Raw genomic sequence first — 72,089 nt, 5'->3', positions numbered from 1 at the left:
TAAAATTGTTTTTAAATCTTAAAATGTATCAGCATGAAGTAGCACATATTATTTTTTTAAGATCTTTTACAATTTTTAATGACTGTAGGCTATACTGATATATCTTGTTTTATTCCTGTGATCAGTAACTTTTGCCTTCTTTCTTTTAAAGTCTCTCTTGCTAAAAGTTTGCCAATTTTATCAGCCTCTTTTTAAAAAAATGTATTTATTTATTGAGAGATGGGGAGAGAGAGCATGTTCGAATGTGCACGGTGGGGGGAGGGGCAGAGGGAGAGAGAGCATCCCAAGCAGACTCACCACCTGATGTGGAGTTTGTTTTTTTTTTTTTTTTTTTTTTTTTTTTTTTTTTTTTTTTTTTTTTTTTTTTTTTTTTGATGTGGAGTTTGATTTCAAGACCCTGAGATCTTGACCTGAGCTGAAACCAAGAGTCCCACACTTATCAGACTGAGTCACCCAGATGCCTCTCAATTTTATTGGTCTTTAAAAAGATCTGTTGGGGGATCCCTGGGTGGCGCAGCGGTTTGGCGCCTGCCTTTGGCCCAGGGTGCGATCCTGGAGACCCGGGTTCGAATCCCACATCAGGCTCCCGGTGCATGGAGCCTGCTTCTCCCTCTGCCTGTGTCTCTGCCTCTCTCTCTCTCTCTGTGACTATCATAAATAAATAAAAATTAAAAAAAAATAAATAAATAAAAAGATCTGTTGGTTTTGATGATATTTTCTATAACGTGCTTGTTTTTATTTTACTAATATCTGCTCTGTTAATCATTTATTTCTGTGGACTCCTGTTTCTTTTGCTTTTTGAGCATATTTTCCTGTCTCTTTGCTCTATTTATTTATTTGAGAGTGAGCGAGCGAGCAAGCACACACATGTGAGCAGGGGTAGGAGCGGAGGGAGAAAGAGAGGGAGAGGGAAATAATCTCCAGCACGCTTGGGGCTGGACTCACAGAGCCTCTGTGGGGCTCAATCCCTGGACCCTGAGATCACGACTGGGGCCAAAAACAAGAGTCTCATGCTTCATGCTTACCCGATTGAGCCATTCGGATGCCCCTCTATTTTTTTTTTTTTTTTTATTAACAGTGTACATGAAAGAGTATAAGATAATTTAGACTTTTGGTGACATCTTCTTTTGGAGAGTGTTTATTTGTTTCTGACTGGTAGCTAGGTTGGCTGGCTATCCAGATCACACTAATTTTAAGAATTGAATTGATATTAGCACAGACCTATTTAATTCACTTCCCCCCCCCTCCCCCCCATGCTGCAACCTTTCAAAGTCCCAAACCAAAGCACAAATAGTGACTAGGACTTTCCCTCATTGTTCCCCTAACCCTTGTAACCTAGTCATAAATGTTCCTTAGGCTTTTGCCTCTCATTTGCCTTTGGCAGAATTTATAACTCCCTAGGGGGGAATAGCCCCAAATATTGGGACTGTTTCTCTGGCTCTCCTTTTTCACCCAAATCCTAGACCCTTAGTTTTTCTCTTTTAATCTCTCTGATGCCTTGAAGAATTTTAAAAAATCATCCATTTTTTCTAAGGTGTCATAGTTGGAAAGTTAGCTTAATTTCCTCATCTATCATAAGGAAGTGAAAATTTTATTATATTTTTATTAAAGATTTTATTTATTTATTCATGAGAGACAGAGAGAGAGAGAGGCAGAGATCTAGACAGAAGGAGAAGCAGACTTCTTGAGGGGAGCCTAATGTGGGATTCGATCCCAGGACTGCAGGACCATGCCCTGAGCCAAAGGCAGTCACTCAACTGCTGAGCCACCCAGGCCCCCCAAGTGAAAATTTTAAAGTCTATTTTTGTTTATTCAATTATTTTTAAAATGACTGTTTTATTTATAGTGACACATTATTTGGTGTGCTTTTCATTCTACTAATTATGATCACAGTGTTTCTATTTTACAAACAATTTCACACTATGTAATAATTTTAATATAGAAAGTAAGTTCCAAAAGGGCATGGAATTTTGTTCAATGATATTTAACCTTGAACTTAGTAGCACTTAGTTGGCTCTCAATACTTATGCAGTTAAATGATTGGAAGGAATGGAGTCAGATCTTTGGCACTCAAGTGGATGATCATGAATTCTTTGGACAGTTGGTTACCACTTTTTCAAATATATAATTGGATGTAGCTTGAAGACAATATGTGAGGAATATTTACATGACATATATATAGAGGAAGTTTTCTTTATTTTGTTTGGACCTCTGGATGTTCTTTTCAGTGTATGACTCAAGTAGCTCCCCTTATAGGAGAATTTACGTAGGCAATAAATCTGTGAAAGGTGAATCCATACTGTAAACAGACTACTGCAGATCCATTTCACAAATATTTCATTCAAGTCTAAATACATATAATATTTATGTATATAATATATAATATATAATGGTTATAGTTATAATATGGTTATAATATGGTTCTCATGTTTATTATCTATTCTTTTTCACTAGAACACTGATTACTTTCTTAGCTAGGAGTGATTTAATATCTCAAGCCTGGTTCAGTCTGGATCTTTGCTCATTGCTTTGATCTGTACCTTTGACTCACATATGAGCCCCAGAATTTTATCTCTGTCTGAATAAATCTGGTTCTTTCCAGCAGTCAGGTACATTGATGATAAGCTAAAATAGAAAATTCTTTTCTTTGTTTAAAACTGCTTCAAAGTTATAAGCATTGCCAATATATAGCTCAATGTTTGTATTTTAATTCCACGGCTATTTCTGTGTGCAATACCAGAACTGCTGAAAATTCATACAGCTCTCCCATATCAATCCCTCTGAATTCAAGGGCTCAGCTCAAGTAGGGTGGTCTGAGAGTTCTTCACAGATTTAGGTTGAACACCTAAATGTTGAATGCTATACTTCTTGATAAAGTAGGATCACACACACACAAAAAATTTTGAGGACACAAGTGATACCATCACTCATTTTTATTAAGTGGTTTGGATAAGAAAATAAAACATTCTTGGGGCACCTGAGTGGCTCAGTCAGTTAAGTGACTGACTCAGTTTTAGTTCAGGTCATGATCTCACAGTTGTGGGATCAAGTCCTACATTGGGCTCTGCACTCAGCATGGAGTCTGCTTTAGAGTCTCTCTACAGATTCTCCCACTCACTCACTCTCTCTCTCTCTCAAATAAATAAAATCTCAAAAAAAAAAAAAAGAGAGAGAGAGAAAATAACACATTCTCTAATTAAAAGCCCCTTTTTCATAGCTGTTTTTTCTTTCCCAGTACAATGTCCTTTCTCCAGTTATATTCTCTTAGGTCTAGGACTGGGTTAGCTGGTTAGCTGAGGAATTTTTCTAGTCACTATTTCATTCCCACTTTGAGTTATCCATGCACGCGTAATGTAAAGTGAGACTCAGACTCACAGTATAAGATTCCATATTTTGACCCAACTTGGACCCTAATGACACAAGTGCATTGGTTGTAGAACAGCTATGACATTGGTAACGTGAGCTCAGGAGGCCAGCAATCCTACCTGTAATGAGCAAAGTGATGATGGGATATTTTTCCATTGTTGTGAAGAGTGCCAACCTGTGTACGAATATTTACAATATAGTAATATCAGTATCTCACAGTCAGGATTGATGCCAGTGTAGGAAACCACTAGGAAAAAGTATGGCAGCAAGAAGGTATTCCCAAGAGGGACACTTAATTGGAAGTGGTTTTATATCTGCTCCTCCTGGTCAAACACGAGGGCTCTGATGTACCATAGTAGCCTTGTGCCTCATCTCTTGATTTTTTTTTTCCTCATCTCTTGATTTTCACCTTTCTTGATTTGGGGGCAGAGAATGAAAGTCTCTATCCAGTCATGGTGATGTCAGCATCATCTGACCTTTGGCCAACACCTTTCTGCATATGTGGTATATACGGAGCAGTGTAAGATCATTATCCAGGGTCCAGGCTGGAGAACAATGTCATGTTCAAACCTTGTTTTTTTACTCATTCGAGAGAATGAGAAGCTTGGGAGCAAGTTACCTAGCCTCCCCAAGCTTCAGTTTTCTCATCAGCAAAATGGATATAATAATAGTACCTAACTCTTGGATATGTTGAGATAATTAAATGAAATAATTGGTAATAAGCACTTAGCATAGCGACTGGCTCATAAGAAGCTCTTAGTATACACTAGTATTCTTTGTATAGAAAATCCTTCTCTTTATAAAACTCTTTATAAGCTTTATTTTAAAGGCTTAAACTCAAAGTAGTTGTATTAACTAAGGGCCTGCTTAAATTGGACTTAAGGGTTTTTTTTAGATGGAAATCTTTGCTGTGGTCAAAGATCACGCTCTAGTGCTACTTCTTATCCATCCTATGAATACAATTTCTGTGCTCTGCTGTAATAGACTGACCGTATTGTCGCCTACTCTGCCTGCCTGGGATATGTGAACTATGCCAAGCCTCCCTTACCTATGAATACTTCCTCACACTGCTTCCCTGCATTTCTCTCCCACAACATATTTGAGGCGGTTATCACAATACTCATGGACATTTTCCTCTCTTTCTTCTCTTTCAATAAGAATTCTTAATTGTGCAGACTCAGGATTGGGAGTGACCAAGATGCCTAAACACACACACACACACACACACACACACACACACACACAGTCTCAGTCTCTCTCTCTCTCTCATTCATGCTCATATAATTTAGTTTGGTATATAGGACTCAATTCATGGGGTCTTTTCCAAAGCATTAAAGACTAAGCACTTCTTAAAAATGTAAGATCGACCAAAAATTTTTTTGAACATCCAAAGAGTACTCTCATTGATCTTTATAAAAATTTTTGGAGACTAAAGGAAACATTATGTAGGGATTTCTTTTGTCCTACTGGATAATTCATTGCCCAGTCCTGACACTGCTTTTCCCCATTGGGTCTTTGTGAGAGTCACATGCTTTGGACATCTTTGAAAAGAATCTTCTGAGGCTTCAACATCTCATTTGAGTCTCCTAAGTCTCATCTAGAAGTGTGTTGAATTGTCATCCGTCACCATGAGCAACAGATTCCTGGGCACCTGGAAACTTGTCTCCAGTGAGCACTTTGATGATTACATGAAAGCTCTGGGTAAGAAATGTTCCTTGTTGCTCTGGTTGAGAAGATCCTTTTTGAGAAGACTGCATGACTATATCCTTCTAACTCCTTTTCTAGGACTCTGGGGAAGTTTGCACAGGCTGAAGTACAATCCTTTCCTGCAATTAATCTTCTATTGTGTCATTCCAATAATTTAGTACACTTTGTGGAAATATTAATAGATTTTAACCTAAGAGCTGCTTAATTGTATGGAACCTCTACTGATTTCACAGGTGGTTTCAGATAAGGTAGTTTCGTATCAGTAAGACTTTGATTTTAGAGGAAAGAAATTTTAGAGGCTTAGTCAACCCATCCTCTGGCTTTCCTGAAGGTTCATTTTATAACAGCTGAAGTTCTCATAAAATAAGTAGTTGAATATACTAACGTTAATAGAAACTCCAACTTAAAATTTTGGTGTTTGACTAAACCAGAAGTTTACACTAATTACTGATGTTAGGCTAACATCAGACCTTCCTGGAGTTGGAGCAATGGATGAAGATGGAAAAATCTAGTTATAAGTTTTATCAACTTTATACTATCTCTAGAGAATGTTCCATGACACGAGGACAATAGGTGAGAAGTATCTTTGGAAATTTCCAGAGCTGTATAAATATAGTAGGAAGAGATTCCAATGATCCTGGTTGCTATGCTTGTCAAAGTGCCTGTAACTTTCCTTACCTGTTCAGAAAGCTTATGAGAAAGGTTGTATTTTTAAGTAAAATGAGCAAAATCATGTCATATTGCCTAGAAAACTACTAGAAATTATGGGGGAAGATCCATACTAACTGGATAGACTTATGGACTTGACTTCATAGCTGAGGAAGAAGCAAAAATACAAGAGCGTCAATGAAAGACTCCGTAATTCTGTCATTTTTCAAGTTTAGAATGCATAAGATCACCTGGGAGTTTAGTATAGTGTACATTTTCAGACCCTACTGCAGAGATCATATATACACATAAAACTAGTTTTTTATACGTATATAAAACTAGTTTTTCCTTCATTTTTTTCTCTCATTTGACATTTCTCCTTTTCCATGTGTTTCTATAGTCTTAGTAATAATAGTAATAAAACCCAAGAGTCTAATTTTGTTTCATTTTTCAAATGCAGAACATTTTTTAAAAATCACATTAACTATGATCATGTATAATGGTACAGATCTTGAAAGGAGATGGGTAGTTTTTTCTACCAGCTAAGCTTAGGGGCCATGACAAAATTTCAGCAACGAGATTCTATTAAGGATGTGAGGGGAATTCTTTTCTATATCCGTAATATACTACTGAGGAGAAGAAATCATAGAATAGTGGGTATCTGTCATAGTCTCATTTTAAAAATACCTGTAATAGTTATATGTAGAAACTAAAATGTCTGGAATGATCCATACAAAAGATTGGTGATTTTCAAGGACTGTGGGGTTGGATGTGGTAAAAGTGGATGACTTGAACTATTTAGGTTAAATGCATTTTTCTTTAAAATCTGCAGACATTATTATTGTAATAATAAAACCTAAAATATTTAAGTCTATGGGCAGGTATTTCCATTAGGTGGTGAAATGTGGGAGGAGGTCCTCAGGAGTCAGTGATACTACCTGCCATCTCCACATCTGAGGCACAACTGAACACAGAATGTGGCCATTCACAGACTCTCTAGGTATAACTCTTTGTCAAAAGAATTCTAACTCTATCTTGATTTTTAGGTGTGGGGTTAGCCACCAGAAAACTGGGAAATTTAGCCAAACCCCGTGTGATCATCAGCAAGAAAGGGGATATTATAACTATAAGAACTGAGAGTACATTCAAAAATACAGAGATCTCCTTCAAGTTAGGTCAGGAATTTGAAGAAACCACAGCTGACAACAGGAAAGCAAAGGTAAATTTTAATGTTTCTCTTCAAAGTTGGCTCATTCTAGGATTTGAGAGGATTACTCCTGTTAGTGTTCAAAAGGGTAGACCACTCTGTTCTATTGAAAATGAATGTGCCTTTGAGGCCCCTTACTTGATCTCAGGATTTTGATTTTGACTCCAATGTTGGGTGTGGAGGCTACTTTAAAATAAATAAAATAGGGGCACCTGGGTGGCTCAGGGATTGAGCGTCTGCCTTTCGCTCAGGTCATCAACCCTGGGTCCTGGGATCAAGTCCCCCTGCATATGTCTCTGCCTCTCTCTCTCTGTATCTCTCATGAATAAATAAAATCTAAATAAATAAATAAATAAATAAATAAATAAATACAACAGAAAATGAATGTGCTTCATGAGACATCTATTATGAAAACAATTCAATAGTGAATGAATTTCTCTGATCAACCAAAATCCAAACAACTCGATTATATGAATTTGTCTTTGCAGAGCATTGTAACCTTGTCAAGAGGCTCATTGAATCAAGTGCAGAAATGGGATGGCAAAGAGACAACAATAAAAAGAAAGTTGGTGGATGGGAAAATGGTAGTGGTAAGAGTAGTTTCACTTCTAAATACAAAATAATGGTATTAAAGAAATGTGTAATATTATTTTCAAGATTTTCTTCTTTGCAATACAAATGGTTAAAAATGGCTAAGTAATAATGTCAGAGTTAACGGTTAGATGATATTTCAACCATGAAGACTCATCTATAAGTACTTCAAGTATTGGTCCAAAATTTTAGAAAGAACGCCTAAAAATAATGGTAAAGTCAAAGAATATGGATAAATCTCACCAGTTTGGACTTACAAAGAGAAAAGCAAGTCTAAGTTTTAAGAGCAAAACAAACCCTGAATGACTCAATTACAGAATATTTGTAAATATCTAAGTGTTTTACTTTCAAGAATCCAAACTTGGACTACACCATGTCAATAATTTAAGCTCAGCTCAAGGAGACCTTTTTGTCAGCAGATAAAGAATGATGATCAGGGTTAGAAGAGATGACCTTTAATTTTCTTAAGTTTTATCTTCTGTGCTGAATAATACATACACTGACTATAGATTCGTGTAATTTTAAGTGTTTTCCTTTAGTTTAGAGGTTCTTATCCCTAGCTACAAAATAGATTTACACGGGGAGTTATTAACAATATGGGGCTCCCAACAAAAATCAATTAAATGCAAATCTCTTGGGTGAAAAGGAGCCAACAGTATTTTTAAATGTTCCTCAGATGAAACAAATGTGCATATAGTTTTGAAATCCACTTTTAGTAGATTTAAATGCACACAAATTATGCATAAAAACTTGCCACTTTAAGAAAATTCTTCCATAGTAACATAGATTGACTTCGAAACTGTTTCTCCTATTTCAATGGTGGTAATTCCTAATCGCCAGAGACTGACATACTGATGTTCTATCCATTTCTAAGTTTAATCTCATGAGCTTGTTTTTATCTTCTGTTGCTATGTGCAGATTTGCTGTTCCCTAGTTTGAGTTTTAGATACTCAATGAATCTCTCTCTTTTCTTAAGGAATGTAAAATGAAGGGCGTGGTATGCACCCGAATTTATGAGAAGGTCTGAGAAAAATCATTTCCTCATTGAAGTGATATTTGATCATTTGAGGTTGGAAATCAACAGTTTTCGTTGGCAAGACCCGACTATACTGCAATTTGTTTGTTTTTGCTTTTGTCTTAATAGATCAGATAGGTAAAGGCCTAAACTGAGGATTAATCTAAAATTAAGTGTTGTTTAAACATTTTTAATTTACATGCATTTCCTTACTATATTAAAGTATGTATATTGGCCAGACCTAAATAGTTGACATTGTGATTTAATTATCTGTGAAATTCTAACTCGTGTTGTACTTTGTATACAGAAATGATAGTAAAGCAAATAATCTGATAGTAAAAGGAAGTAAATGTATTGATTGGGGTAACAGGAGGATGATGGGGAGGAGGATCAGAAGTGAAACAAACTACAGGAAGGAGCTGTTTTAAAGCAGAGTTCTATTTCAGCTAAAAGGGCAGCCTCTACTCCAGCTGATTTTTTTAAATTGAGGGATAATTTATGGACAGTGAAATGCACAGACATTAAGGGTAGAGTTCAATCCATCGTGACAAATACATGCACACATATAACTCACATCCTGATCAAGATAATGGTACATTTCTAATCCCAGAAAGTTTTCTCATGCCTCTTCCCAGTCAATGTCCTGCCCTGTCCCACCTCTACCAAAAGCAAGTAGTGATTTGGTTTCTGTCATTGGGTTTTTACATTACACATTTCTTTAATGTGTGGGATTTTATACAAGGAATATTATCTTTAATTCAAAAAAGTATGCTTTTTTTTTAAATAAAAAGCAACCACGAAGTTTTTTAAAATCTTAAAAAGAGGAAAACAATTGCTTCCGTCCTACATGGTGTGAGCTATCACTTTGTACATACGAACATATTGTACTTACCTGCAACCACGGCCCTCATACTTTTTTACATTCTGCTTTTTGTAACTTTAACAAAGAGTCTCCCACATTTCAATAGGTGCTATGCCAATTTATGATGATTATATAATATGGTTGTTCTATTTTTATGTTATATCCAGTTTGGAGTTATTACAGATTATTTCGCAAAAATTACCTTCATGTACATACATGATTGTGCTAAATATTTTTTCTAAGAGAAGGATTAGTAAGTAAATATGGAAAACTGATGGTTTCTTACTATTTCTGTATTTCTTTCCTGAATGTTGTAGGGATTAGGGGACAACGCAACCAGCAGTATACATGTATAGGGCAATGCATGAACACAGATCCTATCCTGAAGATAACAGCTACTAAGTGGTATATGTGTGTTGTGTGCCAAACTCATTTACTCTCTCCCAGATGATTTAGATGCTGTGTTGCCATATTTAGCACAATCTCACACAACAACCCTATCAGGTAGATACTATTATTATCCCCATTTTATAAAAGAGGAACCAGTGTAGAGTAACTTGTGCTAAGTCCCAAAGTGCTAGAGAATGAAGAGGGGTCATTTGTTGAAACTTCACTTTATTTTGTCTCCTTGGACACACCTCTTAGAAACTTGTCTGTTTTTTGTAATACCTCTAAAAGTGTGCCATTAGATTATTTTTGCCTGTTCTTGAATTTCATATAAATGGAATCATACATTATGTGTTCTTTCTGTCTGCCTTTTTAAACTCAGCATTATGTTTTTGAAGTTCATCCATATTGTTGCTTGTAGCAGTAGTTTGCTCTTTTATTGCTAAGTAGTATTCTATTGCATGAGTATATCACAGTTTGCATATCTACCCTTCTCTTAAGACAGTTGGGCTCTCCAGATTTTGGCCATGATGAATAAAGCTGCTATAAACATTCTTGTACAAGGCTTTTGATGGACATATGAGTTCCTTCCTTCTGGATAAATAACTAGGCATTGAATTACTGGGTCTAGTTGATTTTTGACACGCAAGATAGGGACTACTGTGCCCAAGTAATAATGAAACTCTTTCAGATGTATTGTATGATTGAGCAAATGACAAATGTGTTGATGTTGTTAGGGGCCAGGATTTTCACTATGGAAGACGAATATATGAATATGGAATGAAGGAGGCAGGAAAGAATCACGTGAGAATGGATTGGAATAGATGTAAATTTGTGGTTTCTAAGGCATGCATATATATGTGCATATGTGTTTGTAATTGAACATGAATATCTGCATGCATTTCTGTGTGTATATATACATGTATTTATGTGTATGTGTATATACACCCATATATTTCCTAGCTCTATCTGCCCAGAGGGCTTAGAAGGAATTGCACCTCAGTAGGAATGAGTCCACCTACTGCCCAGATCTTAGTGTCCAATGTCATTCCCCACTGAAAGAAATGAGGGTTCCTTGGAGAAACAACTGATTCCAATGTGAGGTCAGGGAAGGTAGAAGATGAGCCTAAAATATCTTATTATACCAGAAAGTAAGGAAGTGTTTAAAAAAATAATAGAGGCATGCCATCAAAATATGGGAGCCAGCTTGAAGGTGTTCCCCTTGGTTAAAGCTGGGGCAATTTGAAAAATAAAATAGTTGTGAAAAAATCATAGCTTATAAACCACTGAAGGAAAAATAAGGATCCAAGAATCCATAATTATAATAGGGAGAAAGAGAAGAGTCTTCCTTAGAGCAGAATGCTGTGGGCTGACTGGTAAATGTGGAAGGAGCACTAGAAATGGAAAGTCATCATTTTTTAATCCCCACAGTAAATATTGGCTCAAACAAGACTTGCCAATGGGTGCTAAATCTAGAGGGAAATTTTGATTAGGAGAAGGATATTAGTTTGGTCTTAAAGTATCTCTTCACAGACTGCTCATTGTTATGAGAGGAAAAAATAGTTTAACTATGCAGTGAAAAAATTGGACAACTCCTTGACTGGGTAATCACCCCTAATATCACCAGTGAGGGGCAGGCACCTAGGCTCTCAGATATGATACCCTAAGAAGGAACATCACTTATGTAGTATTTCAGTCCAGAATCCCTATCTGGATCCAATCATGGAGAAACATCAGACAAATTCCAAAGAAGAAGAAGGAATGTTCTTTTTTTTTTTTTTTTTTTTTTTTTTTAAGATTTTACTTATTTATTCATGAGAGACACAGAGAGAGGCAGAGACACAGGCAGAGGGAGAAGCAGGCTCCCTGTGGGGAGCCTGATGTGGTATTCGATCCAGGACCCGGGATCAAAACCTAAGCCAAAGGCAGCCGCTCATCCACTGAGCCTCCCAGATGTCCCAAATAAGGAATGTTCTATTAAAAAAAAGGACAGTGGTATTGATTGAATTTTTCAAAACTGGCATTGTCATAGGAGACAAAGAAAGGCTCTATGGAAATGTTCTAGATTAAATTACTTTCAAAATATATGATGATTAAATCCAGTAAGTGATCCTAGGCTAGATCCTGGACAAGAGGTAAAAGACATACTCCAAAGGACAATATTAGGTTAATTGGTAAATTGAAATAAATTGGAATATAGATGGTAAATAGAGTTAGAAGCATATTGTGATTATGCCAGAGAATATCCTTATTCTTGGGAAATACACACTGTGAAGTATTTGGGGGTAATAGGCCGTAATATATGCAATTTACTTTTTAAAAACTTTTTTACTTTAAAAAATGTATGCATATTCATATGTATGCATATACATTAGTGAGAGCAATTAATAAAGCAAATGGGGTAAAACCTAACAATAGGCAAATCTGACTAGAAGCTATATATATTTTCTTTGTAGCAGTTCAGTTCTTGCAACTTTTTTGCAAGTTTAAAGTTATTTCAAAAAAAAACACATTTTTTTAAAAGCCCTATTTGGCAAGTCCTTCTCTGTCCCTGGGCATTTGGTCAACACGTGTCTGTGAGCATCATAACCAAAGTGTGGCAAGTCCTTCTCTGTCCCTGGGCATTTGGTCAACACGTGTCTGTGAGCATCATAACCGAGGTGTGGTTTTTTTATTTATTGTTTTTGGCTCCAGCTCGATAAACCCATAAAAAGCAGTCTTAAAACCATGGTGCTATTTTTAGAGGTTGTAGTAATACGACTTGCAATAAAATGTATTCCCCAATAAACATAATTGCTCTATTATACAAAAGTCATGAGCAGTTTCTGTTTTTGTAACAGGAAAAGTGGAACTACACTGATAATGAGGAAGATAAAATGATCATTTCAGCAGGTGCTATACGTTGCTAGATTTGAAACAGATTTTCAAACAACCAGCAGCGGGAGAGGGAGCTAAAGTTCTGCAGTATTCAAAGATAGTCTCAGAACATAATACCAATTCGCAATTATTTTTTATAGAACAAGATTTCTTTTTGGTATAACATGGTAGCTAAGAGCAATCGGACTGCTGAGTCAAATTCCAGTTTGCTGCTTACTAGCTATGTATCAGTGGTTCCTTAATTTCTTTCTCTGTCCCTTGGTTCCTTCATTGTAAAAATGGGGATAATAATACAGCATTCTTCAAAGAGTTGTGGGAGATTTTTAAAAAAGTAATATATATATAATGTGCTTGGCATAGGAAAAGCATTAGAGAGATGTCTTTTGTTATTGTTATTTACCTAGTAACACACATGATGTTCAAATAGGTCATTTTATTACACCTCAAAATGAAGAGAATTCACAAGATCTCAGAGCTGTTGAGATCCACACCAAGTGGCTAAATTTATTAAGAGTATTATTTGTACAGGTATAAAAAACAATCAAGAAACCTACTTACTAAAAAAAAAAAAAAAAAAAAAAAAAAAAAGAAACCTACTTACTATCACACTACTGCCTAGAAGGTAGCACAGTAGTTAGATTTTCTCAATGACCATTTCAGTTTCATGTTGACTGTGATTATTTCTAATTTTTGAATAAGTCACTCCAGCTAAGCTTTCAGGAATATTTCTTCTAAACTAAGTGTATCTCTTTAAATATGGCTGCACCTTAGAATCATCTGGAAGTTTTTAAATATCCCAATACCAAGATTGTATCACAGACCCACTACATCATAATCTATGGGTGATGGGTAAGAGCGAGGCACCAGTATTTTTCTAGGTGATTCCAATATGTGGCTAGTTTGAAAACCACTGTTCCAAGGTCTTCCAAAGTTAGAAATTTAATGTTGGCTATTATTATGTTGCTATCAGTCAAAATGGAGTGAAAGGTCATCAAAATCAGGAGTACCAAATGTCCCCAACATGACACTAGGTAACAGTAGGGAGTGAAAATACTATGGTAAAATCAACTCAGATATAATCAAGTCTTTTGTTAGGGAAGCAACTGTTTACTTCTTATCTTTGTTATTTCCACAGAATGCATCACAATTGGCCATTATCCATGACATATGGGAAAGTGAAGGTTTCAAAATAGCAAAATGTGGAGCAACAGGGAAAACAAAGCTATAAAGTAATGCTAAACTTCTGCAAAATATAAACTTTTTTCAGCAGAATTTAGAAAACAATTTCAAATTACTCAAAATATGTAGTATGGGACTAATTTTTGAAAAAGCGCCTTGCACATTTTGCTATTAAAAAAAAAAATCAGTGTTCAGATCTCAGTTACCTGGACTGGGATCTGGGCATTATCTAAAATCCTCCCCTTAGTAACCAACTGCAATGCAACTGTTTTTTTCTTTTCTTTCCTTTGTTTTTTTTTTTAAGATTTATTTATTTGAGTGAGAGAGAGAGCAGGAGTAGGGGCCGAGGAGAGGAAGAATCTCAAGTAGACTCCCCACTGAGTGCAGAGCCCTACATAGGGCTCTATCTCATGAGCCTGAAATCCTGACCTGAGCCAGAATCAAGAGTTGATGCTTAACCCACTGAACCACCCAGGAGCCCCTAACAGTTTTAATTGGTCTGCTGGTGCAAAGTGAATATCCCAGCAACAAAGGATTGATGTTTTTATAGTTAAAGAGTTTTGAAAACTAGATCTGTGATATCTAAATTTCATATCCATCAAGACCAAAGAATATTACTCCCTTGCTGGAATTTAAGATGGACATGAATTTTTGCACAATCTTGCATTTGGCATCATAGCATACTTATTCTTGATTTTCTATAATTGCCTTTGTTTGCAAGTTATTAATGCAACATCAATGCATGGAAATTGCATTAAGTAAGATAAATAATGTAAGGGTACCTGAGTGGCTCAGTTGGTTAACTGTGTGACTCTTGATTTCAGTTCAGGGTCCTGAGATGGAGCCCAATTCAGTCTCCACACTCTCCCTTTGTCCCTCCTCCTGTTCTTTCTCTCTCTCTCTCTCTCTCTCATAAATTAACAAACAAATAAAATCTTAAAGAAATAAGATAAATAATGTAGAGTAAATTAATGATAGAATTCAGATTTAGGATTTCCAAAATAAATCATTTGGTGGGCCTGTATTGTATTTCCTTAATGTAATTTGGCATTTGGAGAACACTTACTGCACTCAAAGCTAGCCAAATCTAAACATTTGGACTTTTATTAAAACCTATCCTGTGTTATACCACGTTTTATTCATCTCAATACTGTTTCCCTTAGCTAGACTGCACTGTATATATATATATATATATATATATATATATATATATATATATATTTTTTTTTTTTTTTTTTTTTTAAGATTTATTTATTTGAGGGACACCTGGGTGGCTCAATGGTTAAGCATCTGCCTTTGGCTCCGGTCATGATCCTGGGGTTCCAGGATTGAGTCTCGCATCAGGCTCCCCATCAGGAGCCTGCTTCTCCCTCTGCCTATGTCTCTGCCTCTCGTTGTGTGTCTCTCATGAATAAATAAATACAATCTTAAAAAAAATATTTATTTATTTAAGAGAGAGAGAGAGAGGTCACCCACACTCAATCACATGCACAAGTGGAGGAAGGAGCAGGGAAAGGGCAGATGGAGAGAATCTCAAGCAGACTCTCCACAGAGTAGGAAGCAACCCAAGGTTTGATTCCTCGACCTATGACATCATGACCTGGGCTGAAACCAAGAGTCAGTTGCTCAACCAACTGAACCACCCGGGCACTCCTACACTGCACTGTTAAAATCAAACACCAACAGAGACCAGGCTTGAAAATTCCCTGAGCAAACAATATCAGTGTAGTCATACAAACAAAGCTTAATTTAGCTTATTTTGCAAGACAAGGGAGGTTAACTTGACCTGGGTTGCTTCTTGCTTTGGTACCTATGGTAATTATAAGTGAAACTTAAATTGTTACCCAAAATTGATAGGAAGTAACCACTAAGCAATTCCCTTTCCTTTAAGAAAATTCTAATGTTGTAACCAGTCACTAGTGTAAAGGCTAAACAGTTACTGCCTCTGTATTGTATGAACTGCTGTATAACAATATACCTCTGAGCATCTTTCCATGTTTTGGTTTGGGTGCTCCTGGTCTGCAAGCTGTCTTTTTGGTGTATACACAATAAACTTTTACTAATTACTATTTCAGTGATTCATTGTTGTTGTTGTTGTTTTTATCTGAAGTTTTGATAGCTTGTGTTGAAGGTAACACACCAAATCCTATACTGCTTTGTGTCCATTTAGGATGCCAGAAAAGTGCTAGGTCTCAGCAACTATTCATTAATTATCTGACTGGTATGGGAAGGGGCAAGGCATCTATTGCATATTTCATGAGTTAGAGAGGCAATGTATGATGTAATATGTACAATGGAGGCAACAATGGCTACTTCACACAGTTGATGTGAGGAGAAATTTCATTCATATGAAAGTACTTCAGAAAGTGTAATGCATTATTTATATGTAAGTTATTATTATTATTATTTCTATTGTTATACCACAAATATAAATCATCCTACACAGCATATAGGATTTTTGTTGTGTTACGTATCTGTGAGAATTACCCCCAATAATGAAAATTACCCCCAATAATGACTGTATGCAGAACCTTTCCATTTATCAGGCTCCTAAGTGATTAGATACTAGAAAAAATTGAATAAAGTCAAATATGTTACAATCTTGAGTCATTCTATTACTAAAGGGAAACAGAGCATATGATGCTGTTAAATAGAGTATCATTCAGCATCTGAAGTCATGGGCTTAATTCCTGGTTCTATTGTCTTGCAGCTGGGTGACCTTCTCTAGCTCATTTACATTGCAAAGCTCCAGTGTCTCCATCTTTAAAAGAAGGGGCCAATCTAGATGGTCTTTGAGTTTTCACTTATTTCTACATTTCATATCATTGTATCTAATAGGATTGGCTAGCTAATATTGAAATAACCCTCTGTTTGTGAAAATTTCTATTTTAATAGCTACCTGTTTCCCCAACTTCTAGAAGTTCTATGTAGACAGAGATACACATTTACATAGTTACCCTTCCCCATCTCACACTTTTCCATCCAACATCACCTTGAAAAGACATTAATCCCACGCTCACCTGCCTCCAAGGAGGGGAATTTAAGAATTCCCTTCACTGTGTTCACACTGCAATGTAACCGTGTATTTAAATCTCTAAATCTGACTGAAAGCTCAGGTGAAGAAATTTTATTTTTTTAATTAAAAAAATTTCCAGCCCACGGTGTTTGATTCCTAGAAGAGGCTTTATAAATGTTTGCTGAGTAAATGAGGGCAAGAATGAGTACCACTTCACAATTCTTTTTTTTCCCTAAGATTTTATTTATTTATTCATGAGAGACAGAGAGAGAGAGATAGGCAGAGACAGAGGCAGAGGGAGAGGCAGGTTCCTTTTGGGGAGTCCAATGCAGGACTTGATCCCAGGACCCTGGGATCATGACCTGAGCCAAAGGCAGACACTCAACCCCTAAGCCACCCAGGCGTCCCCACCACTTCACAATTTTGATGCACTACCTTGCACATGCAGCCTCCATCCATGCTGAGTTTGAAAACAAAGGGCTAGGTTTCACACAGGTTAGATAAGGGGAGTTTTTTTTTTTACTCAGAGTTTCACAGACAATGAAGAACAATGAGATACCATTGTAATACGCCATCACATGGAACTTTCCCTTCTTTCCTCTTGAAATGGTAAGGTCTGGAATGTTAAACTATAAACAGGAAATCTGTCTGCTTCTCTGTTCTCTGATAAGTCACATGCATAACCCAGGGATGGTTAAATACCCCATTTAACAAGATTCCTCATAAATTCCTGGTTCCACAGAGAAGCTGAGGGATTTTCTTATTTGGAAATTGTGAAAGACTGGTGAGCCCACGAATAAGTAGTATGAATAAGATTTATTTCTGTTGTAACATGAAATATAGATTAGATCTACAATTTCCAACTGCACACACTGTATTTACCTTGTAGAGAATTCATGTTGATTTTAGATTTTTGAATTATTGATGCGAGTACAAAAATATTTGAGTGGAGAAGACATAGAATAAGAAAAGCACAGAGGGAAACCCTTTCAGTTCTCTGTGTATTTGTAAACTGCATTTATAACTCACTGAAATCTAGAATTCCTGCAGGATCCATCAGAGATCCACACGATCTTCCTCCTGATTTATACCTGTTTTGTTGATTCATCTGGAAATGTGTGAGATCACTTGGAAATCATTCTACAGTCAGAAAGTGTCTAAATTGAAGCACCTCTTCCTCCTTTCAGTCAAAACTCCCTAGTTATCAGGAGGCAGTGGTGAGAAATGGAGAGAAGGTTATTTGAAATAACTCCTGGGGAAACATTGAAATAACTCCCAGCCAGGTGCACAGAAAGGAACATAAATCTTTTCTGGTAGAGGAGACTCTCCTCCCCGGGGAAAGCAGAAAGAAGGCAGCATCGAATATTCAATCAGGTTTTTTTTTATCATGTGCAGCGTGTACTCCAGAAAGTAGAAGTATGGTACACAAGGCACAAGAACACCAAGTACTTCTACCCATCCTGTGTTCTCGATCCCCATAAATACAGTGAAAAAAAAAAAAAACCCTTATTTTTACACAGTAATAGTTAGCCACAGCCTGTTAGACACCACCTCAAATAAGCCCTGCTCAGCAAATTCCAGTCTAATTCAATGCGCAGTCAGTCAGTCACTCGACAAACATGGAAGATGAATGAGAAATGGCCCTGCCTTCAAGCAGCTAAGGAACTCCTCAGGGAGTAGGAGGTTGGATGACAGTAGAGAACAGAAATATGTGGAGGGAGGTTAACTGAGAACCAAAGAACAATAATGAGTTTCATGCCGTTCTTTGAAGATAGGGTTAAGGAAAGTAGTTGTTATGATCTTCTTAAACATAAACATTGAACAGTCCTGTCTATGTCATCCACTCTCCCTCCTTCAGAATTTTACCTGAAGTATAAAATTAGAGGGGACTCATTTGAGGTTATATCACTGGCATTTCAATAGCTTGGGCCTTCCTAAAACCACTTAAATCTACATTTCCCTTATGATTGCTGTGTGGGCTCAGGAAGGCCTAATAAATAGGGTGAATGAATTACCTGCCCTGCCCTTGTGCTCACAGACTAGGATATCTGAGGGTCTTCATGCTCGGGACTGTCTCTTACTTGCTCTGCTGGGAGCCTTGTCACCAATCATGACCAACCAGATCTGGCAAGTTTAGGGTTATGTAACTACATGGGAAATCTTCCTGTGTTAAAAGAAGGTAAGTGGCAGTCCCTACTTTCTCGTAAAGCAGAGACCCTATGACACTCAGTATGGGTCCTTTCCATTTTTTACCAAAGTACATTGGTCTGGAAAGCCACTGAAGTACAAATTCAGAGTGACAGCAAAGTTCCCGGCACCCGGAGTCAGATGAAATATTCAAAGGGAGAGGCCATCCCAGCAAGTAAACAATTGTCGGCAAGCATCCCGTAAATGCATTTTGGAGGCATAAAGCACCAGTTGAAGTTCTGAGTTCTGAAGAAGAAAGCTAAAACTACAGAAATATACTTGGTGAAGACTCAGTACCTGACTTCTGGGTAATTACTGACTAAAAGACTGAGAATTCATTACTTCTCATAAAAACTCTTGTAGCAAAAAACCCAAAAAAACCCCAAAACCAAAACCAAAACCAAACAAAACAAAAACCCTTGTAGTTGGAAGTGATCATTCCAGAGCTATAAAAGCCTAATGTTGCATTTGCAATGGATTTGGGTACCAATAACAACTACTTGTTTGGATATTGGCTGCACCACTGCACGGATCTGCCCTTTAGACACACTTAGCTTTGAGCCTGAAGAAATCCTTCTACAGGAAGTAGGAAATAAATGGTAGAACCAAACTATTGAGTTTTTCTGCTTTCTTTAACTCTGAATGTTGATGATTTTATTTATTTATTTTTGTCAATGATTTTAAAAACCCTACAATAAACAAAAGCATAGAACTAAGGTAGAGTTCTCACCGTAGAGTTGAGATGCACTCAACAAGATTAGTTCTTCTCTGATTTTCTTTTTTTTTTAATTTTTTTTTAAATTTTTTATTTATTTATGATAGTCACAGAGAGAGAGAGAGAGAGAGAGAGAGAGATAGGCAGAAGGAGAAGCAGGCTCCATGCACCGGGAGCCCGATGTGGGATTCGATCCCGGGTCTCCAGGATCACGCCCTGGGCCAAAGGCAGGCGCCAAACCGCTGCGCCACCCAGGGATCCCCCTTTTTTTTTAAATATAAAATAGTGAGCTAAAGGATGCCACCAGTTAATGGTATAAACAGATATTTCGCTATATTTCCTCTGTAGGTCATTTTAGGCAAGATTCTGACAGTGTAAGTGGAGTGACTAGGTAAGCAGCAAACCTCAGAGAATAGTGCCTAACAAAGTTCACGCCCGTGTATAGCTTTCCTACAAATCACAACAGCCCATTTTTAGGAACGGTTATTTTAGTTGCTAACAAAGAGTCAAGATATTATTGTGTGTCAAAAAAGAAAAGCGCAGTAGTTATACATTTGCATCGGGCCAGCAAGAGCTATATATTACAAGCCTTTTCCTTTATAGAATTCTAACAGTATGTCAAGAATTGTACCATCTGCTCTTCGTTCAGAGTGGTTTATTACAAAGTTATTTTCTTCTTGACTTTTCTACCCCTTTTGAGGGCCAACTTTCACAAATAGCTATAAATCAGGGGGAATCAATCTCAGTAACATGGAAAATTATTCTGAACAATGCATAATATCATGGCAGGTTACCAAATTGCTGTGAAAATGCTAGAAGGAAGTCATTTGGTTCTAAATGTGAATGACGAGGATGTTAGTTTACAATGTCCAATCAAGACATGTTAAACTAAGGTCCCAGGAGAATACTCTTGAAATACAGCTAAGGTCACAGGAGCTAATGATCTTATCATCGCTGGAGCAGTTCCCAGCAGCAGAACACAGACTGCTTCTTTCACAGACTGAATCTCCCTCGTTTTTTACCATGTTAGTAGAAGATCCTGAGCAGGGCTCGCATGATCTGAGTTAGGCCACAATTTCCTCCATGTATCTCTTGCACTAGATTTACTCCCCAAGAAATATGCTTGGTTGAGAACAAATCATATTCAGATACTTCACAGTATTAACAGAAAGATTTCTTAACAAGTTACTATTATGCTAACTCATTTGACTGGTATGGTGCCAAGAAGGGGGGCCAACAGACATAGGGCTCTGTCTTCATCACTCTCTTTATCTGTGTTACCTTCTCCCTTTACCCCATTCTCTCTGATCCACTGGTACTCCATGTGCAGTTTAGGGGCTGGCAATATGAGCATCCCTTGGGAGACTGAAGACATGGAGAATCTCCTGCCCCATTCAGATCTGTGGATTAGAGCCTACATTTGACAAGATCCTCCAGGTGATGTCTGCACATGAAAGCATAGAGGGCATCCTCCTAAAGATGTACCTTGTCCTGCTGACAGGGAAATAGGACATTGATCTCTTTCAGTATTTTCCTTTCTATGATCTTCACTGTCATCCAAAAATCTAGAATCAAGCCTCTTCCACCAAGCCAGAATAAGACAACTAAGAAACAACCAACATCTGTTTAACTCTTTATGATTTACAACATACTTTCATCGTCAAATCCACTCGTTCACAGTATCCTTGAGAGGTAGGCAAGGGTTATGATTCATTTTATAAATTAGACAGTTATGGTTGATGGATGTCAGGCAACACGTTCCAAATCACACATGACTAGTTCCAAGTTTTGTGGTCCTTTGCTAACTACACCCTGCTGGTGATTGGACAGAAGGTCTACAAAGAGAAATGGTAGGGGGAGAAGAATAAATTTGGACACAATACAGAGGTGGAAGTCTCTGGGAAAGGTTGGTGGAAAATTGATGGTGTGATCTATAGCCACCTTATCTAAGATTCCATCCCCTGATGACCAGGATATACAAACATATCTGCTATATTTTTAAAAGATATTTAGCCCCTTCCTGATTAGGAGCTAAACATAATCATAAGTGAGAGAAGACAGGAAAACAAGCTGTGCTGTGCAAGTGTTCTCCAGGCCAGTGATTCTCACAAACACATCAGCAGGAACCAGTTGCGAGGCAGTCAGTCGAGCTGTAGTCCAAGCACAGGTCCTCCACGAAATGTCTGGCACCCCTTTAACCAAGTCCACATAATCACAGCAGTCAATCAGATGTGATATGACCATGGTGGTTTTTGAAGATATTTTGTTCAAAATATATATAAACCAAAAGCCACATTTCTGCATTTGTGTGATACCCCCCCCCCCATGCCAGTTTATATATTATGCTTCCAAAGCAGAAAAATCTCAGCTTCATTTTTTTGACTATCCTCGTTAGGAAAAGACAGGCAAGTTTTTCCAAGAAAAGTTTACTGCCAAAGCCACTGCCAGTTGTGTTCACTGCTCTTCTTGTGTTTACAGCACGGGTTTCACCATGTCTAGAGCTGCTGGCAAAGTCAAACACCTTGCCCATGGGCCAGAGCCTCTGTGCCCAGGGGTTCTGTATGCACATCTTGGGCAGGTCATCCATTAAAAGACAAAATGATTAGCATGTCTTTAAAAAACCAAATTTCATCATGCAATCTCTATAGGTTTTCCTTTTAAGGGTTTTGGGGTGAAAGGTGATGTTGTGATTCAGGAAGTTATGGAGTAAATTCGGGAACGCGAACCTTCTCCATACAATTTTGAAAATGTTTTCCTCAGTATTTACAGAAAGGGTCAGCACACAAAAGAGGTGGTCAAGATTCCAAACCGTATCTCAAGCATCTGTTCTGTAAGTGAGGGGATGCATTGAAAGCACGGAAGGGCTGAGGCCACAGCAGTGTGCTCAGCTCGATGGGATTTCCCGATATAGATGTGCCCCGCTCCCTGGGGATGCTAGCTGGACAAGGGCCCTGTGTTCAAGATGGAGAAAACAATCCTGCTTTAAAGCCAGCAGAGCTAGGAATGGATAATTCTTCCAATTACAAAGTAAACACAGCCCCAGCTAAATATGGGAGTGACAGCATGCCCATAAAATTCAAGTGAGATCTGTTTTGGGAGCACTCAATTAAAAATTGGCAATAGCCAGGAGTTTCAAATAAACTTAAAACTAATCATGTTCTAGTATTTTGTCCTTTTCTTTTCAATAATTTGTTCTATTCATTTTTGAAATTCTTCATTCTAGCAGCTTCTACTTGCATATGTTCTCTCTTGGCCACCAAACTTTAATACCTAGTATTTGTTTTTCAATTCTGTTATTTAACTAACAAAAAGAAATAATGGAAGTGGCAATGAACATGAGGTGGTGTAGGCAACAGTTCTAACCATGGATACTTTTCAGAGACTCATGCTGGAAACAAATATATTGGTACTTATTCTTAGCTTTACCATTTATGATGAACATGCCAACATTATTTTTGCACCAGATCTCTGTTCTGTCTGAAACTTTCTTCTCCCTCCTCTTTCTAAGACTGGTGTCTTCTCTTCCCAGTCTGTGCTTTATTGATCCCTTTTGGAGAGGCCTTCCTCAACTACCTCATCTAAAGCAAATGTCCCCTGTTATTTATTGGAATATACTATTTATTCATTTTATAGTAGTTACCATTATCTTATTATTACATGCTGTGGTTACTTGTTTATTGCCTGTCTCTCCTAGCAGCATGCAAAGTATTGAGGACAGAAATCTTGTCTACTTTTATTATCCTTGCATATTCAGCTTCTACTCAGAATAAAGTAAGTGCTCTAGTAGGCATGTGTTGAATGAATGAATAGATGTTTGGCTTTTCTTATTTGTTTAGTCTTAGAGTCAAGGCTTTCAAGATTTTCTGGCTTCATTTTCTTCACTGTTCTTTAAACCAAACCCGGGGACACCTGGGTGGCTCAGCTGTTGAGTGTCTGCCTTTGGCTCAGGATGTGATCCTGGAGTCCAGGATTGAGTCCTGCATGGGCTCCTTGCAGGGAGCCTGTTTTTCCCTCTGCTTGTCTCTGCCTCTCTCTCTGTATCTATCAAGAATAAATAAACAAAATCTTAAAAATAAATAAATGAATAAACCAAACCCAAATTTTTCATCAAAATTTCTTTTACCTACACATACACATTATCATATAACATGGCCATTATAGCCTGAGAGGCATTTCCTGAATTTGAAAAATCAACAGTCCCTTTGATTCTAAAATCTAACTTTAAAATGGAAACAGGCATCTTTCTCTAAGGGATAAGAGTGCTGATAAAGAAGAAAACATTCAATTTTTAACCACTGGCTATAACAGTGGTAATAACAAAATTACATATAATATATATGTGTGTGTATGTATACACATATATTAACAAATAATAAAAATATATAATACCAAAAATCAACTATTTTTAAAAATAATGCTAACCTGAGGCATCTGGCTAGCTCAATTGGTTAAGGAACTGATTTTGATCTCAGCTTGGGTCTCCATCTCAGGGTCATAGGGCTCCACACTAGCTGGGGTGGAACCTACTTAAAAAAATGTTAATTCCATGGTTGATTTGGGTTTTTTTAAAAAATTATTTATTTATTTTATTTAGTTGTGTATGTGTGTGAGAGAGAGTGCAAGCGTGCAGGGGGAAGGGTAGAGAGAGAGGGTGAGAGAGAGAGAGAACCCCTGGGAACCCAGGCAGGGTTACATCTCATGACCCTGAGATCATGACCTAAGCCAAAATCCAGAGTCAGGTGCTTAACCAACTGAGCCACCCAGGTGCCCTGTTGAGTTGGTTTTGAAGGATATTTCACTTATTTTAAAACTCTGACTTAAGATTCATCACATCAACAAATATTTTTCACCCTTTTTGTAGTTAATGTGATTGCCCCATTTTGCAATTATGGAGCTTTGGACATAGGCAGCCTAGGCAATTCCTCAGAGGGAATCAGAAATAACCCTCTAATTCATAATGCACAGATATATACAAGGAGTGATTCCTAAAATACTGCAGGGATCAGATTTGCATAGAGCTTCCCCCAGCATCCTGTCTTCTACTCACACGGAGGCTATTCCTCTTCTTCCAGTATCTATTCTTTCTTTCAGTTCCTAGTTTGGGCACTTGACCTTCAAGGATAAAGAGGACACTTGCTGGCTCCCATGGCCACGTGACCAAGTGTGGACCAATGGGATGGAAGTGAGAGTAGCCCACCTTCTCTGAAGGGGACACATCTTTTTTTTTTTAAGATTGTATTTATTCATGAGAGACACAGTGATAGAGAAGCAGAGACAGAGGCAGAGAGAGAAGCAGGTTCCATATAGGGACTCCAGGATCATCCCCGGGGCTGAAGGGAGACGCTCAACCAATGAGCCACCCAGGCGTCCCAAGGGGACACATCCTTAAAAGAAGGGGGGGTGGGTGCCTTCCCTGTCCTTTTAACTCTTTTCTGTTGTCTGGAATGAGGACTTGGCAGTGTGTTATTTTATACCATAGTGATGAGAGCAAGATCTTACAGATAAAGGAACCAGGAGATGAAGGGACCTGGCACCCCTGCCGACTTTGTGGAGAAAGCTGCCTTGTGGCTTAGATGTTAACATGAATTAATGTTAACTGCCCATCTTCTTCATTATAGCTGCCAAATCTACATTCCAAGTAATATGCCTACACGGGATTCTCTCACATATCTTTTACAAAATTTTTAATAAAAGAGTTTACTTGATTTTAAGTTCAAATTACTCCCTCCCCAGCCTTCTATTCTTCCTGGAATTCTGTGGGTATTTCCAAATATACAATAACTGATGGAATGAGAGGCATCTCCAATTCAAGTCATTCCACCTTATAAGAGCTGGAAAATGGTCTAAGATCGCATTCTAAGTTAGAGTGGGCTTCATTATGAGGAGTTGTTTTAATATTGAGGGCAGCTCTTCGGTAATGGAAAATTCTTCCTTTGAGATTGAGATTGAGAAAAATATTGAGACAGGTGTTCAAAACATGACTTCCATGTTTTAGAATATCCTGGGATACAGAGAATTCTGAACTGGACTCTGTAATCACACCTTCTAAGTTTCAGAACACAGAAATATATTGAGACTTTTAAAGTAAAACCTTTGCAGAAAGCTCTGGAGGAGCAGGGGAAAATGCTTACGTATTATCTGTTCCAAGGACATCTTTAAGTTACTAAACTTTGAGAACCTTTCCTTTATTCACAATTTAGAAGTAATGCTGCTGTGAATATTATCATATTCCTCAGAAACTGTTGATTTCTGAACCCACAAGCTAGGGTGGTTTGGGTACTTACTATGGACTAGGTGCTTTGCATGTAAACTGAGGCATAGAGAGATTAAATAATTGCCCAAGTTTCTATAACTGAAAGGCTGCAGAGCCAGGCCGTCAAAGATGACTGTAAAACTCTGGGAGACTAGGGCAGCCCCGGTGGCGCAGCGGTTTAGCGCCGCCTGCAGCCCGGGGTGTGATCCTGGAGACCCAGGATCGAGTCCCATGTTGGGTTTCCTGCATGGAGCCTGCTTCTCCCTCTGCCTGTGTCTCTGCCTCTCTCTCGCTCACTCTCTCTGAATAAATAAATAAATAAATCTTAAAAAAAAAAAAAAAAAAACTCTGGGAGAATAAATTTCTGTGAGATGTAATCAGGAACTTATGAGATTTCAGGAACTTGAAGATTCCAAAACAGGTCACAGCTATGGCCACATGGACATCAAACACTCTACCACAGCCCAGTCTGTCCTTTCCCCAAATTCTGAGGCTGTATTTTGTCCTATTGAAGATGATTAACTGCATTACTCTGCTGGAAAGTTCATGGGGACATGTTTGGGGAAGAAATTTTCTATTTTTACCTGACATCTAATAACTATTACTATCTGCATGTTGAACCACAGAATCTGACATTTATTTTATCTCATTTCCTGCTTACGTACATTTCCTGCAACACAAGGACAAAGGGATGACAAAACCGGAGAGTATTCCTGGCTACCCATTGTATTAGCCATCTTGGCTTCAAAATATGGACTTATTTTGTACAATGAAGGTATAGTGTTTTTCAGGTTGAACATCAATCAGTAAACCTCACACTATTGCCAAACAAAGATGCCTCTGTTCTTGAGTGCTGGCTCAGCAATCCCCTCAGAACTTCTGGGAAATGGGGGTGAGTGGAAAATTGGCTGCTGACAAATTCACTGCTGTCAATGCTAACCGACACCTTGGACAAGAACCTGCTGAAACCGTTGTAACTTCTCTAGCCCTGACTTCAGGCTTCACTGGAATTGACCACATTTGTCCTGGCAGAACCATGGGACAAAAGAAGTAACTAGGGAGGTATGAGCTGAATGCAGAGTAAGGATACTTTCTAGGAGAGTCATGATTATCTATCTTCATTTATTCAGGTGCCGAAACGTACACAGCCTTTACAGATCCAGGAATATGTCTTTAAATGTTAAATTGTTTACTGCATGCATAAAGATTATCATTCTGTGGTGTAGGGTTGTCACCCAAAGATTTCTTTGAACCATGGTCAGAATAATATCATGAAATTTTATAACTAGAAGGGACCAGCTCTGATTGCCACCACGCTTTTCATCAGCTATTTGAGAGTTGCCGTGTCTGGTCACATAAGTACTTTGCTGAGAGTATGTGACTTTCTCTCGTGACTGAGTTCTGAATAGAAGGAACATGTGATACTCTCAGGCTGTGTACTTAATTGTGGGTGTGAGACCCTCCAGACATCTCATTGCTCATTGGTCTAGCAGTAACCAAGTGTTTGGCACAGTAGTTACATTTTGTTGAGCTTGGATCCTTGAGGGCTGCGATGAGTAAGCAGTGCCCTGAATGAGAAATAACCCTTTGTTGTTTTAAAGCCATTAACTTTTTTGGTGCTGGTTCACTGTCACAGCATAATTTGTACCAATCGGATGAATGTGGAAATTAGCATATACAACTCGAGTAGTGCCTCATACTAAAGTATACAGCTTTGATTTGGGAATCAAGAAGTGTTTCATAAGGAAACTATTAGTGGAGGCCTGAAGGATGGTATTCTGTGTTTTTCAGAGGCAAAACATTTCGTAAACCCTTACCTGAAGTAAGTTGGAAGTGTACGGTGTACTTAATAAACTCAAAGTCTTGGGAAGAGGCTTGAAAACTAAATATTAGTAGCATGTGTTGGTTGCTTTGGGTAGCATTTAATGAAGTACTAAGTCTAAATCGCTAAATGGCTGACTACTCAGACCCAAGAGCTCTTTCTAATCCATGAGAGACGTGTGAAAACCTTTGCTTTTCTATACAATTGAAATTTGGGGCATATTTGTTACCTCAGCAAAACCAAGCCTTTTCTGCCAGAAATGTAATTCATTTAACAGGTGAAAAAGCTGAAAGATATTTAGTGAATATCTCAATATTTCAAAGCAATGAAAAGTAGAGCTGACACAAACCAGTGTGTTTTGTCATTGCGAACCAGTGTGTGGTCTGTTGGACACCAAACGGGACATTCTCAAAATAAATCTTTCTCCTTTAATCCCTGTCAGAACTTGTGCAAAAACAGAGTAAACGAATGGCTCATGAAAACTCTCCTGAGGAGATGCAGAACTTGCTCAAGAAGACAAAACCAGGGGGTCATAGTCTAATATTCCAGTTTAAAGGGAATGGAGATGAAGCAGAAATCCCTGCAACACACACCGGAAATATGTCTTCATTAATTCTTCAAAAATGAACATCTGCAAATGGGAAGAAGAAATCTGAACTATTCTGAACTATTTATATGACTTCCAAAATCAACACTGAAGGGTGGAGGCTTTACATACAAGAATCAAGTAAACACTCAAAAATTAAATATAAACCTTGTATGGGGCAAGCAGCTTTTCAGACTCTGCTGAGTGTTCCCAAAGTACTTGTGTCTCACCATGTTTCCATCTCCTACCTCCTATTGAGGAAAACCACCACAAAAGTTTGAGGTCAGGCAAGCAGGAATGTTTGATAGAGCTCAGCCTGTCCTGATTTGTGGATTGGAATAACGGCAGTCTTTCCATGAGATCAAAGGTCATTTGGAGGGGAGGTCTGCTGGTTTCTCACACAAAATGTATGTTTCCCACGAGAATGGCTAACAAGGTCTCCCCTGGAACATGATGCTCTCTTTCCACGTGTAGAGCAAGTCCTCGTTTCAACAGAATGACCAGTAATTGTCCGGTTAGCAGCGAGTTATTTAATCCAAACAGAAGTGTCCTCCCTGGAACCAGGAAAATAATAAAAAACTCAGCCCCCAGGCTTTTCAGATTCTTATTTTCCTCACCAAGATGAGTGAAACTCATGCTCCTTGAGAGTTACAGTGAATGGTACTGAAATCATTTCTGAAACTGAAAAAATTGGGGGCTCATAATGGAATGATTATGACCTTAACTTTCTCACTCTCTTCTCAGCTTCTCTCTAACCACAGAGAACTGTGAATGAATGAATGAATGAATGAATGAATGAATGAAAAGATTCTTATCCTCTATTTCCATTTTCCATGCAATGTCTTATGTAGTAGCACAGATTATTTTATAGTCGTGCTCTGACAGCACGACTATAAAACAAGTACTTCTAACAGTACAAATGCATCTTTCTTTCTGCATTAGGGGAAAAAAAAAAAGGAAAAAGAAGAAAAAAAAAAAGAAAAAAGAAAAAAAGGAAAGTGTCATCTTCCTGTCCCTGTAACTTTGAAAATATCTCTCTTCCACTCCTTCTCCTTCCCCTCAGCAGCATTTTGCACTGTTTTTCACTGGATTTGCCCCTCTTGTCTCTGTAGAAATAGAGCATGATTTCTATGCTTTCCCTAGAGTGTATATTATTAGTCTTTGAGATTTGTTCTTATTGTTGATTGTAAATATGCCAGGACAGATACAATAGTTTTCAAGCAAAAAATATTTTGCTTTTTAAAAATAGTATGTTTTGTGTTTTCAGGAAGGAAAACTTTCCTTTTGTACCTTTAGCAGTTCCTTTCCTGTAGTCCTGGATACATTCAACATTGACATAATCCTGAACCAGGTTCAAATCACCAAACTGTAGAAATAGAAAGAAGCATACTTAGAAAATTCTTTTTCTCATGATTACCCTGCCACTGTCACTCAGTGCCCCAAATGATATAATGCTGTACCATCAAGAGCTTTATAACCTGTTAGGTAGCATTAAATAGAAACCACTGAGAAAATTAAAATAAATAGCCTTTTCCTTGATACACAAGTTCCCAAATGTAAGAATGGTTAGATTGATTTTAATTAACATCTATACAGGGAAGCTAAGCTCTTCTTCCCATCATTATTTAAACCAGGAATTGGCAAACTCAGAACTGTGAACCAAGCCTAGCCAGCTGCCTGTATTGTTGGTCCCCCAAGCCAAGAATAGCTTCTACCCTTTTAAATAGTTTTTAAAAATCAAAATAAGAATAATGGTTTGTGAGTCAGAAAATTATATGAAATTAAAATATTGGTATTCATAAATAAAATTTAATTGGAATACAGCCATGCCCAAGCGTTTACTTATTTGCCTATGATTACTTTTATCCCACAATGGCTAGAGTTGAAGAGTTGCCACAAAGACCATATGGCACAAAAGTTTGAAAATATTTACTAATTGGTCCTTTATGGAAAAAGCTTGCCATATCTGATTTAAACTAGCTAACTTCACTATTAAGTAATAAGAGAGGTTATGAATTCTAAAGAACTCATAAGATTTTGTTTTGAGATCTGAAAAAATGGAAAACATATATAACAAAGATTTGATTATTTCTTAGTAGGAAAAAAAAGAAAGGTAAAATTATAAAAGGAAGAAGGGATTTTGAATCAAAAAACCAAGAACGGGACCAAGTTTCTCTATACACTGCTGGTTTTGACTAATCACTATAACTTTCTTTCATTTATCTATTCAGAAATTGCAGAGTGCTTACTTTATATGAGGTGCAGTGAAAACAACAGTGAACAAAATATAGATCCGGTCCTCAAAATGCCTAAAGCCTGTTGTGAAGGTCAAATGGAATAATGTGCTTGAAAGCACCCTGTAAAATCTAAAGCATTTATGTAATTATGCCTATATTTGAAACTACAAGTATGTAGGAATTTTATCTTAGGTCTGACCCAGATCTTGAAAAGCTTAGGAGACCTTCAGGAGCCTTCTGCTGCTTATTACTATACAACAGGCATTTTTCCCAACTCTTTAATACCTTTATCTTAATCATCTCAGCTATGCAATCCCCATTCTTTAATAACTTGTTACTTATTTAGCATTTGATTCAACCATATTTCTCTAATCACTCTGCACATAGAATACAATTTGAGAGCCAAACACAGTAACAATAGTGGTCATAATTGGCTCCTTGCTTGTCTTTTGATAGGCTTATGTGTGTGGATTTTCTTTAAATGAAGAATTGTCAGGAAAACACATTTATCTTGGGAAAATAAATAGCTAAGGTATGTTGCCATTGAAGGGTAATGCATATCACCATCATCATCATGCAATAACTGCTGAGTAAACACTTTTATTTACACAGTGTTTAGGTATTAAAGCTTTTGAAAAGAGTAGTTGGAAAAAACTAAGCTATATTTTCTGATAAAGAAATGCTTATTAAAGATGATTGCATACCTGGGTGGCTCAGCAGTTGAGCATCTGCCTTCAGCTCAGGGTCCTGCCATGATCCCAGGGTCCTGGGATTGAGTCCCGCATTGGACTATACAGGGAACATGCTTTTCCCTCTGCCTATGTCTCTGCCTCTCTTTCTGTGTCTTTCATGAATAAATAAATAAAATCTTTAAAAACAAAATATGAGTGTTAAAAATATCCATTGCACATTAATGATGCTTTTAATTATTGAATAAGAGAAAGCATTATAGTGAAATGTTCAAAATATTATTATTTTTAATTCTTCTGGCTTATATGCCAAAGTAGTCAACAAAACCTAATATGTCAAGATGACTTTCTGGATAAAATGGTTTTCTTTCCAAACCTACAGGTTTTGAATTAAATTTCTAATATCCATGCCACTCACAGCATCTATTTTATTTTACATGTATGGAAATAATTTAATTGGAAATTATTACTTACAATAAAACTTACATTACTAAAGAATTGTTAACTCCTGAAATTTTTATTTTTCCCTTTTAAATGAAAAGTAATGTAAATGAAAAAAGTAAGCCACTGGTGTTTTCTATTGAGTGGTTTTATAAAACTTATGATAAAAAAAAAAACTTATAAAAAAAAATAAAAATAAAAAAATAAAAAAAAAACTTATGATAAGTAATTTCATATATGTCTTCATATTGTTTTCCCATTTAACTTCAGTTAAAGGGTATAATAATCATGAAATGTTATGTTAGAATATTAAATGCTATGCCATGGGGAAACATGGGAGGATGATATCATACATAACTTTTTTGGGGACTTGACCAATATCCTTATTGCAACCTAAAACTGTACCGTCTCTCTTTTAACCATCAAAGCCAACACAAATAAACAGGTCTGGGAGGAGTTAAGTGGCTAGAAATTCTTTGGTTGGCTCATATTTTAGTGCAAGGTATTAGAAAGGCAATCATTTAAACTAACATGAAAGGAGTAGTAATTTTTATTTATCAAAGTTCTTCCCTTAAATCACACTATTCAGACTCCAGCATCTTTAAGAACAGTCCTAACTCCTGCTAGAGAAGTGCCCTTAAGTAAGGCATCTGATCAGCATCCATTCCCCTAAATGCCCTACATTGTGCAAATTACATCAACATGTAGTTGCATATATGACATAGGAATCAAGGGACCATGGATATAAGTAATATGCCACAAACTAATAATGATTGTGTATTCTAGTTTCATTTTATTCAGCGTTGCACCAGATAGTATTATTAAACTGTGTTCCTTATAAATTTTCCCTTTTCAGTCCTTTCTCATTAGAGCAGTCACTTGCTCAAAATTTTAAATCTTCTTTTACAGTTCTTAACCTTCTTTGGATTGTGATTCTATTTGAAAAGCTGATGAAAAATAGGAACTCTTTCCTACAGAAAGAGCATATACATATGTGTGTGTGTGTGTGTGTGTGTGTGTGCACGTGTATGCCATACTCATAAAATTCTCAATACCATTTCATGCACCTGTTCACTACCTCACTATCTAGCTCCACTATAATACTTCTACCTGGGGGAATTTCATGCCCTGACTCCATTTTAGACACACAATTAAGGCCTACTGAGGAGGCAAGCAAATGCTTATCAGATGTTCCTTTTCTGTTTTTGTTTTGTTTTGTTTTGTTTCAGTAACTTAACCATTTGAACAGAAAGCAGGGTGGAGCCCATACCTGATAATGTGCAGGAAGAAACTGTCATTTCTGGAGTTTTTCCATGACCTGAGGGTTTCTAGTGTAGAACCAATGAACTAGCTCTTGGCCACTTCTTATCTGAATGGAAACTCAAGCTCATACTTTTTTCAGGAGCTAAAATAACACTGTACGATTTCTTTACTATCTTCCCTGATAATGCTGAGATATCAGGAGCAAAACTTGATGAGAAATTTATCCTTTATAGACTAGAGTAATATATGGTAGTGTTTCTATACACCAATAATGAAATAGGACCATAAAGAGAAATTAATAACTCCCCTTACACCCTCAAAAAATATGTAGGAATAATCTTAACCAAAGAGGTGAAAGACTTGTATTCTGAAAACTGTGAAATGATGAAAGAAATTGAAGTGAACACAAATGGAAAGAAATTCCATACTCATGGATTAGAGAATTGATATTGTTAAGATGTCCATAGTACTGAAAGCAGTCTACAAATTCAATGCAATTCCTATCAAAATATCAAGAATTTTTTTCGATCCTGGAGACCCGGTATTGAATCCCCCGTTGGGCTCCCTGCATGGAGCCTGCTTCTCCCTCTGCCTGTGTCTCTGCCTCTCTGTCTCTCTCTGTGTGACTATCATGAATAAATAAATAAAAAATCTTTAAAAAAAATTCTTTTTTTTGCAAAAAAAATTCTTCTTTTTGCAAAATTAGAACAGATAATCCTAAAATATGTATGGAACCACAAAAGACCTCGAATAGTCAAAGAAATCTTAAGAAAGAAAAACAAAGCTGGAGGTGTCATAATTTCAGATTTCAAGATATACTGTAAAGCTGTAATAATCAAAACAGTATGGCATTGGCACAAAAATAGACACATAGATCAAGAAAACAGAATAGAAAGCCCAGAAATAAACCATGCTTATACAGTCAATTAATCTATGACAAAGGAGAAATAAATATACATTGAGAAAAAAGTCTCTTCAATGAATGGTGCTGGGAAAAGTAGATAGCTCTATCCAAAAGAATGAAACTGGATCACTTTCTTTTTCCTTACACAAAAATAAATGCAAAATGGATTAAAGACCTAAATATGAGGCCTGAAACCATAACAAAAGAGAACGCAGGCAATAATTTCTCTGATATCTGCCTTAGCAACATTTTTCTAGATATATCTCCTAAGGCAAGGGAAACAAAAACAAAAATAAATTACTGAGACCACATAAAAATAAAAAGATTTTGCAAAATGAAGGAAACCATCAACAGAACCAGCTAAATACCCTCTAGTTACTACTAAGGCAACCTACTAAATGGGAGAAGATATGTACAAATGATATATTAGATAAGGGGTTAATATCTAAAATATATAAAGAACTTATATAACTCCACATCAAAAAAAAAAAACCAATCTGATTAAAAATGGGCAGAGGACCTGAATAGACATTTTTTCAAAGAAGGTATACAGATGGCAAATGGACACATGAAAATATGTTAAACATCACTAACCATCAGGGAGATGCAAATAAGAGCCAGCATGAGATATCACCTTACGCCTGCCAGAGTAGCTAAAATAAAAAAGGCAAAAAATAACAAGTGTTGCTGAGGATGTGGAGCAAAAGGAGCCCTTGCACCCTGTTGGTGGGAATGCAAATTAGTACAGCTACTGTGGAAAACAGTAGCAAGTTTCTAAAAAACTTAAGAATATAAAAACCGTATGACCCAATAATTCCACTATTAGGTAATTACACAAAGAAAACGAAAACACCAATTTGAAAAGATATATGCACCCCTATGCTTATTGCAGCATTATTTACAATAGCTGGGATATGGAAGCAACCTAAATGTCCATCAACATATGAATGGATAAGGAAGATGTTATAAATAAATAAATAATATATATATATATATATATATATTTATTACACAGCCATAAAAAGGATGAGATCATGCCATTGACAACAATGTGGATGGACCTAGAGGGTGTTATGTAAGTGAAATAAGACAGAGTGAGAAAGAAAGATACCAATATGATTTCACTTCTATGTGGATTCTAAAAAAACAAACGAACAAACAAAAAACAGAATCAGACCTATACATACAGACGACAAACTGATGATTGCCAGAGGGGAGATGGGTGGGGGGATGGGGGGTTAAAATCTTCCTGTTATGGAGTGAATAAATCATAGGAATAAAAGGCACAGCATAAGAAATATAGTCAATGATAATGACATAGCATTGCATGGGGACAGATGGTAGCTCCACCTGTGAACATAGCATAATCTATTGAGAGATGGCATTGAATCACTATGTTGTAGAGATACTGAATCACTATGCTGTCATCTGAAACTAATGTAACATGGTATATCAACTATAATAAATTTTTTTAAAGAAAAAATCAATATCTATAACCACAAAAAAACACTGGAGTAATATAGAATTCCAAAATTTATAATTTACTAAAGAGCAATGAAGGAACTGGAACTATGCAAAGCAATTCTGGTAGCATTCAAGGATCCCTGTCCCCTCTGGAACCACTGTTCTCTTCCCAGGCATGCACTGAGATCACCCTTTGGCCCAGGGCCTACCCTACTCCAACAGGGCTCGATATGACTTGTTTTCTCCTAGAAAGTATTCTCTTGGGGATCCCTGGGTGGCGCAGCGGTTTGGCGCCTGCCTTTGGCCCAGGGCGCGTCCCGGAGACCCGGGATCGAGTCCCACGCCGAGCTCCCTGCATGGAGCCTGCTTCTCCCTCTGCCTGTGTCTCTGCCTCTCTCTCTCTCTCTCTCTCTCTCTCTCTGTGACTATCATAAATAAATAAAAATTAAAAAAAAGAAAATATTCTCTTGTGATAAACTGATAAGAGAGGGTCAAGTGACCGTACAGAGATGATGTCCCTATCTAATTCATTATTAATACTAATATTGGGGATTTACAATTGGTAGGAGAGGTATTTGGGGGAAGATGAGATATCTGGCATTTAAACATCCATTTAGTGGCCCCACGTGTGAGGTGAGCCCTTGCCCCTGCCAGCCCTATCTGGAATGTCTCAATTCAAAGGGGATTAAAGGTGTGCATTAACTGATTTCCATGCCAGTGCCAAAAATAAATCTAGGAAGCATGGGAAAAGTTTGGGGTTCTTCTTTTCCTACCATTTTGAAAAAATAGATCAATACTTGCCTTCCCAAATGAAAAAAAGCCTCCAGCTTCTACACCTTATTAAGTATTTTTAAGATTTCCTTCATCTGTCTCATTTTACAGCAATACAAGAGAGTATTTCCATTTCACCTGGTTTTTCTTTTTTTAATTTTTTTAAAACAGGAACACCACAAGTCAGCGTCTCTGTTTCTCTGTGATGACTACCCCACCTCTACTCTGTGTCTTGTAATCCAACAGCCCATAGCTCTTCAATATACATTATTTTAGTTCCAGTCACCCTCTGTATCTACTACAGGCCATTTTTTCAGAAGAGGAGGTAACAAAACCTTGACACGCTTCCCTTTGGTTCAGAAAAACATGTCCTGTGTCACGCATACCACAGAGGTCTCTCTAAAGCTGCCTGCCAGATGTCATCATGATCACGGCAATTGAACTCAGTATCCATCATCACATCAAGTGGACGAGAACAATGCTCCGGCAGCTGCAGAATCAAAACACACCCCCGTGTTTTTTGTTATTGTTCGAAAATAGTAAAATGAAAAAAAAAAGACTGTGCATATCATAATTTACCAAGGGAGAAGGGAAGTTTGGGAATGAACTGGCAGTATAATTGCACAGGGGGCCTCATACAGTTCTTAATTAACTTTTTATAAGTTTAAATAATCTTCGAAAATGATCATTGCTTCATAATACCTGCAGCTCGAGGCCTATACTCAGCGCTGTCCCCTCTCCTTTCTAACCACATCCATTCCTTTCTTTTTCTTTTCTCTCTTTTTTTTTTTTTAAGATTTTATTTATTTATTCATGAGACACACAGGGAGAGAGAGGCAGAGACACAGGCAGAGGGAGAAGCATATTCCCTGTGGGGGCGCCCGATGTGCGACTCAATCCCAGGACCCTGGGATCATGACCTGAGCTGAAGGCAGACGCTCAACCACTGAGCCACCCAGGTGTGCAATCATCTTTAATAAGCATTTCTTTATCAGATAATATATCAGCTTAGTTTTTTCCACCTATGCTTTTCAAAAGTTTTAATACCTAAGTACTGTGTAAATAAAAGTGTTTATTCAGCAGTTATTGCATGATGATGATATGCATTACCCTTCAATGGCAACATACCTTAGCTACTTATTTTCCCAAGATAAATGTGTTTTCCTGACAATTCTTCATTTAAAGAAAATCCACACACACATAAACCTATCAAAAGATAAACAAGGAGCCAATTATGACCACTACTGTTACTATATTTGGCTCTCAAATTGTATTCTATGTGCAGAGTGATTAGAGAAATATGGTTGAATCAAATGCTAAATAAGTAACAAATTATTAAAGAATGGGGATTGCATAGCTGAGATGATGCTCAACCACTGAGCCACCCAGGTGCCCCATCCATTCCTTTCTGCTCTCTTTTCCTGCCCCCCTCCCAACCCCAGGCTCAAACCTCAGTGTCTAATCTAGCTCTGGAACCTCTAATTTCATTTGACTAGTGGCACTCAGTAAATGTTTCCTAAATGCCTCCTGTCTTATAGTTTCCCCCACACACAAACTTTCAAGAAAGCTAAATGAAAAGGGAATTAAAAACACTTTAAAACAGGAATCTTTAAGGTATTCCATATACTAGCATGTGGTAATAAGTATGACATTGGTTTTGTTCTTATAAGATAAATAGCAAAAAATTGTGTTTAATAGAGTATAAGGTAATAAAAGCAACCTTTAGTTTATTATTTTAATAGTTCTAAAACTTTAAGAAAGTAAGGTATTGACTTTCATAGTCTAAGATTTGTACTTGAAAGTCTGTAGTTTGGTTCTTATGAATTGGGTAAATTTAATTTTTCATCACATTCATTGCCTGATCTTATTTAGACTCCTCTGGATTTAATATAGGACCTACCAATGGATGATTTTATTCTTCATGTCTGGTTTACATTTTCCCCATCGCATTAAGTCATAACAATTTCTGATAGGATTCCTAGCAACACAATTACAGAGACTTTTTTTTTTTTTTTTTTTTTTTTTAGTGTATTTCTACCAGCAGCATTATGTGACTTCTGCTAAACATTCATTGATTGTCCCTTAAATGCTTTGGACATAGGCTATTTGTAAAGAGCCCCAGAGACCAAAATCACCTGTTTGTGTTTTTAGCATTGAATGAAGGAAATCACAAAGAGAAGTTGTCATTTTTCAAAGTGGATTTTATCACTTGACCAATTGAAGCTTTCCTTACAGATTCTCCTGGTATGGCAATGATGCCCATGTAACAAAGACTATTATTATAAGTGGCTAAGTACAGATCCTGGAGATTCAGTAAATACATGAGTTAATCTACCTTGAAGAGATAGATAGCCTGAATCCTCAATCGAGAAAGAAGTGTGCATCTAGGAGGACCAAGTGTGCTAAAGGAATCTCTATTCTGGCTAATATCTAATTTTCTTCAACATTGGAGACAGCCAGCTGGTAGAACAATTTGCTTCTTTCTTTTTCCTCCCCACCTCGCTTCTGTGCTTGAATTCTTGCCACGGGGGAGGGGTTTTCTCAGAATCAGAATTCTGGCTTGGTTCCATTCCTTGTTTACTCTTCTCATTGTATCCCAGAAGAGTTCCCAGAAAAATAAGAGGCTAAGACTAGGTGAATTCAGAAAAAGGCTCCAAGGCGCTGGCAGTTGGTATACACAGCATCTGTACCCTGCTTCTGAATGAAATAAAGGAAACAACTGCCCGAAGCTGAAGCATCAAGATGGTGCCGGGACCATCAGAAATCATGGTTCATAAATGAAGTTTAATATAATCGGGCTATTCCCATAGATAGTGGGTGGCAGATAAGTGAAGTCAGATTTACAGCCTTGTACCAAGTAATTTGGATGACAGGACACTAGGACGGAGGGAGATGGAACTACTCTAGCCTATCCTCTCCCTCAGGGCACAGCTTTAGAGAACACTGGAGAAGCTGATGTGTGATTGTAACAGCAGCACCAAGTGTACGTCTTCACTGATAGCACTGAGGCACACAGATTATTTGCAAAAAAAACGAATCCAGTGCCAAATGGAACCCATCTTTGGAGAGAGAAAAATGATTGAGATTTAGTAAACTTTTATATTTGAGAAGGAAATCTTTCAATCACATGTTCTTCTTCTTTTAAGATTTTTATTTATTTATTCATGAGAGACCCAGAGAGAGAGGCAGAGACATAGGCGGAGGGAGAAGCAGGCTCCTTGTAAGGAGTCTGATGTAGACTCGATCCCAGGACCCTTGGGATCACGACCTGAGCCAAAGGTAGATGCTCAACCACTGAGCCACCCAGATGCCCCTCAATCACATGGTCTTCTGATCTAGATCAGACTCGGTTGACTGCAATCACAAGGAAATGGGGAGCAGCTAAATTTACTTACGGCCAGGACTAAGCCAAGCTGAGACCACCACAAATAGACAACTAAATTTAGGGATGCTGAGGAAGTAACTTTATGTTAACAGAAAAAAAAAAAAATCAAGATGCTCCACACTTTGTGGAAATATAAGAGAGAATTAATTTTATGATATACTTTGGAGGTATCTATTGGAAAAGTTTAAGGTGGCGTATCTAAAAGCCTTCAAATGAAACTGTAGCCAATGAAAACGAGCCTGGGAACATGGGGTTTTTAACTTTTTCGAAAGTATGTTGAAATAAAGAAAAAGTGGGACACCTGGGATTGCTCAGTGGTTGAGTGTCTGCCTTTGGCTCAGGGCATGATCCCGGGATTGAGTCCTCACAGGGAGCCTGCTTTTCCCTCTGTCTGTGTCACTACCTCTCTGTCTCTGTGTCTCTTATGAGTAAATAAATAAAATCTTTAAAAAAAATGTAATAAAGAGTGATAGTCTAATAATAAGTGCACTCAGAGGGATAAATGGTCTTCCTCAGGAAGGCCACACACACACACACAAATTAGGTGATAAAGTTGCCAGAGCATTATTAGGACTACCTAGGATCCTTTGTCCTCTAAGTACCCAGTCCATTGTCCTGCAAGTAGGGAGGCTCACTTGGCTCTCTCAGTGTCTGGCACTGACCACCAAGCCATCCAACTCCCTTTGCCCTGGTAATCCTGGCTTAATATTTCCACTGCAAACCTTGATTTTCTTTCCTGGCAACTATTCACTTATTCTAATCTCCTTCCATGATACTTTTTAAAAAATAATACTTAGGTAGCATTTATCATATTGTATTATTATAATCCTTTCCTTTTTTAAAGTGTTGTTATTGTAAAACATATGTATATATGAAAAATCATATATTTATAGGTATAGCTTAAAGAATAAATAATTTTTAAAAAGCCAATATATTCCCATCATACAGGTAAAAACCCCGTGATCCCATCTCTCTCTCATCTCAATCCACCCAGAGAGAACCATCATTCTGCATTTTGATATTAATCATCCCCTTGGCTTTCTTTCTAGTTTTGTCACTTCTGGAAATATCCCTAAATAAACTATTCTTCATACTTTATAAATTCTTTGGTGACTGCTTCTTTCACTCGTGATGCATTTTTGAGATTTGTCTGTGTTGATTCATGTAACCAGAGTTAATTTGCTTTCACTGCTATGTATCTTCCATGGTATGAATATAACATAATTTATTTATCAGGTGATTGGGGACAGGTGTTTGGTTTATTCCCAGGTTTTTAGCTAATACACAACACTGTTGTGAACATTCTTGTATATGCCTCCTGGCACATATGTGCGAGAGTTTTTTAGAAGATTATATCTAAGAATTAAATTTCTGGGTCAGAAAGTTCAAATTTACTAGGCAATGCCAAACTTCTCTAAAAATAACTTTTATCAGGTTACACCCTTACCAGCAATGGGTGAACAGCTGTCTCTACTATTTCATATCTAATGTAAATACCTGATATTATCTGCCTTTGAAATTTTGACAACTTAGTAGATAAGGAATAGTTTTAATTTGCATTTCTATGACTAATGGAGCAGATAATCTTCACATTTCTTTTTTTTTCTTCTTATCTCTTAATTCCCTTCACCTATTTTGCTCATCCCCCACTGCACCCCCTCTGGCAACCACCAGTTTGTTCTCTGTATTATGGATCTATTTCTGTTTGCTTTGCTTATTTTTTTTTCTTTGATTCCACATATAAGTGATGTCACATGGTATTTGTCTCTCTTGACTTTTTCACTTAGTGTAAAACCTTGTAGGTCCTTCATCTTTCATATTTATGTAAACCAGAATGGCGAGCCCAGAGATCAGACCCACACATTTGTGGAAGCCTTAACTTATGACAGAATGGGCATTGCAAACCAGTGAGGCAAAGATGGACTGTAACAATTATTTCTCCAATGCAGGAAAACAAACAAATGAACAAATTAAAAATGGACCCTATCTTACAACATGTACAAGATGTTTCAAATAGGCTGGAGATATAAGGAACAACTATAAAACTTTTAGAAGATCATTTAGGAAAATACCTTATTATTACAGTCTTAAAGGATTTCTTACTAAAAATTGGAAGCACACATATTATCAGAAAAATATTGATAAATTCAACTACATTAAAATTAAGTACATCCTTGACTCAGTCATCTATATTAGCCACTCCATCATAAATCCATTTTCTAAATATGTGTGAGCTCTCTTCAGTTCTGTCTTTCTACTCATCTCTCCCTTACCTGATATCATACTGTCTTAATTACAATAGCTTCAAAGTGATGTCTTTTATTTTAAAAGATTAATTTATTTGAGAGAGAGAGAGAACAGTGGGGAGGGGCAGAGGAAGAAAAAAATCTCAAGCAGACCCCTCTGGGAGCCCAGGCAGGACTCCCATCTCAGGACCCTGGGATCATGACGTGAGCCAAAACCAAGAATTAGCAGCTCAACTGACTGAGCCACCCAGGCGCCCCTAAAGTTATTTCTCATAAGGAAAGTCCTCAATTTTCCTCTTCTTTATTAGGAATGGTTATTCATGGCCCTTTTGTTTTCCATTTATATTTAAAACCACTTTGTCATATTTCTTTTAAAAGAACCCTGTTGGAATTTTTATTGGAATTGCTTCAAATCAAGATCAGTTTTGGGAAAGGTGAAATCTATCATATTGAGTCTCTATCGAGGGATGGGATATATTTATCCATTTATCTCCATCTTTTATGCTTTTAACAATAGTTTACAGTTTTTACCTTACAAGCTCTAAAATTTGTTGTTACTTTTATAAAAAATAGTTTTTTTAAATTTTATTTTCTAGGTTGTGTTATAATCAAGTAACTTTCCATATTGATTTTGTTTTAAACAATTTTTCTAAACTCTTAATCATTCTAATAATAGAATGTTTTGAATCTCCCACCTAGATTTTATTCATTTATTTAATAAATATTTACTTAAATGTCTTCTGCATTCCAGGTACCCTTCAAGACCCAGGGATTCAACAGTTAATAAAAAAGAAAAAAATAAATCCCTGGTGAAATGGGATTGTATTCTCTCAGGGAGAGATAAACAAACAAAATATGTAGCCATTAGATGGCTTTGGAGAAATAAAGTAAAGAAGAGAGAAGGGGAATGCTGGAAGGAAGAGGAAGAAAGAAGGGTTTGATTTGTAAATAAGATGGTCAGAGAAGCCACCTGAGAAGAATTCTGCAAGTCTGAAGGAGCGAGTCACATGGAGGACCCAGGAGGAGTGCTATAAGCAGAGAGAACAAGCAAGTGCAAAGGCTCTGAGGCAGGAGTTTGGTTTCCTTCAGGGACAGCAAGAGGACAGCACGGTTGAGCAGAACACAGAGAAATGAAGTCAGAGTTGTGACCCAGAACCAGATGTCGCATGGTCTCTAGACTGTCATTTAGCCTGTAACTTCATCTTTTCTAATCTTGCTGTTTGTTAGTATCTTTTTCTTATCAGTCTGCATGGTCTGGGACAACCAGTAGAGAAGAATAGTGATAGAAGATATCTTTGCTTTATTCTTGATATAAAAGGGAATGTTGTTTTCAATTTGTCACCATTATTTAGGGTGTTGGCTACAGGTTTTCTGGAGACCTTTTATTTGGTTAAGAAAGTTTCCTCCCCATTCCTGGTTTACTAAGAGCTTTTTCTTTTTCTTTTTTTTTTTAAAAATGATAATTGGATATTGAATTTTATTAAATATATTATTTTGCATATGATGATAAGATCATCTATTAAAGTGTTAATTAAATCAATTAATTTTCTAATGTTAGACCAACTTTGCATTCCTTGGATGAAACTGACTTGTCAGTGATGCTTTAAATGCAATTGGTTCTTAACAACATGGGTTTGAACTGTGCGGGTCCCACTTTACATGTGAATTTTTCCAATAAATACAACTCAGTACTGAAAATGCATTTTCTCTCCACTGTGATTTTCTTAATAACACTTTATTTATTTATTTATTTATTTATTTATTTATTTATTTATTTATTTGAGAGAGAGAGAGAGGAGGATAAGGGGCAGAAGAATAGAAGAGAGACTCCCTAGTAGACTCCCCACTGAGCCTAGAGAATGAGCTGGGGCTTTGATCCCAAGACCATGAGGTCATGACCTGGGCCGAAATCAAGAGTTGGACACTTAACTGACTGTGCCACCGAGGCCCCCCAATAACACTTTCTCATCTCTAGCCTATTTTTATTGTAAGAATACAGTATAAAATACATATAACATATAAAATATGTGTTAATCAATAAGACTTCCAGTCAACAGTAGGCTATTAGTAGTTTTTAGAGTCAATAGTTATATGCAGATTTTTTTTTTTTTTTTACAATTTAGTAAAATGAAATTTATTTTAAAAATGTTTTCAGGAAGCTGCAGAATGGCTAGTGACTGTTTCTTGATAAGCCTGTAGTGTTAATTCTATATATGCTCCTTTTTGTGCTTCTGTTTTTGCAAAGACCTTAATTAAATGTAATCCCTCAGCAGCCTGCTCCTTGGCCTCCTGAGCAGACTGGCCATCTGGATGGAGGATGTGATATAGCTGGACCAAGCTGGTGGCATCATCGACTAGATCTCTCTGAATCTGGTCAATCAGTAAACCATCAATCTTTTTCTTATTTACAAAATACCAAGCCATTCCACCAAAGTGTCTTGTTGAATGTAAAAGGTCATACTTCCCATGTTTATCTATGTCTTCGTAGGTCTGATGATGGATTTTGATATATTCAGCAGAATCTGGCTCAAACTGGGCAACACAGAGATTGAGGACATCAACATGTCGGTCCTGGCTGTACACGTTCCTAAGATTTTCTTCCTTGAAAATTACTGGTGTTAAAACTCTACGGCCTTCTTTTGGAAAATAAATTTGTATCATCCTGTCCCGTTCTTCCCAAGAAGCTTTGCGTAGTGTGCCACTTGGTTCTCTGACAACAATAAAACGCTCCCGGTGTGGTATGCTATATGATATATCAGTAAATGCGTATTTGGCTGTTTCTGCTCCTTCCAATATCTTATCTTCAGCTAACACATCATTTATTGGCACTGGTTCTTCCAGAACTGGTGGCATTTTTAATCGTACTTTAGCTGCCTCAATTGCTTTTCTTGTAGCCTCCTCCAACTGTGCCTGGGTCATTAGCTTATAGGTTGGTGGCTTCAGTTCTTGTATAGCTGTCTTAAAAACCTTCTGCAAATTCAAGCCTGTCATCTTGATGAGTAGATTTTGGACTTCCTCATCCATAAATGTAGGTTTCTTGATCTCTGGACTACCAGATTCCGCCTCGGAAGCAAGCCAATGGCATGGCGGCCCCACCCCGCAGGGCCCGGCGGCGGCTGGAGCAGGGCACCGAGCTGGGGCCGAATTCGGGCCGGAAACAGCCCCGCTCCGAGTTCCGAGAACCTGTCAGGAGGCTCCACAGCGCCACAGACGTTCTGAGGGCCGCCATGACTATCCGGAGGTGGGGGGCGGGCTCTATGCAGATTTTTGACTGCACCGGGCTTGGAGCCCCTAACCTCCAAGTTGTTCAAGGGTCAATCATATGTATATGTATACACCATTTTCCCCTGCTCTCCGAAAGTCAAAGATTCCTATAAAAACTTTGTAAGCCAAAATGGCATAAAACAAAGAAGCAATTACCAGTAATTTAAAAGGAAAAATGTTTGATCACTTCCAGACCCCAAAATAACCTCTCTTAGGCTGTTTGCTACCTTAGGGCACATCTTGCTAAAGGTTGTATAAAATAAACCAAAATAATGCACAGATGCTCACAGACCTGGTTCAAAGCTATGGCAGCTTGATGCTGAGATGCCAAGTTAGTTCCCAGGAAAGGACATTGGCAGGTCACTCTTGCTGCTGAAGTGCAAACTGTCTCTATAAAGACTCTCTGCAAAACAAAGGCTGAATGCTATTTTCACTTTTCAACTTTTTTAGAAAAAGCAAAAAATCTATTTTGGATTTCTTTCACTTAGGGAAAACAGACAGTAACGTAGGTCTTTCATACAAGTGAAGCAGTCTAACACAAATTTTTGACACACACAGGGGTGGAGAGTAGGGGTGTTTCCTATACACATAGAGATAGACACGTTGCTGTATTTAAATGGTTTAAGGTTTGATGTGAATTCATCAGTGACATTGAACTAAAATGCATATTTTCTGTACTGTTTGGGGGGTTTGTGTAAAGGATATGCTAATCTCACAAATTGGGAAATGTTCCCTATTTCTCATGCTCTACAAATGTTTTTGTTAGATGTCTATCACGTGGTTCTTGAGTAGTCGGTAGAATTTGCCAATGGAACTATTTGAAACTAAGATTTTTTTCTTTCTGGGAAATTTTATGGAAAACTTGTAAATAGCTTTTTCCATTTAATAATTATTAGATTATTCAGATTTTTCTGTCAGGTTATAAGTATTATGCTGACTTTATGAAAAGAGTTTGGAGGTTTTCCATCTTTTTTCCATGTTCCAAAAGAGTTTTCATATCTTTTGGGATATCTGTTTCCTAAATGTCTGGACCCAATAACATTTTGTGCATGAGAGGGGTGTGAAGTAAATATTACTTTATTTTTTTTTTAAAGTATTACTTTTTGATGATTTTCTTTGTTTTGTATAATTGGTCTTTTAGATTTTCTTTTTTTTTAAGTAGGGTCCAGTTTTAGTAGTCTATATTTCTTTTGTTTACCCACTTAATTCAATTTTAAAAATTAAAAAAAAATTATTTTCATAAAATTAGGTATATATTTCTAATGATCTTTATTCTCTTGTATTTGTAGTTATATTGTCTTTTTTTTTTTAGAGAGGGGAAGGGGCAGAGGCAGAGGGATTTTTTAAAAGATTTATTTATTTTAGTGAGGTCGGGGAGGAGGTCATAAGCAGACTCCAAACTAAGCCAAGCCCGATGGGAGGTTTAGTCTCATGACCCTGAAATCAGGAACTGAGCCTTAACCAAGGGTCAGACAACTTAACCAACTGAGACACCCAGGGGCCTCTATATTACCATTTTTATATCTTATCTTATGCATTTTTTATCTCATTTTTGAACATGTTAACTACTAGTTTGTCTCATTTTTGGAAATAACCAAAGCTTTGGCTTGTTAATTTTCCCATTTTCAAGTATTTTTATTAATTTCTTATTTATTATTAAGATTTTTTTGTTTATTTTATGTTTATCTTACTCTTTTAATCTTAAAATTTCATGAATTGGCTACATCATTTGTTATTGTATTTTTTTATTTTTTATAAAGATTTATTTATTTATTTATTTATTTATTCATGATAGGCAGAGAGAGAGAGAGAGAGAGAGAGAGAGGCAGAGACACAGGCAGAGGGAGAAGCAGGCTCCATGCAGGGAGCCGGATGTGGGACTTGATCCTGGGACTCCAGGACCACGCCCTGGGCCAAAGGCAAGCGTCAAACTGCTGAACCACCCAGGGATCTCATCATTTGTTATTTTAATTTATTGTTGTTTATCAATATAATTTTTAAGGAAATTTCCCCTAAACACTTTAGAGTTATCCTATAATTCTTGTTTCTTGTGTTCTTGTTTATTGCAAGATTAATTCTTGTTTTATTACAATTTGATCAAAGAACATTTACTTTGTTTTTTCTACCTTTGGGAATTTGTCATGATTTTCTTTGTAGCAAAACTGATGGTCACCTTTTGTAACTGTTTCATGGACTTAGGTTTTTCATATCCTTATGCATTTTTTTTGTTGAGTTAGTTGGTCACTTGTGCTACAAGAGCCTATTGCTACTGTGTTTCCATCTATTTCTCCATGAAGTTCTGGTAGTTTTAAACTTATGATCTATGTAATGCTATGTTAATTGGTGCATACGTATTCTTCATTGTGGATCATAATGTTTATGTCTATTAAATTCCCACCGTTGCCTTATTTAATTCACTTGACTGGCATAAATAAGACAATCCTTGCTCTTTCTTTTTTCTTTTTGTTTTTTGTGTTTGCCTCAGTTGCAAACTTTGGTCTCTTATTGTCAGACTTTTCTGAATGACTTTGTTCTCTTCTTAAAGCAGTGGATTTGCCTAATATATGTACCAGATATTTGAGAAGAAATAAACCACAAGTGTGTATTAGCTACTAAAACAAAGGCCAGAATCCTTGAGAAAATTTCCTAGTTCGGATTTCTTCCCTATAAGGAATAAAGTAAAATGGCCCAGAGCCATCAAAAACATATTTTCTATGCCCAAGAGGGATAGGGAAGCAAAAGGTTACATTGTTTTCCCACAGAGGAAACTTTCTTTATGATTATGCGTTTGTTTCTTTTTGAGCAAAATTAATCATTCTAATTCCTTTTAATTGCTGCAAAATAGAAAATGAGTTGTCAGACCATTTATGATAATTAGATTATGCCAAGCATTTTGAGTTAAATTAGCTTCTTATAGTCTCTTCTTACTTAAAAATATTTTTAGGATAACAAACCAAATTCTTGCAGGTCTTATATGATTGTATCAAATTCTTATTGATATTGTATTATTTAATTACCATTCTCTACCTGTTTTGGTACTTCAGCCAACATTTGTCTCTTAATAAATTATCATTGCCATCATCATAATTTATTCTAGAAGGATCCATTCATTTAAAAATACTTATAGAGCTGTGTACTATCAGGTGTTATAAACTCATCATCTCATTTAATCTTCACAAATTTGTGAGAGGTATTGTCAAGCCATCCAGACAAGACAGACTACTAAGGCTCAGAGATCTGAGAATGTTACAGATCCTAAGTTCATGCAGTTCATAAATGACAGAGCCATAATTTGAATGCAGGTCTGTCCAATTCCAGATCCTTTCTTTTTCCAATACACATCTTGTCCTTCCTAAACACACAGAGAGAAATTACAAAAATGTTGATAGAAAATATCAGTACTCCAGACTATGATTTGAGATTTTGTAATCTTCCATTATGACATTTTAGCTAGTCTATACTTAAAAAAAAAAAGGCCTATATGAATAAAATGGTACTAAATGGTAATTACATCATGAGTATCCTTTTTTTTTTTCTGATTCTTCTAATGTCTCTCTTTGGATCTAAACAGACTGGTGGCTATCTCTAATACATGGTCCAAATTACCTTTTCCCCTGATGGAATAGCCAAATAACACGTATTTCTCTATCTATGGAAAGACACCAAGCAATCAACCACACTAACATGAATGTATATGGACGATACAAGAATGAGACAATGGCTCAGAAATGTAGGAACATAGTTTAAATATATAAAACAGAACTTGCAAAAACTGACAACTAACAAACAAAAACAAAGAACATTGCCCAGTTGCCCAGCAGAATACTCAGCACACAAAGTTGACTTGGCTTAGGAAACACAAGTACACACATACAAAAACCCAGACATACAATTTCCCTTGAAGATCATTTTGATAACAAATACTGTAGTAAAACTTTACTGTCTTCCCCATTTGCCTGAACAACCAAGAAGCTCAATGTCAAATGTGAATTCATATCATGGCAATTATTTTAACTCTACTTTTTGCCTTGAAACAGATTTTCTATTTGTGTTTTTAATAGTTTTTAATAGTTATCTGTCTTTAGATATAAGGCAGGAACACTCTTTTATGAAAATGAGTTACAAATACATAAGGTGATTCCATATATCTATTACAGTAAATTTATCAGGTGGTGTTAGTTTCCCCATTGAACAGATATGTGACTGATCAGTTTCTGATGCTAGGAAATTTGATATACTTTCTACCTTAGACTGCTCAGGATGCTATAACAAAATACCATAAAATGGGTGGTTTATAAACAAGAAGCACTTATTTCTTACAGTTCTGGAGGCTGGCAGTCCAAGATCACTGCACAGGCAGATGTGGTGTGTGGTGAGAGCCCCCTTACACATAGACCAATGTCTTCTCATGTCCTAACCATGTCCTAACCTGGCAAAAAGAGCAAGGGGGCTTCCTCAGGCCTCTTTTATGAAGACACTAATGCCTATCATGAGAGGTCAGCCCTCATAACTTATTAACTCACAAAGGCCTCATCTCCTAATACCATCACCTTGGGGGTTAGGATGACAACATATGGGGTTTGAGGGTGCACAAAAATTCATACCATAACACTTCCAGCAAAGATATTGGTCTGTCCAATCAAGAGGCACCAAAGGAAGTCATCCAATTGTCTGAGGAAAGAGCCTTCAGTTTCTTCAATTTCATACATGGGACAGAGAGAGAGAAGAAATACATCAAAGTGTTTTGTGGATTCCATGATCCCCATCACATGGGTAAAACCCTTCAAAGTATTCTAAACATTGAGAAAGAGTGAGAACAAGATTGAGAAAAAGAGAAGGCTCTGGTGTCTCCTAAAGGCACCAATCACATTATGAAGGCCTCAAACTCTTAATCTTATCTAAACTTAATTATCTCTCCAAAGGCTCCATCTGCAAATACCATCACATTGAGGTCAGGATTTCAAAATATGAATTGGAGGCCACTTGGGTGGTTCAGCAGTTGAGTGTCTGCTGTTGACTCAGGTCATGATCCCGGGGTCCTGGGATGAAGGGTTCCCGCAGGGAGCCTGCTTCTCCCTCTGCCTATGTCTCTGCCTGTCTCTCATGAATAAATAAAATATTTTAATAAATAAATAAATATAAATATCTTGCTTCTTTGTAATTTTTATCTTTCCATCATCCATTATCTTTTTTTCTGTAAACAGCAACCTGTTTTTTTCTTGGAAAACTCATCTCTCCATTTGCAGGGAATGTGATGTACATTGGCCTGACTTTTTTCTGGCTCTAGAGTTAGGTACTTGACCCAGGTATAATCTAGTCAATGTATTCCATCCCTTTCTTATGATTAAATTAGGATTATGTATGGACTAATTTCAGGTCAATGAATTCATGTCCATCAGAAAAAAAGGAAAAATAGTTCTTTTGGGGTTGGTGTGGCTGAGAGAATATGGTCTACATCTGGGCTTTTGGAAACCATTTGGTCCCCTTAATGGAAGGCAGTGGATAAAAATGAAGCTGGGGCAAAGGACTGAAGAGACAAACAAGAGAAATACACTCAAAATGACATCATTTTTAAATCCCTAGGAGTTCGATCAATAGTGGGAGTGGAGAGCAGACCCCAGAGAGCCCTGAGCAGCTGCACCCCTGGCCCCAGTCATGATCACCCAAACCCTGAACAGCAAGGCAGAGACCAGCAGCCACCCTCGCCCTCACTGCTGCCCACACCAGGCCTGGCACCACGGGCAGCAGGGCAGGGAGGGGTGGCCGGTGGCCCGTGGGGCCTCACATGGGCGGCACCTGCCTGACAGAGACCAGAAGGTCATCACAACAAATGTTTTCAGAACATTTGTAAACTGTTTCAACATAAGAAAAGGATTTGGTTTCCCCAACAGGAATGACACCAAGGAAGATATATCTGTCCACCAGGTTGCCATGAAGAATAACCCCAGAAAGTACCTTCGCAGCGTAGAGATGGAGAGACTGTGGAGTGTGATGTTGTTGAAGGAAAAATGGGTGTGGACACAGCAAATGTACCCGGCCTTGGTGGGGTTCCAGTCAAAGCAGTAAATACACAGTAGACCGAAACCATTATAGACGCCATCCACTTGGCAGGGCCCCCCACTCAGTTACCCGCAGAATTACCAGGATCATGAGAGTGGGGAAAAGAACAAGGGATCGGAAAGTACTCCCTAAGGCCAGGCCCAACAGTGCCCACTCTACTGCAGGCTACGTACGGTTCCCACCTTACTAATGTGGAGACCCTATGGGCGTCAACCACAGTTTTCCAACCCTCCTGTGCAGGGAGAAGGGATGGCAGGTGCTGACAACCAGGTGCACAAGAACAAGGTAGACCAGTGAGACAGAGTATGAATCGAGGTTATAGACCATGATCCCATACAGGTCCTCCTCACCAAAGACAACCTAGAGAGGATGGCAACAAGGATGATAAGGAAAATCAAGCAGATGACCCCAAGATCAGCAGCCACCTCAACGTCAGTACCACCGCAACTTCAACTACCTACACAGATGCCCAGAAAACCCTAAACCACAAGATGGCAAAGAGACCAAAGCAGTCGATCCACCAGCTAACACTTCGTCCACTCCGAGGCTGAGCAGGGCAGGGTTGAGTAAAGGCCAGTTTACCATCTCCACCATCATCTGGGTTACTCATCCAACATGAAGGAATGAAGATGAGATGCCATCAATAAGAAATGAACAAAAGAGTGGAGCTGAAGACCTTAAGGGGTTGCTTTTTTGCCCAAGTACCAGATAAATAAAACCATCTACATTATCTACAGTTTTATTATTCTTTTATTTTTATTTTTGATTATATAGAGAGAGGCAGAGACACAGGCAGAGGGAGAAGCAGGCTCCATGCAGGGAGCCCGACGTGGGACTTGATCCTGGGACTCCAGGATCATGCCCTGGGCCAAAGGCAGGTGCTAAACCACTGAGCCACCTAGGGATCCCCGAGTTTTATTATTCTTTAACCTAAAGACGCCTCTTTTTGGTAATGACAAACGTATTGAAAAAAAAAAAAAAACGTGGTTTTTCTCAATACACCTTTAAAGGTTTTTAAATTGTTTCCTATCTGGTCAAGTTGAGATTTTTAAGAACCTCATTTTTAATTTGTAATACAAGTTTACAGCTTGATTTTTTTCAGAAAAGTCAGCAAACGGCAAGCATCCATTAATGAAGATCTTAACGAATTGAAATGCAAACCAACAAAAAACCCTGGATCCAGTAGTGTCTGAAGTTTGCAAATGGACTTCTCGCTTAGAAAAGCCAATTATTTTAGTGGGAGCTCACCCAGAACTAGTCTTCTAAGATACGGATTATAGTGTAAATGGTTTATTTAGGGATTGATCCCAGAAAATACTAGTAGGGGAGTAGGGAAGTGAGGTAAAGAAGATGGAAAAAGCCAATAAATAAAGCGTGCATTATCAAGCAAGCTGTCATTTGGGGCAGTTGGAATTCATCCCACCAGCGCACTCTGGGATGTGATCTAGAACGAATGCTTCAGCTAACCTGCCTGGGAAGCAGGGAGGCTGGCTTGTTTCTTCACCAACTCTGTCACTGGTTGATGAATGTTCCTAATTGTTAATTCTAGGTCACTTCTAGCCTTTCCTATAAAAAGACAAAAGAGCCTGCAGGCAAACAGTCACAGGTGCTAGAAATCAGCAGTCAAGCCAGTGACAATGGGAGAGTCGAGAGCAGAGGGATGTCCACAGGGAGCTGAACCAGCAATTCCTTGTTTTCCTTAAGTCTGCATGAATTGGGTTTCTGTCATTGAAACTGAAGACCTCTGATTAGAACCATACGCCAGCTCAACATGAGTTCCCCAAGGTCAAGAATTCTGTCTCGGGTTATTTCCTTAATTCCATTCTTTACATATAAAGTACACAGTAAAAGTTCCATGGTTGATTTCTAAAAGCACATCTTAACCATTAATCCCAGCCAGTTTTTTTCAAGAAGCAAGAAAATGTCCCATAAACAGAGCTATAGTTAACCAGAAATGTAAACTATTCTCCCCTCGGGCCCTCACAATTTATGGGAAAGAGCAAAATATTCAGTCAAAAAGCTGCAAACCAGATATGTTCATAAAAGCTTCTATGAAAGGTTGTCTTGGGGGTCAGGACACAATCTGCTCACCCTGTTCCTATATCTACCACTAAAACTTCCAGTATGACAATTGATCCGCACAAAGGCTAATTATATTCATTGTTTAAAAGTCAAGAAAAACATAGGAGTATCTTTTTTTTCCCATTTTTTTTTATTGTGGTCAAATACATACATTACATTTGGCATCTTAACGATTTTTAAGTGGAGACGGGCCAGTGGTATTAAGCTGTTCATAAAAGCTTCTATGAAAGGTTGTCTTGGGGGTCAGGACAATCTGGCACCCTGTTCCTATATCTACCACTAAAACCTCCAGTATGACAATTGATCCGCACAAAGGCTAATTATATTCATTGTTTAAAAGTCAAGAAAAACATAGGAGTATCTTTTTTTTTCCATTTTTTTTTATTGTGGTCAAATACATACATTACATTTGGCATCTTAACGATTTTTAAGTGGAGACGGGCCAGTGGTATTAAGTACATCCATACTGTTGTGCGACATCACCACCATCTAATTCCATAACTCTTGTCATCTTGTAGAAGTGAAACTCTTATATTCATTAAATAATAACTCACCATTCCTCCCTCCTCCCAGTGTCTGGAAACCATAATTATACTTTCTGTCTCTGATTTTGACTACTTGAAGTACTTCATATAACTGGACTTGTCTTTTTCTTTTTCTGAATAGCTCATTTCACTTAGCAAAATGTCCTTAGGATTCATCCGTGTTGTAACATGTGTCAAAATTTCCTTCCTCTTTAATGCTAAATAATGTTCCGTTGCATATGTCTCTCTTTTGGTTATCACTTGCACAACAGATCTTTTCATGTTATTTCAATTTTAACCTGTTCATTTCCTTGGATTTAAAATGAATTTTTCAACATATAATTCAACATATAATTGAATCATGGTTATTTATTTATTTTAATTCATTTTGCCAATTTCTTTTAATTGGAGAGTTTAATTCACTTACATTTAAAATAATTACTAAGAAGAGACTTACTTGTCATTTTGCTATTTGTTTTCTATGGGCCTCATAGCATTTTCCCCACATTGCCTGAATCACTCTCTCCTTTTATGATTGTTATTTTATGGAGAAATATTTTAAATCCCTTCTCATTTCCTTCTGTGTATATTCTATAGCTATTTTCTTTGTGGTTACCATGGGGATTACATTTAATATCCTAATGTTATAAGTCTAATCTGAATTTATCTATCCTAGCTTAAGTTCAATAGCATACTTTATTATTTTAAAAATATTTATTTTAGAGAGAGAGAAAGAGAGAGTGCATGCATGCATGAGCAGGGGAGGGGCAGAGGAAGAGAAAGAGAATCTCAAGCCAACTTCCTGCTGAGGATTGAACCTAACCTGATGCAGGGCTCCATCTCACGACCCTGAGATCATGATCAGAGCTGAAACCAGGAGCTGGACACTTAACTGACTGAGCCATCCAGGCACCCCAGAACTCTGCTTCTTTATATTTATAGTTCCGTCCCCAATCCTTCAGTTGTTGATATTACAAAATTACATCTATATATACTGTGTGGCCAAAAACAAACTACGATTCATTTTTTAGTGCATTAGTCTGCTAAATTATGTAAAAAACAAAATGTAAAGTTACAAACCAAAGTCACAATAATACTAGCTTTTATAACTGTCCATTTTTAACCTTTACTGCAATCTTTATTTCTTTATGCAGCTTCAAGTTATAACCTAGTGTGTTTTTATTTCACTCTCCAGGACTCCTTGAACATTTTCTGCAGATAAGGTCTAGTGGTAACAAACCTCCTCAGCTTTTGTTTAGAATTGTTTTAATTTCTCCTTCACTCTTGAAGGACAGTTTTGATAGGTATATGATTCTTGGTGGAAACCTGTGAAGATGCAATGAAATGCCAGGACACCTGCACCCCAATGTTTCTAGCAGCAGTGTCCACAATAGCCAAACTGTGGAAGGAGCCTCGGTGTCCATCGAAAGATGAATGGATAAAGAAGCTGTGGTCTATGTATACAATGGAATATTCCTCAGCCATTAGAAATGACAAATACCCACCATTTGCTTCGACGTGGATGGAACTGGAGGGTATTATGCTGAGTGAAGTAAGTCAATCGGAGAAGGACAAACATTGTATGGTCTCATTCATTTGGGGAATATAAATAATAGTGAAAGGGAATAGAAGGGAAGGGAGATGAAATGTGTGGGAAATATCAGAAAGGGAGACAGAACGTAAAGACTGCTAACTCTGGGAAACGAACTAGGGGTGGTGAAAGGGGAAGAGGGCAGGGGGTGGGGGTGACTGGGTGACGGGCACTGAGGGGGGCACTTGATGGGATGAGCACTGGGTGTTATTCTGTATGTTGGCAAATTGAACACCAATAAAAAATAAATTTATGGGGATCCCTGGGTGGCGCAGCGGTTTAGCTCCCGCCTTTGGCCCAGGGCGCGATCCTGGAGACGCGGGATCGAATCCCATGTCAGGCTCCCGGTGCATGGAGCCTGCTTCTCCCTCTGCCTATGTTTCTGCCTCTCTCTCTCTCTCACTGTGTGCCTATCATAAATAAATAAAAATCTAAAAAAAAATTATATTTAAAAAAAGAAAGTTTGGAGTTTTTTGTTTGTTTGTTTTATCTTTTAACACTCTGTATGTATCAGCCCATTGTCTTCTGGCTGCCAAAGTTTCTAATGAGAAATATTTGATTATATTATTAAGAATCTCTTGTATGTGAAGAATCATTTCCTTCTTGCCAGTTTTATGGTTCTCTCTTTGTGTTTGACTTTTGATAGTTTGATTATAACCTGTTTCAGTGTGGGTTTCTTTTAGTTCATCTTACTTGGAATTTGTGGAGATTCTTTGACATTTATATTCATTTATATTTCATCAAACTTGGGAATTCTTCAGCCATTGATTCTCAAAATATTCTCTTGGCCTCTGTCTCTCTCTCTCTCTCTCTCTCTCTCCCCTCCCCCTTTTCCCAGGACTCCCAAGATGCATATGTTGGTTTACTTAACAGTGTCCCACAGGTCCCTTAGACTCTTTCACTTTTTTTCAATCATTTGTCCTTCTGTTCCTCAGACTTGATCATTTCTGTTGTCCTATCTTCAAATTCACTAGTTCTTTCTTCAGCCTGCTCAAGTATACCTATGAATCTTCTAGTGACATTCTCATTTCAGTTATTCCAATTCAGTCAATTTCCAGAATTTATTTTTGGTATTCATCTTAGATTTTTTATCTTTTTATTGATATTTCCATTTTGCTCATACATTGTCTTTTACTTCATGTCTTCCTTAGTTGAGCATCTTTTACACAATTTTTTAGTAAACAACTTTATCTAGTACCTAGTAAACATACCATCACGTTTTTCTCAGGGACAGTTTCTAGTGACTTTTTACCTTTTTAGGGGACACACTTTCTTGTTTCTTGTGTGCCTTGTGATTTTTTTTGTTGAAAATGGAACACTTGAATCTAGAAGACTGGTACCTCTGGAAATCAGATTCCTCCCCTTTTCCAGGGGAGGAATTGCTTTGTTTAGATTACTATAAGGTGTTTCTGTGCCATGGATCAGCCTAAGGTGTAAATTTAAGGTCTTTTTATGGGTTTTTTTCTGAGCCTATGCCTTTCTCTGGGCATAAGTGATAACTTTCTAATTTCTTCCATATATGCAGTTGCTTTTGAATATCTTTCATATATGGCTCCCAAAAGGAGAAAAAGACAAAAATGAAAGGATAAAGGAGGAAGGTTCTAGCCTTTGAAATCTCCTGGAAGTTACTGTGGCCTGAGGGGGTGGGGTTGGCCACAAAGCAAAGAGGTACAACAACAATGGCTGACTGCTTCTGTGACTATGCCACTAAGATCAGAAGGAGTAATCAGTGATCAGATTTCCTGTATTTGGAGGATAAGGTCTTATTTCCCACTCTGGCTCCTAAAATGCAAGCTTCTCCAGGATCACATGTATAGCTGCCTGCCACTGAGTTGGGGGTTGAGAGCTTGGGGCTGGGTAACTGCTACCTAGGTAAACTTTCAATAGGCTCCAAAGTTCCAAAATAGTTACATTACACATACTCTGCCTTTGTTATTGCCTGGGTGGGGACATGGGATTCCTGATGCTTCCTATTCCACCGTCTTCCTATCCCCAGAGAGTATCTTTTAAGGCAAGATAAATAGATGGGCATAATTAGAGCAAACAGCCGTGAACTCAGTATATAAAATTTACACATAATATATTATTTCAAGCATTTCTTCCCAAGGATATATAGATTCCCAGTTAGCAGTCTTCTCCAGTAACTCAGAAGTAGTTAGGAGTCTGTCCAATGTAGACACACTTGACTAGTTCTGTTTAGTAAGTTTTTTTTTTTTTTTTAATAGTTGCAGGTCAGTAGTTAATGAGTTGTATAAATCTGCTTTCAAACATTAAGGTAATAAAATAGAGGCCATAGCAGGGGAGGTTTTAGGACAACAAACATTTAGTATAGTAGTTGCCTCTTCAATACTCTGGAGTTAATTGAGCAAACCTGGCATTATTACCCCCATATTCAGAAGGGAGCTCTAGCTTTGGGAGAGGCATGCATTACTCAATGTCATAAGGGCTGCTTTCTTCAGAAAAATAGCTGAAGACCCTACGATTGAAACTCTCTTCTCTGTGGGAAATTAGATTAAGTGCAGAAGGCTAATAGATAAATTTATATAATCAGAGACCAGCCACCTTCTTTTCTGAGTGCTCCTAGAATGTGTTTTTCACATCTGATCACTCTGCTTTTCATACAATTGGCCCACATTAGACAAGCCTCCATTAGACCATTAATTTAACTTGTGGTTTCTAATGATTTGAAACCTGGAATACTGAATTTTGATGTACAAACACAAACACAAGGGTTCTCAATTTATTATCCATCTAGATTCCCAGCACCCAAAAAATAGTTACTGAAATTGTTTTCCTTATAAGTGTAATGTGATGTACATGCAACTTAGATTACAGACAGCCCTAAAAGTCTTATTAACCAACATGTAGAATTCTAGTCCAACTGTAGAATTCAACTCAGTCACCTAATACTTGAAAAAATATGTCAAGAAGGCCAAATTTCCGATGCTACAGGTATAATTCCTAATGCATAAAGGGCTCTGAGATCCATCTTCTATGACTAACTGCAGGAACCTGAGGAGTTTGGGAACTTTGGGGAGAGTAAGAACTGGGGTCAAATTCCTGAGGGGTCATAAGTGTTAAATAGGTACTTGGATAGAGAATAAAAGCTAAAGAGACTTGGGGTGCCCAGTTATATACAGCAATTTCAGGTAATTTATTAATACTCAGGCCTATTCCCTAATTTCCCTCTTTCTTTTATTCTATGGTCTTCACTTCTTGGAACTTGGCAGAAAGCCTAGCTGGGGTAGCCCGGGTGGCTCAGTGGTTTAGCACCACCTTCAGCCCAGGGCCTGATCCTGGAGACCCAGGATCAAGTCCCACATCAAGCTCCCTACATGGAGCCTGCTTCTCCCTCTGCCTGTGTCTCTGCCTCTCAATCTCTCTCTCTCTCTGTTTCTCATGAATAAATAAATAAAATCTTTCTTTTTTTTTTTTTAAAAGAAAGCCTAGCTGTTACTCAAAACATAGGCACTTTAAAACAAGAGAGAAGAAAGGAAATACTTCAGGTAGAGGCTAAGTGGAAATTTTTGTGCCACCTACATTTAAAAAAAAAAAGACAAAAATTGGTATAACCACACCCTAGAAGACCAGCAGTATTTGGCAAAGCTAGATATATACTTTCCTATGACCTAGTAATTCTACTTCTAGGTATACACCCAATAGAAACACATACATATATATTCCCCAAAAGAATGTACTAGAATGCTCATGAAAACTCTATTAATAATTAAAGATTAGAAACTGCCCAAATGTCCCTAAAGAGTAGAATAGATTAAAAAGTTGGGATACATTTAATATGATGGAATCCTCTACAGCAATAAGAATGATGTGCAACAATATGAATGACTCTCACAAAGATAATGTTGAGTGAAAGAAGCCACATACAAAAGATTATACACAGCACCACACCATTTACATTAGATGACAAACCAGTAGGACAAATAGACATATTAGAAGCCAGAATAGTAGTTTCCAGTGGGGGTTATAATGACCGGAAGGGGGTCCAAGGGAGTGTCCTGATAATGTTTCTTGGTCTGGGTACTGGTTACATCAGTGGGTCTGTTTGGAAATATTCCTCACATTGTATGCTAATGACATGTGGATTTTTCTCTCTATATATTATGCCTCACTAAACAGATTCATATATGTTTGTGTGTCTTGTTTTGGTTTGATTTTACAGTTAATAGTCAAAAAGTATTACTTTACGCTGCTGGTATTACACCTCCAGGGAAGTGAACCTCTTCTTGCCTCTGAGTGACTAGCACTTTACCTCTTGATCTCTTAACTGGCTCTGATTTTCAGCCTCATCATTCAGGTAAATAGTCTCCCTGACACCTGACTCCTGAACAATTCCCACATCTCCTCCTTCTTTCCCAACCGTGGCTTCATCTTCACCACCACCTGTCCCACCATATTGATATCTTGCCCCAAGAGTGATGGGGACACCTGTCGACTCAAGTACAGATAAATCCATATCAGGGCACCTGTGTCCCCCATGCTCTGTCTTCCATTGTGAAACCACATATTTAGTGCTAACACCTGCCTGCATTGCCTCTCAGCAATTGCTTGTCTGGCTTGCAGCCCCAGGGAATGGCCTACCTTTGCCTGTCACTGCTATTTCAGGCCCCTGGGGAAGAGATCAGTGCCTCATTACCCCTCTCCATCCTTGCAGCAGGCTCAATAAAGCTAAGTAATTACAAATTCTGTATCCAATCACATGTTGCCCACAGCTCAGCATTCAGCATTCATAAATGTGCTGATCTATTATCAGATACTAATCTGGTCCTTTTCTGTATAAAGAGAAATATCACAATAAAGTCAATGAGCTCTCATGAGAACTGCCCAAATCAAAAAGCTTTTTGTTTCTATTTAGACTGCACAATACCCGGTTTGATAAACTAGCTGTGCTAAGCAGTGGCTGAACAACTAGATTTAGACTCATGGAAGCCTGAATTTGGCTTATGATGAATATGAAATAGGATACAATTTAATTCCTAGAGAGTTCTGAGTCCTTCTGAACTCAAGATGTATTGTTTTCCGGGGGGGGGGGGGGGGGGGGGGGAAGAAAAGAACAAAACAACTTGTGCCATCTATACCACTCCCTTGCTGTTTATCATGTATGTGAAGAAACAGGAATGTGTTCCAGTTGGAAGAGAGGGTGCTCAAGATTTTGAAATAATTAAAAATGAACAAGCCCAGTAACTTTATGCAAATAGAAGTTAGTCTATAAATAACTCCATTGGATATCCAGTTTCATAAGCTCCCTTTGTCCTTTCTCTAGCAGTTATGTAGGGGTCGGGTCCTACCTGGCAACTGGTTCAGTAAATGGATAATAGTGAGTGGTGGACCACACAGAGTTAGAAATTTGAAAATAACTTAAGTTTCTTACATTTAGATTTCATTTTGCTTTTATTACCTTTATTTAAAGGGTTAAATTACACTGGGTTCAAAAGGTTAAATTACACTAGGAATTTAATTTCAATAAACACAATTAACTACAAATATGTATATACTGAATTAAATATACTTACATACCCAGAGAGGTAAAGACTCTAGAAAGGGGACCTTTGCTCAGACCTCAGTTACTGTTCACACAGGGAATTGCCTGTAGGGAACTACCTAAACATAGTCAGGTCCATGCTTAAACCTGTCAACTCCAATATTTCTCCTTCCATCATTATGTTTCTTTAGATACTGAGGATATTTTAGTCTGCCCAAGTGGTAATTTAAACAGCCCTTTCTTTGATATTAAGCCGGTGAGGATAATCCTTTAGTTTTCTGCAGAAAGAGGACATAAAATGTGTTCCTTTGGGGAATGGCCAGAGCGCAGAAGGCGAGGCCCCCTTCTCCAGAAGGTTGTTGATGATATATATTGCTTCCTGTGCATTTTCCCTGCTCCCCAAAATAGTTGATAGGACCCACCTGGTTCTTACCCTCTTCACTCCTCAGAGAAGTGCTTTTCATTTGATGGATCCCAGTAGACTCAACCTGACCTTAGTCCTAAGGAATAGTTCTGATCTTGGAGCTGTAAGATTTCAGCACGTCCAGTCCAATTCTGCAAAGTCCTACATGATGTGCCTCCATCAGGACCTCCCCTTGCCTCTCTGATCTCATCTCCTACTACTTTCCCACTTGATCACTTCCCTCAAGCCATACAAGCCTCTCTGCCTTCTAGAAAATTCCTAATCTACTCCAGCCTCAGAGTCTCAGAGTTTTTGCACCTGATGTTCCTCTGTCTCCCTCCCCTGGGCTATTTCGCCCTAGGATATCGAGATGAATTACTCCATTAACTTTTATTTTCTTTGTCTTTATCCAAATGTCACTTCAGTTAATGTCTTCCCCAATCACCCTATTTAAAATCATAATCCCTTCCAATCCTTACTATCCACACCTTTTGCTTTATTTTTCTTTAAAATATTTAACATAAGCTAGCATACGATATACTTTTCTTGCCTATTTTTATTTATTGTCTCCTCTTATTAGCTACCTGAGAATAGGAATCTTTGTCTCTTTTTCCTTTATTCTTGGGATCTAGCAGAGTATCTTTCACAGAGAGAGCAACCGAGTAAGCAATTGTTGAATAAATTCATGATTTAGTTATGTAGGCCTTTCCTCTTGTTGCCTAGGCCTGGATCTTGTTTCAGCAACTTTGGCAACTTCTTTTTCAATATCATCACCTCTAGGAACTAATTCTGTTTTCTTAGGATTTAGATCTGAACCCTCACCTGGGTTTTTTTCCCATTGTCTCTTAACAGACTTTTCCTAATACCATCTGCCTGAATTTCTGAGCACTTCTTTTCCTGAATTTTCCTTTCACTGTAGTATACTTCTTTGTATGACCATCATTACCTGGTCTTCATTTAGCCAACAAATCATTTTTCAGTGACTTCTCTATGGACTGAGAATTATGCAATATTCTAGGGACAAAAAGATGTCTGGGTGTTCTTATTGCCTCAATACCCAATTTTGCCTTTTAGCTTAGATCTTTAGTTCTTCCTGAACAGCTCTGTTCATCTTTAAAGATGAGGCTCTAGTTTCAGGTGCAAATTTGTGTAGGCCATTATGCTGTAACTAACAGGCTATGTCTCAGGGACAAATTAGAGGCCAGCCCTGTATAATGTATACTGCAAAAAAAACCAAATGTAAGAACACCAACAACCTTATATTATTGATTTTCTACTTCCTGATTTTTTCCCTCTGGTTACTTTCAGAAATACTGGCTACTTTTTTTTTTTTTTTTTTTTAACACAGATTCAAAATATTTTACTTAGCAAGGCACTCTTTCCTTCCTTTTCTCCTTTAGGACATTCTTCACTTAGCAGCTTAGGCAACACCAAGCTTGTTCAAACAGCCAAGGGTTTAATTCTTATACATCTGAAACGTTCCCTTTGGCTTAGAAGTGGAAAAACTTGTACCTTCTTAGGCTCCCCTGTTTTGTTTGCACAAGTTGCTGCCGTGATGGTTTTGATATTCATCAGGTATTTTAATTACTGAAAATCATTAGTTTCTACAAAGAGCTTCACGGAAAGAAGCATCATGAGATGCATTCTACTTCATGAGAACTCAACAGTTGCTCTGAAAAAACAAAGCCTAATCCAATGTGAAGCCCATCAGATAACTCTGTCCAAACTCACTCTTTATCTGGTTGTTGCTAAAGCTATTAGTGTCTTTGAGTTCATGAGCTCCCTGCAGCCAGACACATTAATTGAATGTAAATATCATCAACCTCTCTTTGCTCACTTTTCCTAGGAAGAGTGTTGGAAGGGAAAATACCCTGTGCTTCAACTCTACCTGCAAGCTAGATGAGTACATTTATTAGTTGGTCCAGTGGTTAATTTTTCAAAAACAGCTTTCATTTGTTCTCCAGGATTACCATGCCCAACTCAGTTCACAGACTCAGAAGAAGCATGTTCAGGATTTTTTAATCTCTCAGCCCACACTCTGCCCATTACACATGAGTAATTTTTTTTTTACAACTACACTGTAGTTGGAATTAGCTTGATTCTACTGCAGATCCAAGTTGAATGGACTATATTATAAATAATTACTTTCCTTAGTCTAAGAAGTGGAGGGGCCACAATGAAGGGCTAAGGAAAGTCAATCAAAGCAGAGGTGCTTACTCTGCCAACCTGCAGGACAGAGGCCTGGCTGCAACTTCTCAGTTCAGAGTGAGCATATTCCCATCTATCCTGAAATTTCAGCACTCCCTACCCCCGCCAAATCCTTAAAATGGCGTGGTTCTTTTATAATTGTAACTTAATTAGTATTCCCTAGAAAAGTTTTACTATTTCTGGACCTCAGAGAACTCACAATTTCCATCATCTGAAAACAGTGAGAGAATGAATTTAATCATTTGAAGACACAAGCAATAGAGTCCACTTCCTTCTTTCTTTCCTTTGGATTGTTCCATGAATAGTATTTCCTCTCTGGAATCTGCAATTCTTTCCTTTCTGACAATTATTTTTCCTAGATATTTTTCTCCGTGATTTTAACAAAACTTTCTCAGACATTGCTACCCCATCGGGCTTTCAATAGGTCTTCCTTTCCTTCCATTGCTAAAATCTTCATAGAATTGTCAAAACACTCAGTGCCTCATTCCTCACCTCATAGTTGCTTCCTAATGCCCAGTAATTTGAATTCCACAGTCACCAATTAGCTATAATTTCCAAAGTTACCAATGAAGCTTTAAATACAAAATTCATTCTATTAGGTCTTCAGGCTTTTTCAACATTTGACACTGTTGATTTTCCCTCTTTTGTGAAATTTCTTGTTTCTATTACTGCATACGGTTTTTTTCCTGACAGTTTCTTCCTTACTCTTTCATTCATTCACCTTTCTCTATTCCCTCTTAGAGACTTTCCCTATATTCAGCCTTTAGTCTTCCTGGTTTTTATCTGGCACATTCTACCTTGGCGATCTCATCAAAGAGTTCAACTGTCACCTCTAAAGCAAATCACTCTTTTTTTCCCCAAAGATTTTATTTATTTATTTATTTATTTATTTATTTATTTATTAGAGAGAGGGAGAGTACACACACACAAGAGACAGAACAAGCAGGGGACAAGAGGGGGCAGAGGGAGAGGAAGAAGCAAGCTCTCCACTTAGCAGGAAGCCTGACAATATGGGGCTCAGGGCTTGATCCCAGGACCCTGGGATCATGAACTGAGCCAAAGGCAGATGCTTAGCAAACTGAGCCACCCAGGCGTCCCTAAAGCAAAGCATCCTTGACTTTGTCTGTTACACACAAATTTTTTCTGAGATCTGAACCCACATTCCAATTGCTCGCTGTTTGTCATCATGAAACTCTCAAAGTTGGCACCATCAGGATGTGATGCCAACTTTGAGAACATGCCACATGTTCTAAACTGGACTCATCATTTTCCTAGAAGCTGTTTCTACTCTTCCATTTACTGTCTTGATAAATGTCACCTGACTATGCATGTCACTCCATAAAGAAACTTTTGAGTGACAGAGTTATGTCCTTTCTATCCTTCAGTTAGTATTTAAATTTTATTAGCTTTAGCTCCACACTGTTGCTGAAACTATCCTGTCCAACCAATCCTATCTATTGGCTTCTCACTCAGGCCCTCCTCTGCTCTCTCAAACATATTTGAAATATCTACCAAACAGGGTGCTCTGGGTCCAGCTTCTCAGTTCATTAATTCACTCACTGGGAGTCCAGAATTATTCTTCTCTGGGAAAAAAAAAAAAAATCCTAGATGGCTCCCTCTACCAGATGAAGTTCAAATTCTGGTCACCTTTCAAGGCTTTATTTGCCTCCTATCTTCACAAATACACTATAGGCTAACCACACTTTTCACATATGGTTCCCAAATTATCAAGCCTATTCTCTTTCCCAAGAATATTCTTGCCAATTCTCCCACTTTATCTGGGGAACTCCTACTTGCTTGTCCAGGCTCAGCTTAAAATTTCAATCCTCTTCACGTTATTATTCCCTGTGTCTTCCACTACCAACTCCTGAGCAGAGGCCATTGCTTCTCATTTGGATTCCCACAGCTCATTCATTATATGCTTTGAAGATCTTCAATATCGAGGCTTCCTCTTACTCAGGACCTAACTCAATGTCGCCTAGTAGGTGCTCCTTGAGATCATCTATTTGCAAATATTTATTGAATGCTTACCATAGACTGGGCACTACTTTAAGTGTTAACAATACAATAGTGAAAAAGTAGACACAATCCTAACCTCACTGGGCTTATAGCTTAGGGAGAGTTAAAATAGATAACCATTCTAAAGAAACAAGTATTTCTTCAGCTTCGTTGAAATTGCTAGGCCTTATGTAATCTTTATTAACCTGATAGAGTAACTTCTTATATATGAAGTTTCTAGTGTCTTGAACTACTAATAAATGCATAGTTGTTGGTTAATAACCATTTATATATCAGAAGGAGAAATTAATATTATAGGGATCTGGTGCCTAAAGCTTACTTTAAAAAAAAAACAAAAAACAAAGGAGGAGACTGAAGAAGGAAATATAGTAAATGTATAAATAAATATTAAGGTGAATGTATGTGTATAAGTGTGTTTTTCTGAGGCTATTGGAAGGATATTTAAGTGAAAAGGGAAAAATGAACATGCTAGGAGAGGCTGAAAAGGCATGGCGCCAAGCAGTAGTTTAGGTTACAATCTGCTGTTACATTTTTTTGGCAACTTTCCTGATGGTCTCAGAAATCACAGAATTTGTGTCCAATATCCTGTAACATCACTGAGTTTTTCTAGCAGCTGGCTGGATTCTTCTAGGCACTGGTTAGGCCTGCAATTGCTTTGTTAGGCAAGCTGAACAAAAGATAGCCACTCAGTCCTATTGAAAATGAGAACAGCATTAATTAATTTAGAAAAAGGGAGGGGTGAGGCCATTCTTAGTGGTTCATTGAATTCACTGTAATTGATGATTAAAGTTTCCATAGGATTTTTCTGTGTGTACCAGGTATATTATCAACTCTTGGTACTACTAATTTTCATATGTTCTTTAATTCAAAGAAGTAGTTTACCCTTACCTCTTGTCTCACCTAGAAACATCCCAATGTTATTACTGAATCCATACCATTGCAAAGGCTACGATAAATCATGTGGGCAGATGGCAATTTATACATGCCAAATTATAATCAGGCTTAGATCATATCAAATAACCTGCTGACATTCCCAGGCATGGCAGGAAAGCCCAAACAGCACTGCTCAGAGAATCTTTCTCTCATACATAGTAGAAAGTTCTCAGAACACAATGAGCTTGTCTGCTCCTGATGACCATTAATGAGAACTCTGAATTGAGAATGCCTGCTCCCCAGTTCTGGTTCCTGTGGTCCCTTCCATCGGTCTGATCTCTTCCAGCATGACTAATCATGTCGGTTACATTTCCTGACTCACGTCCCAGTTAAGGCTCTTCTAAGAAATCCAAACACTAGGTCCTCTGTCATCCTTCCAACTCCATTTCATCCCACAGTTGAAGTTTCTTTGCTGTAGACACAGTTTCTCTGAACATAAGTGATCAGAAAAAGTGAGTGTGGTGTGGAGATGAAGTGGGGGGATAAATGTAGATATAAAAATAAGAATACCTCTAAATGATACCATCTAAGAAATCAGAAAAGTGATATCAAATGAGAAAAAGACAAGGGTTTATATTCTTTGAGTTTGTTGAATGTGCCAGCTATTGCACTAAACATTTTACATCTACTGTTTCATGTAATTCTCAAACTACCTGCCTTTGAAGTAGGTACTATTATTATTACCACCATACAGCTATGGAAAGAGATTCAAAGAAGTCGGGTAATTCACCTGGTAAGTTTGAGGAGGAAGTAAAAATTTAATCTGCCTCTAGACGATGCCAAATATTTGACTATTAACAGTCTTGCGTATTGTTCGTACTAATTCCAGAATCCATGACATTTCAGTAACTACATAAGAAAATGCAAGAATTTCCTAGAAGCTTGTTTATTTATTAACCCCAGAATGAAGTCCTAATAAAAAAAAAAAAAAAGTAGGTTCTTTTCAAAAGCTTTACTGAAAAGGAATCACTCAGTGCACTGATTCACCCTCAAAGTTGATTCCACATTTCTATTTTTAGCAATTTTAGCTTCTTTATAGCAGAAGGGCCATACTACATCCTTACTGTGCCCTGCACCTCTTGTCTGGGCTGTCCTGGGTCTGGAGGAGGCCAGACTACATGAACTAACTCATATAATACCCCTAATCACTTAATTCTTTTAAAGATGAAACTTTTAACTGTGTAGAAAGTGGTACCATCACACACAGCTATGTCATGATCTACTAGGAGGTTGTGTAATAATAAATCTATTACTAAAGTAGAACTCGTACCTCTTGACAAGAAATTTCTAAATAAACTAAAACAACACAATTTTAAGATGACCATTTATTGAACACTTTTTATGTGTCAAATGTGCTAAGAACTTTACAAACATCTCATTGCATTCTCATTAAATCTTTAAGATCTATGTTTATTATATTTATTTTAAAGATAAGAAAATTAAACCTTGAAGAGGTTAAACAATTTGCCTCAGAGTCTCACAATTATAGGTGTCAGAGGATAGAGAGAAATCCACCTATGTATCTATAAAGTTTGCACTTTTATCCTGGACATTACCTCTCACTCTGAGAGGTTTTCATGAGTAGTATAGAAATGGGACTCTATAAAAAACCACCAATTAGACATGCTATGAGTTTGCATATGGGTATATGTGGCATATGTGAGAATATTTGTCAAAATGATAAAAAAATGACTAAAAAATCTGTTTTTGAGGCAAAACAAGGGACTAAGAAATATAATCTGCCTTTGTTCCTATCATCGAATTTCTGGATCTATTTGGAAAGCAGTTCACCTCTGTTCTCCAATTTACAATTAGGGAGAACATTTGACATCTATCTTCCTTGTAGGAATTTTTTTTTAGTTATTTATTTATTTATTTATTTTTATTTATTTATTTATGATAGTCACAGAGAGAGAGAGAGAGAGAGGCAGAGACACAGGCAGAGGGAGAAGCAGGCTCCATGCACCGGGAGCCCGACGTGGGATTCGATCCCGGGTCTCCAGGATCGCGCCCTGGGCCAAAGGCAGGCGCCAAACCGCTGCGCCACCCAGGGATCCCCTCGTAGGAATGTTTTAAGAGAAACCAAGATATGGAACAATTGTAAATATTTCTCAGTTGATAGGTTAATCTATTACTATCAAGTCATGTTAAAGAGTTTAAACTTTCAGCAATAAATTGCTGCTGAAGATTTCCAAGGAGAAGTAAAAGATGACCAAATTAACATTTGGGGGAAGGGGGAGGGGGAGACATTGGCAGAACTATGAAGAATGAATTGAAAGGAGTAAACCTGCTTTAAGTATATTGAGGTAAAAAAAAAAAAAAGTGTATTGAGGTGATGGCAAGTGTGTCTGTCGGAAGCACAGGAGGCCGGGTGTGCGTTGAGTGAAGGAAGATGGTGGAAGTACGCAGGAGAAAAGAAGCATCTGGATCTGGGAGCCAGGTGCTCACTTCATTGCTTTCTCACAGTCAGAAATGTCAAAACACAGGAATTACTTACAATTCCAAGCAGGGGACTTAAGATTTGATGGCAATAGGAAATGGACGTGTATCAATACCCCTTTTTGTAGCAAATATATAATAGCTGATTTAGAAAACATTCTTCTTTCGAGTCCTTTCTAGCTTTATGAAAGGAATTCTTCGTAACGTTATAGCTAATATCTGGAATGAGGAGCATTCCTTATGGCCACATAATAAGCTATGTAGTGAGCTGGTGACCAGGAAGATATGCATGCAAATCTTCTCAGATTATTATTTTTTTCTTTCTCTTGGTAGATATCAGACGAGGATTTGAAAGCTGGTTATAAAATGTAGTTAACTGCGTGGCATTGGCCCACACAATTTGTAAAATTGGCATCACCATTTCCTCATTTGTAAAATTGGAATAATCATAATAATAACCTGAAAAGGATGTGTTGTGAGCATTAAAAAGTACAATCTATGTACAGTGCTCATATTTTACTGTTTAACACATTGTAGCTGTATGAGTACCAAATGTTGAAGGATAAAATCTGCTCTGAAAGATTTTGAAGGTCAAAGGAGACATAGCCCTGCAAAAGTAGGCCTGTAGTGTTTTTGCTAGTCCCTGGATAATATTTATTTATATCCGAGATAAAATAACACTAAGTTAACTAGCACCCAGTTATTAACTTTTCTGGTTTGGACTTTAGAAAGAAGTTTGAGTCTCTTGAATTAAAAGCTTTTAAGGGAAAATAATTTACATGCATCAGCACCAAATCAGTGCTATGAATAAAACAATATGAAATGAAGAGCAATGCTTAGAAGGGCGATCTTAAATTCCTGTAGAAATACTGATGAGCATTATTTTGTACGTCATATATGGCAACCCTGTGGCCCTTTCAACAAGAATGCTCTATTTTATTGTGTATGCAAATTCTTTTATCCTAATTTATGATTTATTACAATATAATCACTATCTCCTTTATAATTTTCAACAGATCAGGGGACTGAAAGTCGGATGATTCACACTGTGTCACATAGTAAGCCACATAGCGCCAACAAATCTTGTGGTGGGGTCAAGCGCTCAGGCCAGTCTTTCCCTGGGGCCTTCAGCGACATCGTCACCCTTCTACGCTCCACACACAATGGTGTCTTCTCCCAAATCTGAACTTTTCACTGCTACTGCATCTCCCACTTCTTTTCTTGACTGCACCATTACTATAAAGGACAGACTCTGAGCACCCTTTTGTCCTAGTCTGAGACTGTGTTAAAGGAAACTTTGGATTGTGTTGTGAACTCACACTAGGAAATGTCTGCCCCACCACATATACACACACACACATCCCCCACAGACTTGATGCACAAGTCTATGCAACAATATTCATGTATCTAGGATCCCAGCACTCTCCCCTTCTACAAACCATTATTATTACCAGAAAAAAAAAAACAAAAAACAAAAAAAAAACTAATGTCTTTTCTGGCCCCTGCCTTTCTCCCCTGCTCTGCCTTGCTTCTTAGTTTTACCTCCAACATTTAAAAAACAACATATATGTGTCAATCCATGACCTAAATCCAAGTCCTGGGAGTAGTCCTGATACACCTCTCTCTTTCTCTCTCTCTCTTTCTTTCTTTCTCCCTGAATCCCATCATCTGCTGAATATTATCCCAACAAGGCCTGTTCCCTCTAATATGTTTTAAATCCTTTTCCTTTTTAGGACAGCATTTGTTGAGACCCATCTCGTTTCTTGTCCCAGTAACTGGGACAACATTCTAATTGGTCTTCCTGTTTCCCATCTTCTACTCCTCAAGGCTATTTCTTCATACTATTAGAGAATAGTCTAGAAAGCCATGTTACTTCCATACTGAAAATTCTTGAATGATTCTCATTATCTGTGGCAACATTTCTTGAGCATGCTTGATCATAAGAATCCATAAAACATTTTGATTAAATATGTCCCAACCCTAGAATCTTCAGTGATTCAGAGATCTAGAGATTCTAGAGAAATTTGGGAAATGTTGATGTTAAATATTGCCAAATAATGTCTAAATTCACTTTGTAGGACACACAGAGTTTTCTAATACTTCATTCCTACTTATGTCTCCAGTTTTATCCTATTTCCTGTCTTGAACACTCTCTCCAAATATGCTCTTCTCCCACTTTCCATCCCACAATTACACAGCGTTTAGTTGGGTCAAATCATCTCCTCTGTGCTCATGTAGTGCTCAGAGCATTCTTCTATCACTGCACTTATTCAGTTATAGTCAATTATCACTTTCCCTGGTTGACAGTAGTTCAAATCCCTGTTGCTCATTGACAGTCTTGCTTTTTCAGGCAGTATTTCTAGATGAACTTGTTTCTGCTGAACTTACCTAGAAGGAGAATTCACTGAGAGGACAGGATAGCTCACAGAATTGACAGAAAGAATTAGAAAACAGGCAAGAATCAAGGAAGGCGAGACACCCAAGGTCACTCACAAGAACTATTTTCTTATCCACTCTGATATCTGCCTGTTGAGCCCTTGGTGTTGCCAGAGCTGGATTCCTGATATGCCTGCTCTAGTCACAGAAAATTTCACAGTTGACTTTGTGTTGATATTATTGTCTCAAGTCCCAATCAGATGCCTCTCTTTGCATGACTTAACTCATGTGTTCACATTCTAGCTCACTGGTTCTTCAAGTGTGATCCCTAATTGGCCACACAGATATCAACTGGGAACTTGCTAGAAATGTAAATTCTCAAACCCCCAGAAGGTGGGGCCCAGCAATCTACTTCTGTGTGAAAGAAGCCTTCTGTGTCATCTTGATGCACGTAGGCTAATGGTTAATAATTGCTGTCATTGCTACAACAGAGAGGGAGGAGACAGTGGTTAGCCTCTTCATATCGAGATTGGGACCAATGCCCACACTGGGGATTACCAAAAGAGAGGAAGGATGTTCAGATGTTGAATAGCAAAGAAACAAAACCAACAAAAAAAAATTATATGCCTACAGTACATTTTTTACAACCCTCAACTTTAGGAAGACTATGAATATACCTACTAACAAAAAGATAAATACTGGAACAATTCAAACTCAGTGATACCTGGCCCTATGTCACTGCATTCCATATTTTATTTTTCCTGACAACAGTAAATACCTGATGTCCATTCCAATTTCATCAGCATGAACATGCCCTCACAGCTTAAAATCAGATATGAAAGTCATTTTCATTTTTATGGTTTTAATATCAC

The 72,089-nt window shown here is 37.6% G+C and overlaps 2 protein-coding genes, 1 long non-coding RNA gene and 1 pseudogene across 4 annotated transcripts; 2 read left to right on the top strand and 2 right to left on the bottom strand.

Annotated features, from left to right (window-relative positions):
- The first annotated feature begins 4,994 nt into the window (after nt 1-4,994).
- On the top strand, nt 4,995-9,186 carry LOC487015 (myelin P2 protein). The gene is made up of 4 exons (XM_038579250.1): nt 4,995-5,067; nt 6,768-6,940; nt 7,417-7,518; nt 8,496-9,186. Exons 1-4 carry the CDS (start codon nt 4,995-4,997, stop codon nt 8,544-8,546), a joined length of 399 nt encoding a protein of 132 aa, XP_038435178.1. The 3' UTR covers nt 8,547-9,186.
- Nucleotides 9,187-28,016: 18,830 nt separating this feature from the next.
- LOC111093199 lies at nt 28,017-38,873 on the bottom strand. 2 transcript variants are annotated; one of them, XR_005381154.1, is made up of 4 exons: nt 38,523-38,873; nt 29,709-29,784; nt 28,587-28,972; nt 28,017-28,463 (listed from the first exon to the last, which is right to left on the bottom strand). It is a non-coding gene; the product is annotated as an uncharacterized LOC111093199 (long non-coding RNA). The 2 variants fall into 2 exon arrangements; XR_005381153.1 differs by having other exon boundaries at nt 28,017-28,972.
- A 5,081-nt stretch (nt 38,874-43,954) lies between these two features.
- On the bottom strand, nt 43,955-45,047 carry LOC477924 (28S ribosomal protein S22, mitochondrial-like). Its single transcript, XM_038579606.1, is given in 3 exon segments — nt 43,955-44,926; nt 44,929-44,969; nt 44,972-45,047. Coding segments are annotated over 3 exon segments (1,074 nt in total). The 3' UTR covers nt 43,955-43,969.
- Nucleotides 45,048-48,766: 3,719 nt separating this feature from the next.
- On the top strand, nt 48,767-51,761 carry LOC119877730 (annotated as a pseudogene).
- Nucleotides 51,762-72,089: the final 20,328 nt, after the last annotated feature.

Source organism: Canis lupus, chromosome 29 (genome assembly GCF_011100685.1).
Source record: "Canis lupus familiaris isolate Mischka breed German Shepherd chromosome 29, alternate assembly UU_Cfam_GSD_1.0, whole genome shotgun sequence".
Taxonomy (NCBI): Eukaryota; Metazoa; Chordata; class Mammalia; order Carnivora; family Canidae; genus Canis; species Canis lupus.
This window is presented reverse-complemented; position numbering and strand designations above follow the sequence as displayed.

What these genes read in the sequence shown, in the direction of transcription:
- LOC487015 (XM_038579250.1), top strand. Translation starts at nt 4,995, where the DNA reads ATGAGCAACAGATTCCTGGGCACCTGGAAACTTGTCTCCAGTGAGCAC. An exon ending in TGATTACATGAAAGCTCTGG is followed by an intron (nt 5,068 to 6,767) that starts GTAAGAAATGTT and finishes CTTGATTTTTAG; the next exon opens with GTGTGGGGTTAGCCACCAGA. An exon ending in CTGACAACAGGAAAGCAAAG is followed by an intron (nt 6,941 to 7,416) that starts GTAAATTTTAAT and finishes TTGTCTTTGCAG; the next exon opens with AGCATTGTAACCTTGTCAAG.